This window comes from Mus musculus, chromosome 17 (genome assembly GCF_000001635.26).
Source record: "Mus musculus strain C57BL/6J chromosome 17, GRCm38.p6 C57BL/6J".
Classification (NCBI taxonomy): Eukaryota; Metazoa; Chordata; class Mammalia; order Rodentia; family Muridae; genus Mus; species Mus musculus.
This window is the reverse complement of record NC_000083.6, coordinates 18297863-18369951: the sequence shown is the minus strand read 5'-3', so window position 1 is coordinate 18369951 and position 72089 is coordinate 18297863. Positions and strand designations below refer to the sequence as shown.

Sequence of the window (72089 nt, the reverse complement as noted above, 5' to 3'; positions counted from 1 at the left end):
CTGGATCTGGATGAAAAACCAAGACATCAGGAGTTCAGGCAGGTCAGTTCAGTATGTTTGATGATAAAATTCTCTAAGGCTATATATTCTGTAATATGTAAATCTTAAAACAAAATTTTAGTATTGTAGTGGCTTTTCCTGGTTGTCAACTTGACAATATTTGGAATGAACTACAATCTGGAATTGGAAGGCTCACCAGTGACCCTTATCTTGAGGCTTGGAGATCCTTATCTGGATCTTGGTTTGGAGATCTTGAGCCATAGTGGCTATGGATTCCAGAAGATTGAATCTCCGAGTTTAAGGAACATACCTTTCATCTGGGATTAAAGGTGTGGTGGAACACACCTTTAATCTGGGCTACACCTTCTGCTTGAGACAACATAAGGACATTGGAAGAAGGGAGTCTAGCTCTTGCTCCTTCGCCTGCTTGCTGCGTGAGACTGAGTAACTGCTAGATCCTTGGACTTCCATTCACAGCTTCGACTGAGCAATTGTTGGGAATTGGGCTGCCGACTGTAAGTCATCAATAAATTCCTTTACTATCTAGAGACTGTCCATAAGTTCTGTGACTCTAGAGAACCCTGACTAATACAAGTATCATCAAGATAAACTTTTTGTTTGATTCTCTGGAATCTAGTTCTCAGGGGGACTCACTTTATCAATTCTGATCCATAGAACTCTGGAAGGTGTAAATACCTTATTCACCTTTTCCAAAAAGACAAAGAAAATAAAAACCTTTTCCCCAAATCATCATATCCTTCAACCAGTAACCAGGAAAACCTGTAGCTTGCCCTCTGTCTCAGAGAAACAATAAAATAACAACAATACTCAAAATCACACACATTTAAGCCTATTTAGGCCTTTCTGATTTGTCATGTCAGGATATTAACCCAAATTTCCCATGGAGCCTATGTTATACAAAATATGAGTCTCCTGCAGACTTTATTAAACCATCTTTAAAACAATTGATTCACACTTCTATTTTTCTTTCCTTTTTTTTTTCTTGTCCCTTCCTCTTTCCTTTCCTTTTCTTTCTATACCTGCTTAAAAGAAAAGCTTGTCAGCCGGGCGTGGTGGTGCACGCCTTTAATCCCAGCACTTGGGAGGCAGAGGCAGGTGGATCTCTGAGTTCGAGGCCAGCCTGGTCTACAAAGTGAGTTCCAGAACAGCCAGGGCTATACGGAGAAACCCTGTCTTGAAAAACCAAAAAAAAAAAAAAAAAAAAAAAAAAAAAAAAAAAAAAAAAAAAAGCTTGTCAAACCAGGATTTAAACACAAAATTCCTGTGGAGCCCATGTTAGACAGAATATGTGAGTATCCTATAAGACTTACTAGAGCAATATATCTTTATATCATCTTTAAATATCAAATAGTTACATTTCTCTCTTTATATAAATGAATTACCTGGTACAGGGCCCTTTGTACCTTCATCTCCCAATTCTTTATTCACTGGGAGAAGCTGAGTGTAAAAGGACCCCCGTAGTCTGTGTCCCTGTTTGGAGGTTGGGGGAGGCAGGGTGGGGAACAAAGGATACAGGAAAGCGAATGCAGAATGGCTCTGTCAGGCATAGATGCCTCTTTGCCATTCTCTGTAGGCCCCTCAAACCCAGCCAGCTTAGAAACAATGATGCTACAGCCTAAAACACAGTCCAAGCTCCATTCAGGGGTTAGGACACAGTGAAATTTTATCTCAGGTTAGTTGAATTCAAATCAATACATTGATCATCATTTTGTTGCACTAAAACTCCTTCCAAATATGCCCAGGCAATGAAAATACCACTCAATTCATATTAATACATGCTGTGTGCTTAGATTGGGCAGATCCACCACTATACAGGTAATCACCTGAGTGCTGACTCATTCGTTGTTCACAGCCACTCACAGGAGAGTGGAATTACCATCAAATATAATTAGCCCCAGGGCTATCCTCAACAATATATGATGACTTGTTTGTTTTATTTGTAGATTTGAATCATAACACTGAGAAGTAAATATTATCTGACTAAGGTTCCTGTTCTGCAAATTTTTCTTTCAATTGCTTTTAGTTCAATGTCTTTCAGTTTTCTTGGAAAAGGACAGAAAGCAGTAGAACCTTTGGAAAGATGTAATTGGAAAGCCATAGCTGCTTCATTAGGTATGTGCCTGACTGTGAAAGCCAGGAAAATTGTGCTCCATTCAGAGAATCCACTTAAGCTTGTAAGGAGCAACTGGAGGCTTCATAGTTGTGAGACTTGACCTTGACCAAGCAGCATATCCCTACCCCATGCTGGATTTCCTGCAGCAGAGTTAGCCACTGCCTGTTCATTTGCAAATTCAATAAGGAAGGCGTTTCAATCTAAATACTGCCCAGGTGAAAGGCATGCCTTCACCAAGACTGCCCAATCAGACAGCCTCATGCAGTGTCTATTCAAGGACTCTACTTGAGCCACAGTATAGGAGGCAGTTAAGCTGTATGTCCACACTGACTCAGCCAAATTCCTGATTACTTTGAAATCTACAGGCTCATAATATCTCTGCCCTGCTTGGTCAGTGAAAATAGGACATCCCAGCAAGGAGAATCTAACCTCTCTTCAAACCTCCGGGCAGAAGGTCCGCCTATAGGTGACTGCCGAGGAGGCATAGGGAGAGGGCGCGGAAGCTAATTTGCCTTCCTCCTCCACCTCGGATCTTTTGTTTTGTCCTTTCTGTCCACCTGATAACACTGTGTCTCCTTTCTTTTTCCTTTTTCTTTTTAAGCCCTTTTCATCTTCCGACATACTTTCTTCTTGCTCTGTAAGGATTTTCTGACCTGTCTTGACTGCCTCTACACACAGTTTCTTTTTTTTTCCATTTTTATTAGGTATTTAGCTCTTTTACATTTCCAATGCTATGCCAAAAGTCCCCCATAGCCACCCACCCCCACTCCCCTACCCACCCACTCCCCCTTTTTGGCCCTGGCGTTCCCCTGTACTGGGGCATATAAAGTTTGCATGTCCAATGGGCCTCTCTTTCCAGTGATGGCCAACTAGGCCATCTTTTGATACATATGCAGCTAGAGTCAAGAGCTCCAGGGTACTGGTTAGTTCATATTGTTGTTCCAACTATAGGGTTGCAGATCCCTTTAGCTCCTTGGGTACTTTCTCTAGCTCCTCCTTTGGGAGCCCTGTGATCCATCCATTAGCTGACTGTGAGCATCCACTTCTGTGTTTGCTAGGCCCCGGCATAGTCTCACAAGAGACAGCTACATCTGGGTCCTTTTGATAAAATCTTGCTAGTGTATGCAATGGTGTCAACGTTTGGATGCTGATTATGGGGTGGATCCCTGGATAAGGCAGTCTCTACATGGTCCATCCTTTCATCTCAGCTCCAAACTTTGTCTCTGTAACTCCTTCCATGGGTGTTTTGTTCCCACTTCTAAGGAGGGGCATAGTGTCCACACTTCAGTCTTCATTTTTCTTGAGTTCCATGTGTTTAGAAAATTGTATCTTATATCTTGGGTATCCTAGGTTTTGGGCTAATATCCACTTATCAGTGAGTATATATTGTGTGAGTTCCTTTGTGAATGTGTTACCTCACTCAGGATGATGCCCTCCAGGTCCATCCATTTGGCTAGGAATTTCATAAATTCATTCTTTTTAATAGCTGAGTAGTACTCCATCTACACACAGTTTCAAACAGTAACAGAGTCCATATATCAGAACAAACAAGACCACAACTATCAGACCTACCCACAAAGGGTCAATGGGAGAAAAAAGCATAACTCATGAACCTTAACTTGTCCCAAAGCCGGGAACCTTATCATCTCAATCCTTTCTTTTCTTCTCGTCTCTCTTTCCCTTCTCTCCTTCCTTTCTTTCCTTTCCTTTCTTTCCCTTCCTTTCCTTTCCTTTCCCTTTTCCTTTCCTTCACTATTTCCTTTTCTTTATCACTGTTTCCTTTTATTTTTCCTCCTTTTTCTTTTCCTTTTTCTTAAAAAACATATCCCCCTTTAACCTGGGGATCAATTTGGGAGACTTACTGGTACCATTGTTCCTCAGCTAAAGAGTTCTTAATCCACACAGTTGAATCCTTCTCAGCAGTCTGTTTTGCAGGAACACTTCATTACCACCATTCCCCAGCTGAAGAGTTCTGAATCCACGCTGGATCCTTCTCAGCAGTCTGTTTTATGGGAACACTTTATTAACTGCTCCTTCCCCGTGATGCAGTTCTGAATCCTCCCTGTAGCAGGGGTTCTTTGCTTGTGCCTGAAGATGTTTCTTTTCCTGGGTTCCGGCACCACTTCTTGCACGCTCCCAACTCACCAGCAAGAACGATGCTGCAACAGGATCCTTCCACACACATTTATTGGGAGAGCTTGATTGCAGAGGCGAAGTGACCCCAAGCCCAGAACTGGTGCTGCTTATATAGGCCTAGGAGAGGCGTGTCTCACACCTGGATTGCTTATGCATGGGTTATGCTTACCACCTCATTTGCATGCCTACATCTGATTGGTTAACTTCTCTCTCATCTGATTGGTTAACTTCTCTCTCATCTCATTGGTTAACTTGTCTCTCATCTGATTGGTTAATTCTCAAAACCTCATCTTGGCAAAAAACTTTACTGTCTATGTATGTGTGGTGGCCAGCACCACCCTGCAACGGCACATATGCCTTCCCACAAATAACTCTGGCCAGACTTGGGCTATCCTCTCTCCTCCCTCCTTCCCCTGTACCCCCTATAGTTACCAACACAATCCCACCTCCCCCTGCAACGGTGAGTGTGCTCCCCTACCCACTCACACAATCCTGCCTCTCAGCCTTGTTATTTCCTGCACTGGGTCATAGACACCCCTCAGGCCCAAGAACTGCTCCTCCCACTGATCTTCAACAAGGACATCATCTGCCACCTATGTGGCAGGAACCATGGGTTCCTGCATCTGTTCTCTTTTGTTGGTGGTCCAGTTCTTGGAAGGTCCTGGGGTTCTGGCCAATTGACACTCTTGCTATGCCCATGAGGCTGCAACAACCATCAGCTTCTTTAGTCCATTCTCCAATTCCTCCATTGGGGACCATGTGCTCAGTCCAATCACTGGCTGTGAGCATCCAGTTCTGTATTTGTCAAGCTCTGCCAGAGCCTCTCAACTGCACCTTTTTTCTTATGTATTTCTTTTTGTATTTATTTTACCCTTTAATAGGATTTGATCCAATAATTTTTTAATTACTACCTTCCCTTCCCTCAGTTTTTACTCACAACTCGATGTGCTCACTAGCTCTAACTTCACATTTTAAAACCACTAATCCATTCAGTATAGCCCATGTATGTAAAACTGGGAATTGCTTCAGTGGGAACAACATTATGAACTAACCAGTACCCCTGAGCTCTTGACTCTAGCTGCATATGTATCAAAAGATGGCCTAGTCGGCCATCACTGGAAAGAGAGGCCCATTGGACTTGCAAACTTTATATGCCCCAGTACAGGGGAACGCCAGGGCCAAAAAGTGGGAGTGGGTGGGTAGGGGAGTGGGGGGGAGGGTATGGGGGACTTTTGGGATCGCATTGAAAATGTAAATGAGGAAAATACCTAATAAAAATTAAAAAACAAATGAAAATGAAAAAAATAAAGGGACACCAGGAAAGGAAGCTGAATCCTATGTTCAAGGAGAGAAAGAATTAAGAGAGTGATGATCTCTGGGTAAGATCCCTCCTAACCAAAATTATTGTTTGCATTTGTAGTTGAGAAAGTAATATGTTCTAGTTTTAATCTGAAATGAACTACAATCAAGAAATAGAAGGCAAAACTGTGATTCAGAATTTGATGCTGGAAGACACAAGCTATTGACCCTGATCATGGGGAGCAGGGGCCATGAAAAACTTAAGCCAAGGCAAAATGATACACACCTTTAATCCAGGGAGACAAAGACAAGCAAATCTCTGAGTTTAAAGCCAGCCTGTGACATAGCAAGTTGCAAGTAGAGAAAGGCTTAAAACAAGGTGTGATAGGACATGCATTACCATTTAGCATTCAAGAACAATGCAGATCTTTGAGTTCAAGGTAAATCTATAGAACACATCTCAGGTTACTGAGTTAAAGTGTTGGAAAGCAAAAGCTGATAGTAGAATAAGGAGAGTTATATTCCAGCCCCAGAAAACAGCTGAACTTGGCAACATTAGCCCCGTGGCTCTGGTTTATGAGTCAATAAAAGAAGGCGATTACTGGAACAACAGATGCTTGTTAGCTGGAGCTAAGAAATTAGCAAAAATTAAGAGTACATCAGCATCATTGAGTTGAAATTATCTGGGAAGTGTTTTCTGAGAGTACAAACAAGCAGTGTTCTAGAGCTAATCAAGGTAGTACCTACTTCTACACCTAGACAAAGTGTTAATGTCACATGGTGGTACTAATTTTGAAGTTTGTGTCATATAGATTTCTTTACTTTCTTGGTTAGAGATACATGAAGTTGATGCTATTTGTGTTTATTGTAAACAGTACTATTTCTCTAACTTCATTCTCAGACATTTGATTGCTTATGTATAGGAGATTACTGATTTACTTTAGATAATTTTGTAACCAGCCACATTCTTGAATGGTTACATCACCTGTAAGAATTCTCTTGTAGAATTTGGTGGTTACTGTGGTTGTTCAATTAAAAAAAAAATCCATTAATGTAATCCACTATGTAAACAAACTCAATGAAGAAAAACCACATGATCATTTTAGTAGTAGCTGAAAATCATTTAACAAAATACAATACACCTAGGTTAAAAGTATTGGAGATATCAGAAGTTCAAGGCATAGTAAAAGCAACATACAGCAAACCATTAGCCAACATCAAATTAAATGGACAGATACTTGAAGCAGCCCCACTAAATTAAGGGAAAGGACCAGTATGCCCAGTCGCTCCACATCTTTTAAGTACATTACTCAAAGTTCTAGATATAGCAATAAGACAACAATAGTAGATCAAGTGGACATAGATTTTAAAAGAAATATTTGAGATATCACTATTTGTAAATGATATGGTAATTTACATAAACAACAATAAAAAATCTATCAGACATTTTCTACAACTAATAAACAACTTAAGCAAAGTGGCTGGATAAAATGATAACTCAAACAAATTAGTAGCCTTCCTCTACTTAAGGAATAAACAGGATGAGAAAAATATTAGAAAAATAACAATCTTCACAATAAGGCAGGAAGAGTAAAAATATCTTGGTGTAACTCTTACCAAGTAAGTGAAAGATCTATATGGCAATAACTTCAAGTCTTTCATGAAAGAAATTTAAGAAGACCTCAGAAAATGGGGAGATCTCACATGGTCGTAGATTGGTAGGATTAACATAGTAAATATTGCCATCCTACCAAAAGCAATCAACAGATTCAGTGCAATCCCCATAAAGATACCAACACAGTTCACAAATATTGAAAGAGCAGTTCTCAATTTCATAAGGAAACACAAAAGCCCAGGATAGCAAAAACAATTATTTTTAACTCATTTTTATTAGATAATTTCTTATTTACATTTCAAATATTATCCTTTCCTGGATTCCACTTTGAAAACCCCCTATCACCTCTCCACTCCCCCTGCTTACCAAAACACCCACTCCTATTTCATGACACTGGCATTTCACTATACTAGGGCATAGAACATTCACAGGACCAAGGGACTCTCCTCTCATTGTTGATCGACTAGGCCATCCTCTACTACATATGCAGCTAGAACCATGAGTCCCACCTTGTATTTTCTTTAGTTGGTGGGTTAGTCCCAGGGAGCTCTGGGGTTACTGGTTTGTTCATATTTTTGTGCCTGCTATGAGGTTGCAAGTCCCTTCTGCTCCTTGGGTCCTTTCTCTAGGTTTTTCATTGGGGACCCTGTGCTGTGTCCAATGGATGGCTGTTAGCATCCACTTCTGTATTTGTCAGGCACTGGAAGAGCCTCTCAAGAGACAGCTATATCAGGCTCCTGACAGCAAGCTCTTGCTAGCATATGCAATAGTGTCTGGGTTTGGCGTTTCTATATGGTATGGATCCCTAGATGGGGCAGTCTCTGGATGGTCATTCCCTCAGTCTCTGCTTCACACTTTGTCTCTGTAACTCCTTCTATGGGCATTTTGTTCCCCCTTTAAGAAGAATCAAAGTATATATGAAAAACAAAAAACCAAAAACCCAACAACACCCCCCCAAAAAAAAAAACCAACAACAACAACAACAAAAAGAAAACAGAAAAAAAAAATACCTTCCAGAGGAATTACCATCCATGACCTTAAGCTATAGTACAGAGCAATAGTGATTAAAAATGCCAGGTCAATCAATGGAAGAGAAATTGAATTGAAGACACAGAAATAAGCTTACATACATATGGACATGCTATCTTTGACAAAGAAGCCAAGAATATACAATCACAAAAGGTGAAAGAAAGAAAGAAAGAAAGAAAGAAGAAAGAAAGAAAGAAAGAAAGAAAGAAAGAAAGAAAGAAAGAAAGAAAGAAAGAAAGGAGTAAGGGAGGGAGGGAGGGAGGAGAGAGAGAGAGTGAGAGAGAGAGAGAGAGAGAGAGAGAGAGAGAGAGAGAGAGAGAGATGGAGACAGAGAATATTCAATGAATATTGCTGCTCTATGTTTATCCAGAGAATATGCCTGTAACCCTGAACAGACTGGAGGCCCCAGTGAGTTTAGAGGTCTGGTTTGGTGAGGATTGGGGGTTGGGGGTAGGGGGTGGTGACATCCTCATGGAGACAGGGGTGTGGGGAGGAGGCATGAGATGTGATACAGTCAGAAGGTAGTCACGGAGGTAATAAAATCTGGAATGTAAAAAGATAAATAAGGAAAGAGGGGGGTGGGAGGGAGGAAGGGAGGGAGGGAGGGAGGAAGGAAGGAAGGAAGGAAGGAAGGAAGGAAGGAAGGAAGGAAGGAAGGAAGGAAGGAAGGAAGACAAAAAATGGACAAATTAAATATAGAAAAAATGAAAATTAGATGCTGGGATCCTCCCGCCAGGAGACAGTATAGATAGGGTGCAGAGTAGGACTCTACTCTTGTTTTAAAATCTGATGGTCTCTAGATATTCTAGCTATACTCTAACTATAGTACATCTCTATATTGAGAGGCTGGTGATAACTTCTAAAACGTCCTAAAATATTTCTTGCTCATTCTGAGTGTAAAAGCTGCTGATTTATTAGATTGACATCTGTAGCCTGGAAGCAAGTGATTAAGTAATGTGGCCGTTTATCTATCTCAGCAGGAACTGCTTGGTCTGATAGCTGGACGTCTCAGGAAGAAATGGGAACACTTTAAAAAGTAATTATAGAGTTTATTTCTAATTTGTAAAACATTTCTGATGAAAGCTATTTAAGAAAAGCAGGGAATGCAGAAAGATCCTAAGTGGGGAAAGGGAATTTTATTTCTCACTTCTCTTTGTCTAAGAAGTGTTCTATCAAAAAATGTCCTCAGTTCGGTTCTTCTGACACTTCTCTTTGTCCTCAACACTTATTCATCTTTCAGAATACATGATCACATGTTAAATAGCTCATGACAAGTTCACACATAAAACCAAATGATAAATTGAAATAGAAGCTTACAACAGAGAATGTTTTCATGCATTTCCATTAAGAGTAATTTATCTGGCCAAACATTAATCACATGTTACAAGTCCACAGGTTCATTGAAAGTTAAAAACCATAACTAAGTTATTAGTGAAGTTTTGTATAGATAAACTCAATCAATATTTTATCTTCTGTCCTAGCACCTATAATAAATCATAGTGTCCTTCTTATGACCTTTGTTTAATTGTTTTACAACCTCAGTATGTGCCCTGACTAGAAGAAAGTCTGGATACAAACTAGAAGCAATGACACCTGGGAGACTTCCAGAGTTCTCCTAGCAGCTTTGACTATCAAAAAGGAACATATAGGAGTCGCATTATAAAAAACAAATCCTACTAAACACCAATATAATTTTAAGAATTCTTATATGATCATCATTATGAATTGAGAAGTCACTCATTTGTGTATATACCATCACTCCAAGACAATACATCTTCCTGGATCTGCAGACAACTGCTGAAAGAGGTGGGAAAATACCTAGCTATTGTTATATATGTTTAAGAATAACAGGAAAAGTACAATAACAGCAAAAATCTTTCTAAAAATGATTTAATTTTATTCCTTGCCTATTGGAGCTTCTTCATAAATATTATCTAAAGAGAGGTCATTTTAAAAAGATCACCTGCTAGTTATTGGTTTGTCCTATGATCCTCCTGACAAAACAAAAAGTTGAGGATGAGAGATATAGTCAGAGAGGGTGGGTATGATACTAAGCGGGACTTTGGAAAAATATACTCAATGTGCTGAATTGCATATCAGTGTGAATATATTATTATTAATATCTTCAAGGAAAATTTTTATAGTGTGGAGGAAGATGTGCTCAGCAATTAAGGGTGTCCTATATCTAGAGAATTCAAATTTGTTTCCCAAAAATAATATTAGAAAGTTTACAAACATACAAATCTTGAGGATATGATACAAGTACTGGACTCAAAGGGTACAAACTTGAAAGGCTCATATACTTACATATAAACACAGACACAAACACACACAAAAAGGAAAAGAGAATGTAACCATAATAATGTCAATATGATGGCAAGCAATAATGGTGTTGCAACAGAAAAAGTAAGATAAACATCTGGGAGCCAGGGTATAGGAAAATTGTTTTTTCTATCTACTTGAGTACATTTTTTAATATTAATCATAATGCTATTTTGTTAATGGATGCATATGTTTTGAAAATAACTTCATTTTTATTTGAATGATCAATAAAGTTATTGAATATCACTAACAGAAATAACAATTAACAAATGTTAATTTTAAAGGAAAGCAGAAGATAAACATGTAAATGAAATAATGTAGTCCAGAGGGAAATATGATAATTAGGATGTTTATTTTGAGAAATAAGATCAGTGACATTTTGTCATGTATAGATATTATATATTCAAATAAATGCATAAAAATTTAAAGGCAAGTATGATTTTTGAGAATTCGATACATGCGGGGAATTAAATAGTAATCGCTTCTAGTTGAACAGAAGAACTCAAAATCTATCTACAGTCATAGAACAATGATCACAGGCAACTTCAATAAAACAGACTTGATCACTCTCGTTTGCATACCTAATTTTTAAAGCACATGCTTTATTATAATTGTATTTTCAAAATGAAAACTATTTTTATCATTTCTATTCTTGAGATTATAAAATGATTGCATCATTTTACCCTTTCATTCTCTCTAGGAAAATTCTTATGCACTTCCTTTCTTATTTTAATTTCATAGAGTCATCTTTCCTTAATTGCCCAGGACTACTTGAACTTACAAGTCATGTACACACACACACATGCAAACACACACTCACAGGTACATCCATGCACACTCACACACACACAAACAATGTACCCTTACACACACACATAAACACAAGCATGCCTCTGAGTGTTCACATACACACACACACACATACACACACACACACACACACACACACACACAATTAAGGAATGCTGTGGAATAGTTTACATGATATTTAATATTCTTCCACAGGGAAGAGTATAATTTTGTCCATGAAAGACTTTATGTAAAATCACTCTACATCTGTCTTATTAGATATGGAATGATTATGTTTTAGTTGGATGCATACACCCACTTCTAGAAGATGAGTTGTAAAATAAACCTTAGAGTGCTGACAAAAAGTGCCATTGATCCTTACCACAGTGAGAACTTGCCAAATAAACTTATGCCACAAAAACTGAAATATATGCTACGAGCTGCTTTTGTTTGTATTTTTAAATTCGATTGAATATAACTCTGCAAATTATGTCTTCCTTAGAATACTAACAGAGAAAACGGGAGCTCAAAAACAGGAGCTCACTGCCATTGAAAAGTGCAAATGGGATAAATAAAGGTAAATAATTACAACAGGGTAGACACCAAGTAATACCTTTTTTAGTTAATACAAAATATATTAATAAGGCCATGAAGGAGTTTTGAATGTATTCAAGAGCCAGTCAAGGTTTCTGTACTAAATATCTGCATTGCTGAAATTCAAAGAGAGATTGTGTTCAAGTTTAAAGCTAAGGATCCCTATATTGTTAGGAGTAGAGCCATATTCATTGCTAATATACAAGATGAAAAACATGGTAGAAAGAAATCACAATGACATTATCTATATGAGAAATGTTCTAGAAAATTGTTTTGCTTCTAATTTTTAAAATTGCTTTCACTGGTGCATAGTTCCAGTAATCAATAAAGTCTATTAAAAACAAAATTGCCTAGAATTGAATTCTTGAGACACATCAATTTTATAAAGCCATGAAGAGTAAAAATGAATATATTAGATGAAATTAATTTTGACATACATATTCAAACTCATATTTTACTTGATGTAAAGGAAAATATTTCACTATCATAAACCTCGAGAGAAAATTCTCAGTTTGACTTGGAAAGATTCAAGATAAATCAACCTAATTACTGAACATATTGGCCAATAGTATTACTTATGCATTTCAGGATCCTAGTGTTGGACCTAGGTCCCAGATCTTGATCTTAACATACACACTGAAGGATGAGAACATGTGTTAGAATAGTTTTACATTCACCAGCAAGTGTGATGAGCTACATCACGAATATGTACACACATGAAAATAATGGATGTAAACACAAGATTCCAAAGACAGTACCATGAATGTGACTACAAAACATGCCACTTTTATCATAAAATTATTCCATACTCATAAGTTACACTCTATACAACAAATACTCTTAATACAGTATAATAAAAGTTACTGAAATTGTCATTAATTTAGCTTATTTTTTTCTGATTTTATGCAAGTTCAATGTGTTTCACATCAATCAATCCTCTTATTTATAATTACTAAACCAAACTAGTTGCTCACATGTCATGAAGCACATTCTTTGCAGTGAAGGAATTGCTGCTGCACAAAATTAAGAGAAACACATAGCCATGCACACTGTTACCTGAATTGCTGAGAGGAAAAGGCACTAGAAAAGGTTGATGAGGAGAATTAATTATTATAAAACGGAAGAGGCCCAACCCAACAACCACAGGTTTCCCATCTACTATTGATATGAAAAGATATAATGATTTCCTTTGATTCAGAATATGATTCCCTAAAGAATTAGAAATACCATGAAATATTTTATCCAAATAACAAGTTTTATATAACCATGCTTGATATGTTTTTGTTTGTTTGTTCGGTTGTTTTTTTGAGACAGGGTTTCTCTGTATAGCCCTGGCTACTCTGCAACTCACTCTGTAGACTAAGCTGGCCTTGAACTCAGAGTTCACCTGCTTCTGCCTCCCAAGTGCTGGGATTAAAGGCATGCACCACCACACCTGACACAATATGTTTTAAAAATTAAAAATAAATGTGTCAAAGAAATTAACCACTATGTTTTTATTTATATCTAAGCATTTTTATTCTCTATTGTCTTTGATTTGATACCTTAATTTCTCAAAATATTTTATAAAGCATAGAGCATTGTCTCCTAGAGCATAATTCAACTTCACGTCTTCTTTGTTTTTTATTATTATTTTGAAAAATTCACTTTTAGACAATCTAAAATTTTTCATGTATTATTTTGATCATTTTCCACTTTTTGATTTCCAGTTCATTTCTTCATGTATTCACAGCAATTTACAAGTGTTATTGTTCTATTTCCATACCTTACTGTCTATATCCATACAGCTATAAGAAGGTATTCTTGGCAAAGGAATTTCTGTTTGGGATAAAAACCATCTTACTTTATTAAGAAACATACATGTACATTTCTGTTCAACTCAGCAACACCTGTGTGACACTATTCATTACCTGTATCATTTAACAAAAGAAACAGCTCCAAGATGAAAATATCATAGTCACTATGTCATGGAAGAAACATATATTAAAACAAGAAAAGTATTGCAAAGCAATGGAGCAAACAGGTAAACACAAGAAAACTGTATGAGGATAAAAATTGAATTATCAAACAAACACTTATAATAAAAAATTAGGTAGATGCAATATCTTTGGAGCACAGAAATATCCACAACTTCTAATTGAGACATTCTTTACTCTAGTATGTACTCTAGATAGAGGCATGTAACACACAAGGCCTCTTCACTCAAGCATCACAATAAACTCTCAGAATTTATTTCATTCAATAATATCATCTAACTTCACAGGCACAATCAGGACTTCCAAAATGCTATAAACAAAGTCAGACTTAGAATAAAACGTGCATCTTTGAAATTAAAACACTGAAAACTATTGAGACATTGTGGCATAACAAGAATGGAAAATATGAGGTTATGGTTGTCAATTATTCACTAAAATGAATACAGTCAAAGATACAATTTATTTCCACCATGTGAGGAAAATAATATAAAAGGGAAAACAAGATTGATAAAAATATTTTAGAAACTCAAAGATTGAGTTTCTCAAAATTTACAATAAGTAAATTGTAATGACTTCACCCACTAACTCATAAGAATACTGAACCCAAAAAATAAATAATTGTACTCACTTTCCGTAATTGTCCAAATATTGGTCTGGTATAGTTGAAAGTGACATTTTCTTCCCAGTGTAGAACATATGAAGTAGGAAAAATGCACTAATCACAACATCTCCTTCAGGGTGAAACTCTTCAGTGATTATGTTATAATATCTAATGATGTGAAAGATAAACGCAGAGAAAAGTTTGGGAATTTGCAAGAGCCAGAAAATAAAAATCCAGGAAAACATCCTACAAGTAAACGAATCTGCTTGATACAGACCACACAGTATCCACTTCATGTATGCTTGGTTCATGTTTTTGTAACCATATATGTTTTGAATATGTTGACCACTCAGTCTGTCACACTAATCATTCCAAGGGATTGGGAATGCCATTGGGAATTTTGAAGTGATACTTTCACTTGGAGTTTTCTGCTGTAGTCCTCTATCCAAGTGAAAAACAAGTTCACAAATATGTTTGTTCATATTCTTCACTAGCCAAACGCACTATGACTTCAGCAAAGACTACAAACAGCAAGAGCTCAGGGTTGATCTTCTCTTGGGATAAATTGGAGAACCATATGAAGCAAGAAACTTTTAATATGAAAAAAAAAGTAGGCTGATCCCCACCTACATTAAAGCAGGCCAACTAAGTCAAAAAAGGAAAAGACTAAAATGAAAGAATTGTAGGTATAACCACTCAAAATTAATATAGTACAGAGATTTTGGTGGCAAATAGCAACTTAAATTGTGGGAAACAACTTCCAAGATAGTTTATACAATATGCATTGGTGTAGCTTATCTCAACATTTCCTTCTTTAGGCCAAGAAAGGGGCCTTATTCCTAATATATGTAAACTTTGTACAATAAGAAAATTTATGAAAACTATCAGGGTAGTTATTATTGCTATTATGTCCAGTACATTTGTGTTTAACAGCTATCAACAAAGTAATTCTACCCTCAATCATATCTTGTCAAGTCTAAAATTCTGTAGAGTTTTATTTTGTGTAAGGAGTTCAACAAAAAGTGCATTTAATGTGTATACTTAGAAGACAAGCAAATGAAATTTTTGATGTAAGGCTTGTGACTTTGATTAAATTATCAAACCATTGTTGATTAATGTTTAGCCCTATAAAGTCTATCATTAGTCTAGTTTTCAAACCCATTAAAGACCTGAGATGGACAAATTTCACTTGAGTAAGAAAGATGTGCAGACCAAGTAGCTTCTGTGTTAAGTAGAATGACAAAGATTTACTGGCTAATTGGACAGTCAAATAAAGTTCATGTATAGCAGTGGAGATAACCATCTTTGGTAGGCAAGCCCAGACATTCTGAGTGAGATGACATTGAAGTAGAAAGTTAGGAGGAATATAGGAACATGTCTAGGAGAATTTGGGCAATTGACTGTCTAGTATCTTACCTGAAAAACTTTGGACTCTGTACTGTCATCAGTCAAAGTTAAGAGCATTTTATAGCCTAGTGGCCAGTTTTGACACATTTAGAGCAAACTCAAAGTGAAGATTGATTTTTCCCATCTTCTTCTTTGAGAAGATTCAGAGGGCTTCCTTAACTTGATTTACATCTCTATCACAAAAAGCTTTTTTTTTAATTAAAATATTTCAAATGTCCTTTTCTGAAGATCTCTGAAGTGTATGATAACAACCTATCTATCTAAAGTCTATCTATGTAGAAAAACTTTTCTTGTTTCTTATTAATTGTCCTAGAGGATTTTAAGAAGGGCATTAATAATTCACTTAAAGAAATACAGGAGACCACTGCTAAACTGGTAGATGTCCTTGAAGAGGAAGCAAAAAAACAAAACAAAACAAAACAAAAAAACCTTAAAGAATTACAGGGAAACACTACTAAACAGGTAGAAGTCCTTAAAGAGTAAAAACAAAAGTCCCTTAAAAAATTACAGGAAAACACAACCAAACCGGTGATGGAATTGAACAAAACCATCCAAGATCTAAAAAGGGAAGTGGAAACAACAAAGAAAACCCAAAGGGAGACAACACTGGAGATAGAAATCCTAGGAAACATATCAGGAACCATAGATCAAGCATCAGAAACATAATAAAAGAGATAGAAGAGAGAATCTTAGGTGCAACAGATTGCATAGAAAACATAAACACAAAAAAAAAAAAAAAAAACAAAGGAAAGGCAAAATGCAAACAGATCGTAAGTCAAAACATCCAGGAAATCCAGGAAACAATGAGAAGAACAAACCTAAGGATAACAGGTATAGATGAGATTTTCAACTTAAAGGGCCAGCAAATATCTTCAACAAAATTATAGAAGATAACTTTCCCAAACTAAAGACAGAGATGCCCATAAACATACAAGAAGGCCGAAGTTCTGTAGAACTCCAAAAGGACTTGACCAGAAAAGAAATTCCTCCCGACAAATAATAATCAGAACAAACAAACAAACAAACAAACAAACAAAAACAGTAAATAAAAATAGAATTTCAAAAGCAGTAAGGGGAAAAGGTCAAGTAACATATAAAGCAGACCTATTAGAATTACACCAGACTTCTCATCAGAGACTATGAAAGGCAGAAGATCCATGACAGATGTTATACAGAACCTAAAAGAACACAAACGCCAGCCCAGGCTACTAAAACCAGCAAAATTCCCAATTAACATAGATGGAGAAACCAAAGTATTCAATGACAAAACCAAATTCAGACAATATCTTCCCATGACTCCAGCACTTCAAAGGATAATAAAAGGAAAACTCCACACAAGGAGGGAAACGATGCCCTAGAAACATCAAGAATGTAATCCTTCAACAAACCTAAAAGAAGATAGCCATAAGAACAGAATCCCAACCCTACCAACAAAAATAACAGGAAGCAACAATTACTTTTCTTTAATATATCTTAATATCAATGGACTCAACTCCCCAATAAAAAGACATAGAATAACAGACTGGCTACACAAACAGGACCCAACATTCTGCTGCTTACAGGAAACCCATCTCAGGGAAAAAGACATACACTACCTCAGAGTAAAAAGCTAGAAAAAAATTTTCCAAGCAAATGGCCCAAAGAAACAATCTGGAGTAGACATTTTAATATGGAATAAAAACGACTTCCCACCCACTACTTACCAAAACAGACGAGGAGTGACAGTTCATACTCATCAAAGGTAAAACCTTCCAAGATGAACTCTCAATTCTGAATATCTGTGCTCCAAATGAAAGGACATCCACATTCATTGAGGAAACTATAGTAAAGCTTGAAGAAAACATTACACCACACACAATAATATTGGGAGATTTCAACACCCTAGTTTCATCAATGGACAGATCCTGGAAACAGAAACTAAAACTGTGACACATTGAAACTAACAGAAGTTATGAAACAAATGGATTTAACAGATATCTACAGAACAATTTTTAAAATATGTTTTATTACATATTTCCTCAATTACATTTCCAATGCTATCCCAAAAGTCCCCCATACCCTCCCCACAACTTCCCAACCGACCCATTCCCATTTTTTTAGCCCTGGCGTTCCCCTGTACGAGGACATATACAGTTTGCCTGTCCAATGGGCCTCTCTTTCCAGTGATGGCCGACTAGGCCATCTTTTGATATATATGCAGCAAGAGTCAAGAGCTCCGGGGTACTGGTTAGTTCATAATGTTGTTCCACCTATAGGGTTGAAGATCCCTTTAGCTCCTTGGGTACTTTCTCTAGCTCCTCCATTGGGAGCCCTGTGATCCATCCAATTGCTGACTGTGAGCATCCACTTCTGTTTTTGCTAGGCCCTGGCATAGTCTCACAAGAGACAGCTACATCTGGATCCTTATGATAAAATCGTGCTAGAGTATGCAATGATGTCAGCGTTTGGAAGCTGATTATGGGGTGGATCCCTGGATATGGCAGTCTCTACATGGTCCATCCTTTCGTCTCAGCTCCAAAATTGTCTTTGTAACTCCTTCCATGGGTGTTTTGTTCCCAATTCTAAGGAGGGGCATAGTGTCCACACTTCAGTCTTCATTCTTCTTGAGTTTCATGTGTTTAGCAAATTGTATCTTATATCTTGGGTATCCTAGATTTTGGGCTAATATCCACTTATCAGTGAGTACATATTGTGTGAGTTCCTTTGTGAATGTGTTACCTCACTCAGGATGATGCCCTCCAGGTCCATCCATTTGCCTAGGAATTTCATAAATTCATTCTTTTTAATAGCTGAGTAGTACTCCATTGTGTAAATGTACCACATTTTCTGTATCCATTCATCTGTTGAGGGGCATCTGGGTTCTTTCCAGCTTCTGGCTATTATAAATAAGGCTGCTATGAAAATAGTGGAGCATGTGTTCTTCTTTCCGGTTGGGACATCTTCTGGATATATGCCCAGGAGAGATATTGCGGGATCCTCCGGTAGTACTATGTCCAATTTTCTGAGGAACGGCCAGACTGATTTCCAGAGTGGTTGTACAAGCCTGCAATCCCACCAACAATGGAGGAGTGTTCCTCTTTCTCCACATCCTCGCCAGCATCTGCTGTCACCTGAATTTTTTATCTTAGCCATTCTGATTGGTGTGAGGTGGAATCTCAGGGTTGTTTTGATTTGCATTTCCCTGATGATTAAGGATGTTGAACATTTTTTTTTCTGGTGGTTCTCTGCCATTTGGTATTCCTCAGGTGAGAATTCTTTGTTCAGTTCTGAGCCCCATTTTTTAATGGGGTTATTTAATTTTCTGAAGTCCACCTTCTTGAGTTCTTTATATATGTTGGATATTAGTCCCCTATCTGATTTAGGATAGGTAAAGATTCTTTCCCAATCTGTTGGTGGTCTTTTTGTCTTATTGACGGTGTCTTTTGCGTTGCAGAAGCTGTGGAGTTTCATTAGGTCCCATTTGTCAATTCTCGATCTTACAGCACAAGCCATTGCTGTTCTATTCAGGAATTTTTCCCACGTGCCCATATCTTCAAGGCTTTTCCCCACTTTCTCCTCTATAAGTTTCAGTGTCTCTGGTTTTATGTGAAGTTCCTTGATCCACTTAGATTTGACCTTAGCACAAGGAGATAGGTATGGATCGATTCACATTCTTCTACATGATAACACCCAGTTGTGCCAGCACCATTTGTTGAAAATGCTGTCTTTCTTCCACTGTATGGTTTTAGCTCCCTTGTCAAAGATCAAGTGACCATAGGTGTGTGGGTTCATTACTGGGTCTTCAATTCTATTCCATTGGTCTACTTCTCTGTCAGTATACCAGTACCATGCAGTTTTTATCACAATTCCTCTGTAGTAAAGCTTTAGGTCAGGCATGGTGATTCCACCAGAGGTTCTTTTATCCTTGAGAAGAGTTTTTGCTATTCTAGGATTTTTATTATTCCAGATGAATTTGCAGATTGCTCTTCCTAATTCGTTGAAGAATTGAGTTGGAATTTTGATGGGGATTGCATTGAATCTGTAGATGGCTTTTGGCAAGATAGCCATTTTTACAATGTTGATCCTGCCAATCCATGAGCATGGGAGATCTTTCCATCTTCTGAGATCTTCTTTAATTTCTTTCTTCAGAGACTTGAAGTTTTTATCATACAGATCTTTCACTTCCTTAGTTAGAGTCACGCCAAGTTATTTATTTGTGACTATTGAGAAGGGTGTTGTTTCCCTAATTTCTTTCTCAGCCTGTTTATTCTTTGTGTAGAGAAAGGCCATTGACTTGTTTGAATTAATTTTCTATCCAGCTACTTCACCAAAGCTGTTTATCAGGTTTAGGAGTTCTCTGGTGGAATTTTTAGGGCCACTTATATATACTATCATATCATCTGCAAAAAGTGATATTTTGACTTCCTCTTTTCCAATTTGTATCACCTTGATCTCCTTTTGTTGTCGAATTGTTCTGGCTAATACTTCAAGTACTATGTTGAAGAGATAGGGAGAAAGTGGGCAGCCTTGTCTAGTCCCTGATTTTAATGGGATTGCTTCCAGCTTCTCTCTATTTACTTTGATGTTGGCTACTGGTTTGCTGTAGATTGCTTTTATCATGTTTAGGTATGAGCCTTGAATTCCTGATCTTTCCAAGACTTTTACCATGAATGGGTGTTGGATCATGTCAACTGCTTTTTCTGCATATAACGAGATGATCATGTGGTTTTTGTCTTTGAGTTTGTTTATATAATGGATTACATTGATGGATTTTCGTATATTAAACCATCCCTGCATCCCTGGAATAAAACCTACTTGGTCAGGATGAATGACTGCTTTAATGTGTTCTTGGATTCGGTTAGTGAGGATTTTATTGAGGATTTTTGCATCGATATTCATAAGAGAAATTGGTCTGAAGTTCTCTATCTTTGTTGGATATTTCTGTGGTTTAAGTATCAGAGTAATTGTGGCTTCATAAAATGAGTTGGGTAGAGTACCTTCTACTTCTATTTTGTGAAATAGTTTGTGCAGAACTGGAATTAGATATTCTTTGAAGGTCTGAGAGAACTCTGCACTAAACCTGTCTGGCACTGGGCTTTTTTTTTTTTTTTTTTTTTTTTTTTTGCTGGGAGACTATTAATAACTGCTTCTATTTCTCTAGGGGATATGGGACTGTTTAGATCGTTAACTTGATCCTGATTTAACTTTGGTACCTGGTATCTGTCCAGAAATTTGTCCATTTCGTCCAGGTTTTCCAGTTTTGTTGAGTATAGCCTTTTGTAGAAGGGTTTGATGGTGTTTTGGATTTCTTCAGGATCTGTTGTTATGTCTCCCTTTTCATTTCTGATTTTGTTAATTAGAATTTTGTCCCTGTGCCCTCTAGTGAGTCTAGCTAAGGGTTTATCTATCTTGATGATTTTCTCAAAGAACCAACTCCTCGTTTGGTTAATTCTTTGAATAGTTCTTCTTGTTTCCACTTGGTTGATTTCACCCCTGAGTTTGATTATTTCCTGCCATCTACTCCTCTTGGGTCAATTTTCTTCCTTTTTTTCTAGAGCTTTTAGATATGTTGTCAAGCTGCTAGTGTGTGCTTTCTCCAGTTTATTCTTGGAGGCACTCAGAGCTATGAGTTTCCCTCTTAGAAATGCTTTCATTGTGTCCCATAGGTTTGGGTATGTTGTGGCTTCATTTTCATTAAACTCTAAAAAGTCTTTAATTTCTTTCTTTATTCCTTCCTTGACCAAGGTATCATTGAGAAGAGTGTTATTCAGTTTCCACGTGAAAGATGGCTTTCCATTATTTATGTTGTTATTGAAGATCAGCCTTAGTCCATGGTGGTCTGATAGGATGCATGGGACAATTTCAATATTTTTGTATCTGTTGAGGCCTGTTTTATGACCAATTATATGGTCAATTTTGGAGAAGGTCCCGTGAGCTGCTGAGAACAAGGTATATGCTTTTGTTTTAGGATAAAATGTTTTGTAGATATCTGTTAAGTCCATTTGTTTCATAACTTCTGTTAGTTTCACTGTGACCCTGTTTATTTTTTATTTCCACGATCTGTCTATTGATGAAAGTGGTGTGTTGAAGTCTCCCACTATTATTGTGTGAGGTGCAATGTGTGCTTTAAGCTTTACTAAGGTGTCTTTAATGAATGTGGTTGCCCTTGCATTTGGGGCATAGATATTCAGAATTGAGAGTTCCTCTTGGAGGATTTTACCTTTGATGAGTATGAAGTGTCCCTCCTTGTCTTTTTTGATAACTTTGGGTTGGAAATCAGTTTTATTCGATATTAGAATGGCTATTCCTGATTGTTTCTTCAGACCATTGGGTTGGAAAATTGTTTTCCAGCCTTTCACTCTGAGGTAGTGTCTGTCTTTTTCCCTGAGATTGGTTTCCTGTAAACAGCAGAATGTTGGCTCCTGTTAGTGTAGCCATTCTGATAGTCTATGTCTTTTTATTGGGGAATTGAGTCCATTGATATTAAGAGATATTAAGGAAAAGTAATTGTTGCTTCCTTTTATTTTTGCTGTTAGAGTTGGCATTCTTTTCTTGTGGCAATCTTCTTTTTGGTTTGTTGAGGGATTACTTTCTTGCTTTTTTCTAGGGTGTGATTTCTGTCCTTGAATTGTTTTTTTTTTGTTGTTTTTTTTTTTTTTTTGTTTTCTGTTGTTATCCGTTGAAGGGCTTGATTCTTGGAAAGATAATGTGTGAATTTGTTTTTGTCGTGGAATACTTTGGTTTCTCCATCTATGGTAATTGAGAGTTTGGCCGGGTATAGTAGCCTGGCCTGGCATTTGTGATCTCTTAGTGTCCGTATAACATCTGTCCAGGCTTTTCTGGCTTTCATAGTCTCTGGTGAAAAGTCTGGTGTAATTCTGATAGGCCTGCCTTTTTATGTTACTTGACCTTTCTCCCTTCCTGCTTTTAGTATTCTATCTTTATTTAATGCATTTGTTGTTCTGATTATTATGTGTCTGGAGGAATTTCTTTTCTGGTCCAGTCTATTTGGAGTTCTGTAGGCTTCTTGTATGATCATGGGCATCTCTTTCTTTATGTTTGGGAAGTTTTCTTCTAATATTTTGTTGAAGATATTTGCTGGCCCTTTAAGTGGAAAATCTTCATTCTCATCAACTCCTATTATCCGTAGGTTTGGTCTTCTCATTGTCCTGGATTTCCTGGATGTTTTGAGTTAAGATCCTTTTGCATTTTGTATTTTCTTTGATTGTTGTGCTGATGTTCTCTACGGAATCTTCTGCACCTGTGATTCTGTCTTCCATTTCTTATATTCTGTTGCTGATGCTTGCATCTATGGTTCCAGATCTCTTTCCTAGGGTTTCTATCTCCAGTGTTGCCTCGTTTTGGGTTTTCTTTATTGTGTCTACTTCTTTTTTTAGTTCTAGTATGGTTTTGTTCATTTCCATCACCTGTTTGGATGTGTTTTCCTGTTTTTCTTTAAGGACTTCTAACTGTTTGGTTGTGTTTTCCTGTTTTTCTTTAAGGACCTGTAACTCTTTAGCAGTGCTCTCCTGTATTTCTTTAAGTGAGTTATGAAAGTCCTTCTTGATGTCCTCTACCATCATCATGAGAAATGTTTTTAAATCTGGGTCTAGATTTTCGGTTGTGTTGGGGTGCCCAGGACTAGGTGGGGTGGGAGTGCTGGGTTCTGATGATGGTGAGTGGTCTTGATTTCAGTTAGTAGGATTCTTACCTTTGCCTTTAGCCATCTGGTAATTTCTGAAGCTAGCTGTTATAGTTGTCTCTGGTTAGAGCTTGTTCTTCAGGTGACTCTGTTAACCTCTATAAGCAGACCTGGGAGGCTAGCTCTCTCCTTAGTTTCAGTGGTCAGAGTATTCTCTGCAGGCAAGCTCTCTTCTTGCAGGGAAGGTGTCCAGATATCTGGTGTTTGAACGTGCCTCCTGGCAGAAGTTGTGTTCCACTCACCAGAGGTCTTAGGATCCCGTGGGGAATCCTGTGCGGGCCCTTGCGGGTGTCGGGCGACTCCGCTGGTAAGGCACTCCGGTGCTCGAGTGGACCGCAAAGGACTTGTCCAGGTCAGGCCCAGATCATCTGCTTCCCTAGTTAATGCAGTCTCAGGTTCTGCGCGATTGAATTGGGTTAGACGCTGTGTTCCACTCACCAGAGGTCTTAGGATCCCATGGGGAATCCTGTGTGGGCCCTTGCGGGTGTCTGGAGACTCCGCTGGCAAGGCACCCTGGTGCTCGAGTGGACCGGAAGGGGCTCTACAGAACATTTTATCCTAAAACAAAAGGATATACCTTCTTCTCAGCACCTCATGGTACCTTCTCCAAAGTTGACCACATAATAGGTCACAAAACAGGCCTCAACAGATACAAAAATATTGAAACTATCCCATGCATCCTATCAGATCTCCACATACTAAGGCTGATCTTCAATAACAGCATAAATAATAGAAAGCCAACATTCACCAGGAAGCTGAACAACACTCTACTCAATGATAACTTTCTCAAGGAAGAAATAAAAGAAATTAAAGACTAAAGAAATTAAGGACTCTTTAGAGTTTAATGAAAATGAAGCCACAACAGACCTAAACTTATGGGACACAATGAAAGCAGTCCTAAGAGAAAATCTCATAGGTCTGAGTGCCACCATAAAGAAACTAGAGAGAGCATACACTAGAAGTCTGACAGCACACCTAGAAGCTCTAGAACAAAAGGGCACAGGGAAAAAATTCCTAAACAGAACAGCAATGGCTTGAGCTGTAAGATCCACAAATGGGACTTCATAAAATTGCAAATCTTCTGTAAGACAAAAGACACTGTCCATAAGACAAAAAGGCCACCAACAGATTGGAAAAGGATCTTTTCCTATCCAAAATCTGATAGAGGACTAATATACAAAATACAAAGAACTCAAGAAGGTGGACTCTAGAAAATCAAATAACCGTGTTAAAAAAATGGGGTACAGAGCTAAACAAATAATTCTCACCTGAGGAATACTGAATGGCTGAGAAGCACCTGAAAAAACGTTCAACATCCTTAATCATAAGGGAAATGCAAAGCAAAACTACCCTGTGATTTACACTTCACACCAGTCAAAAGGGCTAAGATAAAAAATTCAGGTGATAGCAGATGCTGGCTAGGATGTGGAGAAAGAGGAACAATCCTCCATTGCTGGTACGATGGCAGGCTGGTACAACCAGTCTGGAAATCAGTCTGGGAGGGGGGTTCCTCAGAAAATTGGGCATAGTATTACCAGAAGATACAACAATACCTCTCCTGGGCATATGGGCATATACCCAGAAGATGTTCCAACTTGTAATAAGGACACATGCTCCACTATGTTCATAGCTGTCTTATTTATAATAGCCAGAAGCTTGAAATAACCCAGATGTCTCTCAACAGATGAATGGATGCAGAAAATGTGGTACATTTACACAATGGAGTATTACACAACAATTAAAAACAATGAATTTATGAAATTCTTATGCAAATGGATGGATCTGGAGGATATCATCCTGAGTGAAGTAAACCAATCACAAAAGAACACACGTAATATGCAATCACTGATAAGTGGATATATGTCCCAGAAATTTAGAATTACCAAGATACAATTTGCAAAACACATGAAACTCAAGAAGAAGGAAGACCAAAGTGTGGATGCTTCTTTCCTTCTTAGAATGGGGAACAAAATATCCATGGAAAGAGTTACAAAGTTCAGAGCAGAGCCTGAAGGAGAGTTCCCTACTTATGAATACACCCTATTAACAACCACCAAACCCAGACACTAGGCAGATGACAACAAGAGCCTGGTGACAGGAGACTGATATAGCTGTCTCCTGTGCGACTCTGCCAGTGCCTGTCAAATACAGACATAGATTCTCATAGTCAGGAGCACAATGTCCCCAAGGAAGGACTCAGAGAAATACCCAGGGAGCTGAAGGGGACTGAAGCCCCATAGAAGGAACATCAATATGAACTAACCAGTACCCTTAGAGCTCCTTGAAACTATACCACCTGTCAAAGAAAACACATGGTGGAACCTGTGGCTCTAGCTATATTTGTAGCAGAGGATGGTCTAGTTGGTCATTAACGGGAGGAGAAGCCCTTGGTCTTGTGAAGACTCTATGCCCCAATATACTGTAATGTCAAGACCAGGAATGGAAGTGGGTGGGTTGGAGAGGAGGAGGAGGTGGGAGGTGATAGGAGACTTTTGGTGGGGAAACTAGGAAAGCTGATAACATTTGAAATGCAAATATAGAGAATATCTTATAAAAGTAAAATAAATAAATAAAACCATCAGAGGGAGCTTAACACTGCAGTATGAACATATGGGCCAAAAGCTCGACTGGATCCGAGGAGGCGGGCATCTGCTTCCTGGTAAATGGATTAAGGAAGTTCAATCTGTTTTGACCCTCGGGCAATTCCTGTCGTGGAAAGCTGATTTCCTTGATCATTGTCAGTCTATTGCAGTAACTAAACAAAGGTCCCCTTGCATGCCCTGTGACCTTTGAGAAACTTAGTGGTCAAGGTAAATACGCAGCAGAGGTGTGTCAACGACACCTCCCTGTTGGCCTCCTGGCTCAAACTGTCAATGCAGTGCTTGGCCAGCAATTCCAGCAAAAGGTTGAGTTATCACACCCCTAACTAAAGTTATTCAAGGGGCCCAAGAATACTATAGTGAATTTGTGAGTCGTCTATTTGAGGCTGAAGATCGAACTCTAGGGCATAAGGATGTGGACAATAAGTTTATTAAACAATTGGCTTTGAGAATGCTAATTGGGCCTGTAAGGCTGTCTTGTGAGGTAATATTAGGGACAGAGACATTAATGAAATGATTCATCTCTGCCTTGATGTGGATACCTTTACTCATAAGCTGTCTCAAACAGTCTACCTTGTGATGGGCGCAGCACTTCAGCCTGTCATGGCTATTGGTGTGGCTCTTCAGCAGACTGGCCCACAGAAAAGCTGTTTTAAATGTGGCCAGCCTGGGCATTTTGACTGCCAGTGTCCCTTGTCATCTCCTCTTGCTAATGTCCCCCAGCCTTCAGGGGGTCTGCCACCGCCCACTTTGCACAGCCCAACACCCCCTGCCCACGGTGCCAGAAGGACAAACATTGGGCTAGTGCCCGTGAATCTAAAACAGACATCTCTGGAAATCCTCTGCCTCCCCTTCAGGGAAACAGATGGTGGGGCCAATCCCAGGGCCCCCAACCCATCTCATTTCTTCTAGCCACGGGGAATAGCCAGAAGACAAACCAGCCCCTAGACTCTATGGAGCCACACCAGGTAGCTTGTGCCCGCGCTGACTCAACACTAGCACCTGAGGATGGCTTCCAAATCCTTTCCACTGGGGTCTTGGGGCCTCCTCCACCTAATACTTATTTTTTAATTCTGGGCCGAGCCTCCACCACCTTAAAGGGACTTACAGTTCACCCCTCTCTAGTAGATAATGATTATACCAGAGAAATTAAGATTTTAGTTAGTGCCCCTCTAGGCCCGGTATCGATATTCAAAGGGCAACACCTAGCGCAAGCCCTGCCTCTGCCTCTAGATACCTCCCATAGGTGCACAGGATGGCTCCTCGCAGCCAGGTTCATTAGGTCTTTACTGGGTCCAGGCAATTATCAGGGACCACTCTACACTCTGACTTAAGATAAACAGCAAGAGCTTTGAGGGCCTCTTAGACTCAGGCGCTGAATCCACTGTAATCTCACAGAGTGCCTGGCCCACTGCCTGGCCTTTGCAAGCCTCTTTAACCCACTTGCAGGGAATTGGACAATCAAAAAAATACTCTCCAGAGCTCACAGCCTCTGACTTGGGAAGATAATGAGGGAAATTCTGGCTCCATTCAGCCCTTCGTTGTTCCTGGCCTACCTGTTAACCTTTGGGGAAGAGATATACTTTCTCAAATGAAAGTCTTTATGTGCAGTCTCAATGCAGTTATTGCTCAACAAATGCTTTCCCAAGGCTATCTCCCTGGACAGGGACTAGGTAAAAACAGCTTAGGGAGGCCTACACCAATAGAGGCCACCCCCAAGGTGGATCATGCAGTCTTGGGCTATAATACCTGTACTGGCTAGTTTTGTGTCAACTTGACACAGCTGGAGTTATCACAGAAAAAGGACCTTCAGTTGAGGAAATGCCTCCATGAGATACAACTGTCAGGCATTTTCTCAATTAGTGATCAAGGGAGAAAGGCCCCTTGTGGGTGGGACCATCTCTGGGCTGGTAGTCTTGGTTCTATAAGAGAGCAGGCTGAGCAAGCCAGGGGAGGCAAGCCAGTAAAGAACATCCCTCCATGGCCTCTGCATCAGCTCCTGCTTCCTGACCTGCTTGAGTTCCAGTCCTGACTTCCTTGGTGATGAACAGCAGTATGGAAGTGTAAGCCGAATAAACCCTTTCCTCCCCAACTTGCTTCTTGGTCATGATGTTTGTGCAGGAATAGAAACCCTGACTAAGACAATACCCATCTTTCATAAGGACCATTGCTCCCCCTGCACGCTAGACAGACAAGATTATGTGGAAAGATGACTCCCCTGTCTGGATTGACCAATGGTCCCTCCCCACCGAAAAGCTGACAGCAGCCATACAGTTAGTGCAGGAACAGTTGGCGGCTGGGCATATATAGCCTTCCACATTACCTTGGAATACCCCAGTATTGGTCATATGAAAGCAAAGTGGCAAATGGCAATTGTTACAAGATCTTAGAGCGGTCAATAAGACCATGGTCCCCATGGGGGCTTTTCAGCCTGGGCTTCCCTCTCCAATGGCTATTCCCAGGGAACATGCCAAAGTAGTCATTGACTTAAAAGATTGCTTCTTTTCCATTCCTCTTCACCCTGAAGATTGCAAACGCTTTGCGTTTAGCCTCCCCATAGTCAATTGTGTTGGGCCTTCCCCGCCCCCCTCCCCTTTCAGTGGAGGGTTCTCCCTCAAGACATGGCCAATAGTCCCACCCTTTGCCAAAAGTATGTGGCTCAGACAATTGACCCTTTCAGGATGTCTTACCCTGACTTATATATTATACATTATACAGATCACATTCTTCTTGCGGGGCCCTATGAGGGCCGACTTTATTGTGCTGGCCAAAAACTTATTAATGCCCTCCAGAGTCAGGGACTCCAGATCTCCCCTGAGAAAGTTCAGATTCACCCCCTCCTCATTTATTCTTGGGCTTTAAATTGTTCCCTAGTAAGGTTCTCTCCCAGAAGGTTTAGTTAACACAAGATTTCTTAGACTCTCAATGATTTTCAACGTCTGTTAGGCAATATTAACTGGCTCCACCCTTATTTGAAACTTACAACAGGGGAGTTAAAACCTTTGTTCGACATTTTGCAAGGGGACTCGCATCCGGCCTCCACACATACGCTGACCCATGAGGCACAAATATCATTGGCCAAGGTAGAACAGGCCATCAATGAACAAAACATTGGATATTTCTCCCCAGAACCCCCCCTCCAGTTCCTTGTTTTCCCTAATCCCTTTTCTCCCACTGGCGTTTTCTGTGGCAACTTAAACCTCTGTTTTGGGTCCATCTGCAGGCCTCTCCCTCTAGGATGTTACCCACATATCCTCAGCTGGTTGCCCATATTCTGCGTCTTGGCAGAGAAGCTGCCCTTAGGATTTTGGCAAAGATCCTGATATTATTGTTCTCCCCTAAGATGCCTCCCAGGTTCAGTGGCTAATTCGAAATAATGATGACTGGGCAGTTAATTGCACCTCCTTCCAAGGTGTGATTCATAACCATTATCCTGCTGATAAACTAGTTCAATTCCTATATAGGACACCTGTGGTTTTCCCAAAGAGAACAAAGCCAGGCCCGATTGCTGGGGCTGTGGGGCCTTTACTGATGGGTCCTCCTCAGGTGTGGCTGCCTTCAGCATTGATGGAGAAGTCTCATGTTTTATGACAGACTTTTCCTCGGTGCAGCTTGTTGAACTGGCAGCTATTGTTAGGGTGTTTGAACTCTTGCCTGAAACCCCTTTTAATTTGTATACAGATAGAGCTTATGTGGCCACCTCTGTTCCTCTTCTAGAAACTGTTCCATATATTCGCCCCTCTACCAATGCTTCCCCGTTGTTTGCTAAACTTCAAAAACTTATCCTTGCCCGCAATTTTCTTTTTTTTGTTGGCCATATTCGTGCTCATTCTGGCCTCCCTGGGCCGCTGTCTGAAGGCAATGATATAGTTGATCAGGCTACCCAGGTAGTGGCTTCTGCCTTATCTACCACTCCTCTCGCCGCCGCTCAACAGGCCCATGATTTACATCTTTTTTCCTTTGTTCTTCTTTATTAGGTATTTTCCTCATTTATATTTCCCATGCTATCCCAAAAGTCCCCCATACCCTCCCTCCACTCCCCTACCCACCCATTCCCACTTTTTGGCCCTGGCATTCCCCTATACTCCGGCATATAAAGTTTGCAAGTCCAATGGGCCTCTCTTTCCAGTGATGGCCAACTAGGCCATCTTTTGATACATATGCAGCTAGAGTCAAGAGCTCCAGGGTACTGGTTAGTTCATAATGTTGTTACACCTATAAGGTTGCAGTTCCCTTTAGCTCCTTGGGTATTTTCTCTAGCTCCTCCATTGGGGGCCCTGTGATCCATCCATTAACTGACTGTGATCATCCACTTATGTTTTTGCTAGGCCCCGGCCTAGTCTCACAAGAGACAGCTATATCAGGGTCCTATGAGCAAAGTCTTGCTAATGTATGCAATGGTGTCAGCGTTTGGAGGCTGATTATGGGATGGATCTCCAGATATGGCAGTCACTAGACTCAGCTCCGAACTTTGCCTCTGTAACTCCTTCCATGAGTGTTTGGTTCCCAATTCTAAGTAGGGGCAAAGAGTCTACACTTGGGTCTTCCTTATTGAGTTTCATGGATTTACACCATCTTAATGCCCATACCTTGAGACTTAAATTTTCCATCACCCATGAACAGGCATGACAAATTGTTCAGTAGTATAAGGGCTGCCTGACCCTTTTACCTGAGCCACATGTGGGAGTCAACCCCTCGCTGACTAATTCCTGTTGAGTTGTGGCAGATGGAAGTTACCTACTATGCTCCCTTCGTAAAGTTAAAATATATCCATGTCTCTTTTGATACTTTGAGTGGTTTTATTTGTGCATCTTTACAGAAGGGGGAGGCCACTAAACATGTCAGTCATGTTCTCTCCTGCTTGGAGGTTACACCACACCCCAAGATCCTCAAGACATATAATGGCTCAGGATATGCTAGTTCCAGCTTTAAACAGTTTTGTGCTCAAATGGGCATCAAACATATTACTGGCATTCCCTATAGCCCCCAAGGCCAAGGCATTGTAGAAAGGACTCATCAAACCCTTAAAAATATGCTTTTTAAATTACAGTCTGGGGGAGGAATTGTAGATCCCCAATCTGGCAACTTTAAGACTCTCTTGAGTCATTCACTTGTATTAAATATTCTTACATATGACACTGTAGTCAAGTTTGCTGCAGATTGCCTTTGGCATCCTTCAACTGCCAACAATTATGCACAAGACATGTGGAGGGATCCCTTGTCCAACAAATGACAAGGTCCAGATCCGGTCCTTTTATGGGGCAAAGGACATTTCAGGAGCTCAAAATATTAGATGACTCCCAGAGTGCCTAATAAAACCATGTAACTCATCCCGGGAAGAAAAGCCCTGAGAAAGCCTCTCCTTTTCTATCTTTCACATGGCTACTTGGATTATTACATTCACCTTGGCTTCCCTGGCTGTGGTCAGAGCTGGATTCAACCAGCCCACAGATAGACAGACTTTTCGGAATGGCATTTATGGCAAGCCCTGCCAGTCATGTAGGGGCAATCATAATAGGTCCTTGATATTCTCTGGTGGATCCTCATTTACGGTGGACTGTGGCAACTAGATTGCTACTCTACAGTGGAGTGCTTCACATATGGGTGGCACACAAGGATGGTGGGGCTGCAGTGATAAACCAGAGCCCATCCCTGTGGGACCCAATGGCACATGCCCTGCCAAATGTAATTTTGTTTCCCAAATGCATTCTGGTTGTTACAAGCAGGTCACAACCTGGTTTCAAAAATGGCCTCAAGTATTTTACTGCTATTCCCTATAAACGGTCGGGGTGGTGGGGGGCAGGGGGAGGGGGTGGAATTGAACCTCCGATGTCTGGGTCACTGGCTCTAAGTCCAATAAATATGCTGGTGCCTCCTGCCTAGCCCTGGTGGGTGAACAAGCCTGCTGGCCCTGTGGTGCTCCTATTCATGTCTCGGATGGGACTTTGCGGCCCTGCCCTGCTCATCGCCGATATTGATATTCTCCCTGGTGATGAACACATTCCCCTTCCTAGCTTTGATACTTTTGTCCCTCAACATAAAAGGGCACTCCAATTCATTCCCCCTACTGGTGGGGTGGGGCTCAGAATAACTAGCGCTCTTGTGTCCGGAACTGTAGGGTTAGGGATAGCCATAGACTCATACAAGAAGCTTCTCACCTGAGGAATATGGAATGGCTGAGAAACACCTGAAAAAAATGTTCAGCAGCCTTAATCATCAGGGAAATGCAAATCAAAACAACCCTGAGATTCCATCTCACATCAGTCAGATTGGCTAAGATCAAAAATTCAGTTGACAGCAGATGCTGTCAGAGGATGTTGAGAAAGAGGAACACTCCTCCACTGTTGGTGGGATTGCAAGCTTGTACAACCACTCTGAAAATCAGTCTGGTGGTTCCTCAGAAAACTGAACATACTGGAGGATCCTGCAATACCTCTCCTGGGCATATATCTAGAAGATGTTCCAACTAGTAAGAAAGAAACATGCTCCACTATGTTCATAGCAGCCTTATTTATAATAGCCAGAAGCTGGAAAGAACCCAGATGCCCCTCAGCAGAGGAATGGATACAAAAACTGTGGTACATTTACACAATGGAGTACTACAAAGCTATTAAAAAGAATAAATTTATTATATTCCTAGGCAAATGGTTGGACCTGGAGGGCATTATCCTGAGTGAGGTAACCCAATCACAAAGGAACTCAAATGATATGTACTCACTGATAAGTGGATATTAGCCCAGACACTTAGAATACCCAAGATATAAGTTACAATTTGCAAAACACATGAAACTCAAGAAGAACGAAGACCAAAGTGTGGACACTTTGCCCCTTCTTAGAATTGGGAACAAAACACCCATGGAAGGAGTTACAGAGGCAAAGTTTGTAGTTCAGACAAAAGGATGGATCATCTAGTGACTGCCTTATCCAGGGATCCATCCCATAATCAGCCTGCAAACGCTGACACCATTGCATACACTAGCAAGACTTTGCTGATAGGACCCTGATATAGCTGTCTCTTGTGAGACTAGGCCGGGGCCTAGCAAACACATAAGTGGATGCTCACAGTCACATTGGATGGATCACAGGGCCCCCAATGGAGGAGCTAGAGAAAATACCCAAGGAGCTAAAGGGAACTGCAACCCTATAGGTGGAACAACATTATGAACTAACCAGTACCCCGGAGATCTTGACTCTAGCTGCATATGTATCAAAAGATGGCCTAGTTGGCCATCACTGGAAAGAGAGGCCCATTGGACTTGCAAACTTTATATGCCGCAGTACAGGGGAACGCCAGAGCCAAAAAGTGGGAGTGGGTGGGTAGGGGAGGGGGGTATGGGCGACTTTTGGGATAGCATTGGAAATGTAAATGAGGAAAATACCTAATAAAAAAAAGAAGCTTTCCTTATAGTTGATCTCTGATGTTAATATGATATATGAGTCTATAAAAGATATTCAGGATCAGGTGGACTCCCTTGCCGAAGTTGTTTTCCAAAACAGAAGAGGGCTTGATCTTTTGACTACAGATAAGGGAGGTATTTGCCTGGCCCTGCAAGAAAAATGCTGTTTTTATACAAATAAATCAGGCATAGTTAGTGTGATAGTTTGTATATCCTTGGACCAGGGAGTGGCACCATCTGAAGGTGTGGCCTTGTTGGAATAGGTGTGACCTGGTTGGAATGGGTGTGTCACTGTGGGTATGGGTATAAGATCCTCACCCTAGTTGCCTGGAAGTCAGTCTTCCACTAGCAGCTTTTGGATGAAGACATAGAACTCTCAGCAACTCCTGCACCATGCCTGCCTGGATACTGCCATGCTCTCACCTTGATGATAATGGACTGAACCTCTGAACCTGTAAGCCAGCCCCAATTAAATGTTGTTTTTTTATAAGACTTGCCTTGGTCATGGTGTCTGTTCACAGCAGTAAAACCCTAACTAAGACAGTTAGAGATAGAATTAGAAAACATCAAGAGGAGTTAGAGAAGAGATGTAAAGAGCTTTTTGATAACCCCATGTGGAGTCTTTGGAATCTGGCTTTGCCTTTTCTCCTCCCCTTCTTGGGATCTGTGTTGGGACTACTCCTCCTTGTCTCCTTTGGTCCTCAGGCCTTCAATCGAATAACCAGCTTTATTAAGTCACAGACTGATTCTGCCTTAAACAAAACAGTTGCAGTCTACTAACATCTACTACCATCTGAAACTCAGCTGAAGACCTCTCTTTCGACAATGCAGAGAGGGCAGCCGTTGGCCTTCAGTTCTCCACCCTCGCTGCAGAAACAGAGCCTTCTTGGTTCCATAAGCTATGGAAACGACAATGATAGAAGGGATGACCTCCGGATATTATAGTGGCTGAGAGCCATAAGCTGTGGAGTTACCAATGACGGGATTTTGTGGTGCCACGAGCCAGATGCATACTGCCAGATGCAAGGTGACCCAATGACGGGATTATTGTGAGTCCACTGCCTGGGTGCCCATCATGACTACCAGTGGCCTGATTAAGTCATTGTAATAAGATGTGATGCCAGAAGTGGGTGCCACCCACATGGCCTAAGGCAGGGCCCTTCCCACCTAGGACCTGAAAAGGCCTAGTTATTGTGGTGCTGGATGTGGGTACACGCACAATAAAGGCCCAAGACAGATGCTTCACCGACCCTCTTCTCATGGCCACCCCTCAACTTTAATAAAGAAAAAAGGGGGAGATGTGAGAGACCAAACTGTGGGAAACTAGACCAGCATCAACTCTCACCCTGAAGATCCGGCTGACCCTTTGTTGGGAATTATGTCACCTCCTCCTTTATTGTCTCCACCTGGCGCCTGGGACTGCCAGCTTCACCTCCTCCTCCATGTCTCCATTTGGTGCCTGGGACTGTTTTTGGCACTCCAAGATAGCTACAAGATGTTTGATGGCTGCCTGGGACTGTTTAGTTAGGGCTGACATGCCAAGATAAACTGCAGAATGTTTGAAGGCCCCCGGGACTGTTTTAGGGCCAACATTCCAAGATAAGCTGCAAGATGTTTGAAACCTGCAATCAGCATCTGCCCCAGATGTCCATCCCTTTCTCTTTATTTTATTATACCTCCTTGACCCGTCCCTATTTTTCTCATTGTGTGCTTATAACCAGGCTCTTAGCCTCCATTAAACTGACCTTGACAACTCTTTGCTTGGTCTCACTTCCCTTTCTCCGACGGTTTCTCTTGCAGGCCTTGGTCCTCCTCAACCCATGGAATAACTAAGTCCTGCCGGATGGGACAGGATAGGGCATGTGTTGTAGAGAAAATTAATCCAAAGAAAGCTGCACTTAAGAATAGATATTGACCAAGCTAGAGGTAATAAGAATTATAGTACTGGGAGGTGTGGAGCTGTCTAACTTGAACAAATATATCTTGTAGGATAGTTGGTTATTTGCCTTGATATATGCTATATATTTTGTACTTCAGTCTTTTTGCCTAACAAAACGCTGGTTTGAATAATGGAGACATTTTGAGATCTGTAAATATTAAGAGTACAGCAACTATTAGTCACGAAGCTTTGACAATTTTGTATATTTTGCTTATAGCCAACTTTATCTGTTCTCTCATTCTCTATGATGTGAGGAGCTGACAATATGTTCTTTAGCCTGACCCTTCCTTTACTATTTCTCTTCCTTGATAGACTGAAATCTATCTAAATCAATTAAACAAAATAATACTGCCACCATAAGTGCTTCAAATCATTTCCTTTCTCATGACCAAGAGAGGATAAATAACAAAATTATAATATGGTTATTTAAGTACTGGACAACTCATATAACTGTTAACTGATATATTGATGAGATTTTTCTTTTTAAAAAATAAATACTGACCATAGTGTGTGTGTTTCAATATTTATTGTTGTTTACTAAGTTTGAGTCTGGGTTTCCACAGTATTTTGGCAGCAAAATTAGTTCATGTGTCCCCAGAATCTGTGATTTATACATAAATATTTGGATAAAAGAAAAGTCAGAGGAAGAGACTGATGATAGATTGATGATAGACAGACAAACATAGACACATGAGACAGAGATAAGTTGAGAGAGAGGAAGAGAAATGACTGGATATAGGTTAGTATACTCTGTTTTCCTGTTGATTTCCTTTTCCATTAGATGCTGCAATCCTTCCTCCTGTTCTTCCGTAGCTCCATATATGGTTTGGCTGTAGATGTCTGAATCTGTCTGTGTCAGCTGTTGTCTTGAGCCTCTCGGAGGACAGCTATGCTAGACTGTAAGAATAATAGAATCTAATTAATTGTGTAAGGGGTTGGTAATTTTCCATGTGATTGGTCTTAAGTAGGGCTGGTTGTTGTTGGGTCATTCCCTCAAGATCTGTTCCATTCACTGTCCCTGCATTTCTTGTGGACAGGATAAACCTTGGGTTGAAAGTTAGGTGAGTGTGTTTGTGTCCCTATCGTGCTTCTTGTCTGTCTACAAGAAGTGGAAACTCCAGGATCCATAGCCGTAATGCTGTGAATCACATTTAAGGACAACCCCATTGATTCTTAGGTGCCTCTTATATTCCAAAACTCTGTCTCTTCCTGGAGAGTCCACCAACCTTTACATCTCCATCACTTGTAGATTCCCATTCATTCTGTCAACTTCTTTTTAAAATAACAACCAACAACAAAACTAACAACAACTGATAACCAATACAATCTTGAAACATAAAAGAACTTTTTAAGTAATGAACATCCCTGATGTCAAGGAGCACTACAGAGTAATAATGATAAAATGTACATAATACTAGCACAGAAGCAGACACATTGATACATGAATTTGTATCTGCGGCCCAGAAATAAATCTGTATACCTGTGCACATTGGATTTTGATAAATAAACCAAAAGCATACACAGAAAAAGGACAGTATCATCAACAAATGATACTGGTCTAACTGCATGTATACATGAACAAGAATGAAAATAGATCCACATTTATTACCCTTTACAAGTGTAAGTTCCTGTGGATCAATGACCTCAACAAAAAACAGATACACTAAATCTCATAGAAGAGAAAGGAGGGGAAATCTTTCATTCATTAGTACAGGAGACAATTTCCTGAATGGAACATCAATGGCTCAGGCTCTAAAATAAAATGTGATAAGTGTGATATCATAAAATTGCAAAGCTACTGTAAGAGAAAAACACTGTCAATAAGACAAAACATAGGACTAGAGATTGTGAAAGGACCTTCACCAATCCTATATCTGCCAGTGGGCTAATAACCCCAAATTATAAAAAACTTAAAAAGTTAAACACTGTTAACCCAAATAACCCCAATTAAAAATGGTCACACAGAGTGCTAAACAGAATTCTCCACAGAGGAATTTCAAGGGCCAAGAAGCACTTAAAAGAAATGTTTAAAGTACTTAGTCATCAAGCAAAGGAAAATCAAAATAAAATCTCTCTCTCTCTCTCTCTCTCTCTCTCTCTCTTTCTCTCTCTCTCTCTCTCTCTCTCTCTCTCTCTCTCTGGTTTCTTGGGTGTTTTGGGTTTTTTGGGTTTTTTGGGTTTTTTTGGTTTTTTTGGTTTTTTGGGTTTTTGGTTTTTTTTGGGTTTTGGGGTTTGGGGTTTTTTTTTGGTTTTTTGGTTTTTTTTTTTTTGGTTTTTTGGTTTTTTAGTTTTTTGTTTTTTTGTTTTTTTGGTTTTTGGTTTTTTTTTTTTTTTTTTTTTTTTTTTTTGGTTTTCTGAGACACAGGGTTTCTCTGTGTAGCCCTGGCTGTCCTGAAACTCACTCTGTAGACTAGGCTGGCCTCCAAATCAAAAATCACCCTGCCTCTGCCTCCCAAGTGCTGGGATTAAAGGCTTGTCCCACCACTGCCCGGCTCAAAATAAAATCTTAAAACAAGGAAAGAGAAGCCACTAGATTCATGTCCAAAGACCAAAGTCTTTAAGTGCTCAGTTTCCTTTTTGTTTTTTTTATTTTTATTAGATATTTTCTTTATTTACATTTCAAATATTATTCCCTTTCCTAGTTTCCCCCCAAAACCCCCTTATCCCTTCCCCCCTCCCCCTACTCAACAACCCACCCACGCCTGCTTCCTGGCCCTGACATTTTTCTATACTGGAGCATAGAACTTTCTCAGTTTCTTAATGGTCTTCTATAGTAACCAAGCCAAAATGAAAGTGCATATAGTACTCTAAGCACGCACATAAGAAAAGAAGTAATATAGACTCAAATGTCAAGCCCTTATGTGGTTTAATGAACAATAATCTTTGCCACTGCCTATTTTCCTTCAATTTTTTAACAGAATGATTTTCCTTCGTTAAAGTAGATTAAATACAGTAACATGTATGTTTATTGCTTTCTGAGCATTACTTAGTTGGTTATAGTTCTTCATGCATTTTCTCATAAGTTGTCCACATTGAAATCAGCATGTATATATTGCTGCTCTGGTTCAGGTCATATTTAGAGAGTCATGTTGACAATATTTTATATAATTCTAGAGGTAGATGCTTCCTATACAGAAATACAAACTCTTAACGACCCAGTTTCTTGGCTCTAAAAATTTTCTTCCTGCTCTTTACCAATTAATTGTGAGCCTTTGTTTCTTAGTGTGTTACAAATATACCATTCTTTACTGATCTTCATAATTCTGCATTTTGACTGGCTATGATTTTCTTTAATGGTCTGTATCTGTTGTATAGAGATATTTCTTTGATGAGTACAGGAAACAAGATTTATGTGTGAATATGAACTTCACTCTTTAGAAGGTTTGGAGACTGTACTGGCTGGTTTTATGTGTCACTGAGAAAGGAGCTTTAGCTGGGGAAGTGCCTCCATGAGATCCAGCTGTGGGACATTTTCTTAATTAGTGATCAAGGGGGGAGGGCCCATTGTGGGTGGTACCATCTCTGGGATTCTATACGAAAGCAAGCTGAGCAAGCCAGTGAAAGCAAGCCAGTAAAGAACATCCCTCCATGGCCTCTGCATCAGCTCCTGCTTCCTGACCTGATTGAGTTCCAGTCCTGACTTCCTTTAGTGATGAACAGCAATGTGGAAATGTAAGCTGAATAAATCCTTTCCTCCCCAACTTGATTCTTGGTCATGATGTTTTGTCCAGGAATATAAACCCTGACTAAGACAGAGACTATGTTGTAATTGGGGCAAGACCGAGTAGCTGACAGTAGTTAGGAGAGAATAAGTTAATAAGGATGAAAAAAGAAGTGATTTAGCCATAGTATTATGGAAAATCTTACAACATTGACAGCCTGGCAATCAGAGTTCCTTTTTAATTGAATTATATAAAACTATGTAGGTACAGATTGATTTCTTTTTTTTTTTTGCTTTGTTTTATCATTCTTTATAATTTATCTTGTTTTAATTTTTAATTATCCACTTTAGATACTGCTCACTGACCCCTCACATTCACCCCCTCCCACAATTCTTCTCACATACAACATCATATTCGCCTCTGCATAAGTATGGGCACACTGGTTATCCTCCCATTCTAGTACTTCAAGTGTCTATGAATCAGGACCAGGCAGGCCACCTAGAAGAACATATCCCACATATAGGCAAAAGCTTTTTGTTCCAGTTGTTTGAGACACACATGGACACAAAGCTGACCATCTGCTACACATGTGCAATGAAGCCTAGGTTAAATGTAAGGTTTAAATGTAGGTTAAATGTAGGTTAAATTGTTTTGTTTTGTTTTGTTTTGTTTTGTTTTCGTTTTGGTTTTGGTTTTGGTTGGTGGTTCGTTCTCTGAGAGCCCATAGGTACAGAGTAGTTGATTCCATTGGTCTTCCGGTAGAGTTCCTATCCCATTGGGGCCAGCAGTAATTTGGGGCCAGCAATAATTTATCCTATTCCTCAATCAGTATCCCCATTCTCCTTCTACTGTATGGTAGTAGGTGACTGTATCTTTGCGAGTCATTTTCTGTGGGTAAACCTTCAGAGCCACCACAGAGGGATGGGGAGTGGAAAGAGGAGTTCAGTATCAGGTGTGGGAAAGGACAGATGAGATTGCTAGGTGGCAACGAAAATGAACGTAAATATGCAACTAATGGGGTTGAGGAATTAGGGGGGCATCATCAGGAAGCAACAGAGACTTGAGATAAGGGAAATACCAAAGAATCAATGGGGGTAACCTTATATGTAACTCATCTATTATGGATATGGAACATAATGAGGCCAACTCCTTTTCTCAGGCAGGGACCCATGTATTTTCAGCCCAAACTCTATCCTTTCTACAAGAAATGTAGGCATGGGGGATGGAGCAGAGGTTAACAGAATGATCAATCAATAACCAGGCAAGATTCAGACACATCTAATGGGTAAGCACCTAGCCCTGACATAACTAATGAAACTCTGTTATACTTACAAATAAGAACTTACTGTGCTCTGAGAGGCTCTACTCAGCAACTGACATATTTTCCCCCAAAACATGGATTGTATCATTTTTGTACTAATACATGTGTTCTGACTTTATCTTGGTCATGAGTATATAAGTATAGTCATCATATATAAACCGTAATTGAACACAGTTATCATGTACAATGATTTCTGGATCTTAAGTTGAGTCATCATTGATAAGTCAGGATAGAACAAAATTATCTTTTACAATTGTTTCTCATCAACAGACGTATATCTCAACATTTATGAATATAGAGTCATACTTTACCAATGCATGACAGCCCATTTGTGCACATAGTGAAGAAAGGTTGACCAGGGATGAGCACAACTTGGATTGCATTCCATGGTCAGGCAGAATACCCTGACATTATTACTGATACAACTTTGTGCTTGAAGGGAGCCCACACTTCTTGGTCTGAACCCCAAACACATACATAGCAGAGGGCTTCCTTGCCGGGCCTCAAAGCGAGAGGAGGACCCTAACTTTGTAGTCACTTTATGCCCCAGGAAAGGAGGATGCATAAAGTAGAGGGGGAACAGGGTGAAAAAGTCTGGGACAGAAGAACAACAGGGCTACATCTTTTGGGATATAAATTAATAAATAATTTAAAAATAATTTAGAGCCATATTTTCCCAAGGCATGATAGCCCACTGTTAGTCTGGCAGCTTTTGATGTTTCAAAGGGAGTAGATAAAATCTTCAAGCTAGGATGGAAGCTTGCATGTCCCAACTGATGGATTATCAACTTTCAGTGGCCAAAGGACCTATCCACCCCCCCCCCCCTCAAAAAAAAAAAAAACCTTCAGGCCAATGCTGCTGTAATTATATTTTTCAATTTCTGGCATAATACAATGTTTATTTTTCGTATCTTGCTGAAATTTCTTTATTTGTCTGATATTGAACTTATGCTGTTCCTTGGCCATGGGACACCATAGAGGCCTTTTGCAAGCTAACTTCTCCAAGAAGGAGAAATCCTGATAGTTTGGTGGTTTTGATTGTTTTTTTCTTTTTTTTTAATCATGCTTCCAGACCATTCTTTTTCCATCAGTAAAAGTGCTTTGTAAAGGAGAAAAAATACCAGACATTTATACTTTGTTGCTATATGTTTTGCTGGAGAGGCATAAATATGTGATACCCCAAATCTCATATGACATGTAATTGCCTGGGTGCATTGTAATAAGAGGCTTATCTAATCTTGGTCTACCTTCTCTAGCCCTCTCAATCTTGTTGACTATTTCAAAGTTTACTTTCTTTTAATTATTTATTTCTTTTGTAAGTCTAAAAGCAGATCTTCAAAGCATATCTTGAAAACATTTCATTATAGGGAGATTGATGTTATATCTATGCATTTCTTAAAATCTACAATGCAAGGGATTCTTCAAGTAGGCCCAGATAAGGATATCATTCTAGAAGCAGAAAAGGCAGTATATATAGTAAATTCCTGGGGAAGTTTAGGAAAGTGCACATGGAAGATGGCATAAATGATTCTTAATAAATTTCCCATCAATCTAATGTTTCTAAGTTTTACAGATAGTAAAAGCCTTCTGCAAACCTGCAACATATGAAAATCCAGAACAAAACTGAAAAACAGTTGATCATGATCTTAACATGAAGGTCTGCTTTACTGGATTTTTGTCAAACAACTCTACTGGCTATTTAACTTTCAGTGTTCCCAATAGATATGGGAGTGTTTGTAACATTGGATACACTTTAAATAGATTTCAAATTAAGATTCCTCTAGTCATCAAATACATAGGAAAATTATCAAGATATCTTTAAAAGAGAGTATAGCCAAGAAATCAGTGATAAGAGGAAAGATAGACCATGACTAAGAGAAAAGTAATACGCTATTGTTCTAACAATTTTTATATTTGTTTTTTTTTCATATAACAATGGGATTGAAAAAAGATTATTTTAAGTACAATGTCTATTATTTTTACAAAATAATAATGAATTTTGGAGGAATGAGCCTATAAATGATTTTTTATTTTGATTGAGGATGGTATACCAGTTTATACAAAAATTAGGTGAGAGCAAGTTAAATGAATAAAAATAAGAATTTGTATTAAAGCATTATACAAAAATTCTATATGAACAAGTTGTGACACCAGAAATTCTCAGATGAGTTGATGCACCAGAAAGCTAAATACTAAATATAATATGTGTAAATTTCTAACTTTAAATGTATGCAATGGTAATCAGCTAACTTTTAAACAGCTGGACATGTCACAAACTTAGTCAATCTATGAATATTGACTCTACATTTATTGATCTGATTGACTCATATTTAACTTTGGGTTATAACATACATTTTTAAATGAGCCTTCACACTGAGTTAGTATTAAAAACACAAAGTCATGAATCAGATACTATTACACTATAAAAGATTAAATTTAAAATATGACACCTCCTGGTTTTCAATATATACATATAAATACAAACATAACATTATAAATTAATTAGATGCCTTGAGAGCTTAACATATACAATGCTGTTCATTTTCAAACATGGTATACTGATAATTAAACATGTTAAAAATTTACACACTACTTATATGACAATTAAGTTTTAAGTGTGACTAATTAATGGACATTAAAAATTATATTCCAATGGAATTTCCAAACTAAATATTTTCCTATTTCAGGTGGAAGAAAGACTATTCATGAAGTTAAAAAAATAAATGAAATGGAAAAGTTTATATCAATAAAGGATACAAACCACTGATATGAACCAGGAGTGGAGTCATCAGGTCTTAGACTCAGAGAAGCTGAATCACCAGAGCAAATGTAGTGATCAAACATGGAACATAAGTGGATTTCATAGTATACACTTTAATATAGTTGAGTAAAGGAACAAAACCTGATAAAATTACATTCATACTATCATTGTATAACATATTTTAGAATGATATATGAATGACACCTTACATGATGTTGTTAAAATAAAAGTTAATATATTTTTTCAACTATATTTTAGGAGAATTCTTCCTTCTTGTATGTTGTTTTCTCCTGATATGATTAAATGAATTCTTGTCTGGTCTCAACAAGATAATGTAACACTTTGGACCAAATATGAAGGCAAGGAGTGCTGAGCTGGAAGCCAAGATAGAGAATACTTCCATAGCCACCAGGACCTTTCCGTTAGTGCTGTGGTAGACAGGAAGAAAGGTGACCCAGACACAGAAGAACACTAGCATACTGAATGACAGAAATTTGGATTCGTTGAATGTATCAGGCAAATTTCTAGACAAGAAGGCCATGGTATAACTCCCGAGGGCCAAGAAACAGAGGTATCCCAGGACCGAATGGAAGGCAACAGCTGAGCCCTTGTTGCACAAAAGGATGATGTGTCCATGTTCAGTATGAGCATCTTGGTCAATGAATGGTGGATAAGTTGCCATCCATATTCCACAAAGAAGAAGTTGGATCAGGGTGCAGATAGGAATGATGTAGTTTGGACCCCTTGATATCATTAGCCATCTTACCATTCTCCCTGGAAAACTGACCTTAAAGGCAAGAACCACAGTAATAGCTTTGGCCAACACAGTGGCAAGAGCCATAGTGAAAGCAACTGCAAAGGTGGTCTGCTGAAGGATGCAGGCTGATGTATTTGGCTGACCAATGAAGTTCAAAGAACATAGAAAACAGAAGGTGAGTGTGATGAGCAAAATGAAACTCAGACCTTGATTATTGGCCTTGACAATAGGAGTGTCTCTGTGTCTTAAGAAGATGCCAATAACAAAGACAGTGATTGTAGATAAGCACAAAGCTATGCTGGCAAGAGCCATCCCCAGGGGTTCATCATAGGCCAGAAAGCTCACAGATTTTTGGAGGCAGTTGTTCCTCTCTGTATTTGCATAATGACTCTCTGGACACTTCACACACTGGTCTACATCTGGTCAGAAATAGAGGTGATCAAGAGATTAGGAGTTCAGGCTAAGGTGATTCCTTTTATTTTGAAACATTTCTAACTACAGGAACTGTCATAGAAGTCACCATATTTTTTTTCTGCAGGGACAAAATAATTAGTACACTGGTATGCATAATTTTAGATTTATAAACTGCACCTTGTTCCTTACATATTTTATTCTGTATTTATTTTCATTTTCACATATAATAGGATTTGATCCTATCCTTCTTTAATTGCTATTATTACACTCCTTTCCTTCCCTAAGTTTTTACTCACAACTCAATGTGATCTCTATCTATACCTTTACATTTTAATAACCACTCAGTCCATTCAGTAAAGCCTGTGTATGTACAACTGGGTATGGCTTCAGTGAGAAAATGTGTAGACTTTCAAGCGCTAGCTTTGTTAAGAAAAGTATTGTATCTGCAGGTACTCATCAACTTCAAGCTAAAAATTCTAATCGTGATTTAAAATGTACTAGGTAAATGTCTCTGTTCTCTTTTCATATAATATTTCTCTGCCTTTAATGACAATGGTGTACCTCTTTTGAAAGTAAATAGAATACTAAATTACACTGCAAAAATCTACTATAGCCCTGATAATACTCATAATTCACATATCATTTGTAGCTTAAAACTGTGAAATCTAGATTAGAGGAAGTATTTTTGGCAAAACTTTTCAGAAAATAGTTTCTTATATATGAATCCTAAATTAACTGTTGTCCTTAAAATTCCTTGTATTTTGAAATTCTGTTCTTTCTGTTTATGGAATAGATTCTATTTCATTAGATAGTGGCAAAAATCACTCAATAGTAGGTTTTTGTAACATTAGAAGCAAGCATATATTTTCACATAGAACATTCTTAGAAAATATGGCAGATTTTTGAAAAAATATGATACTCTGCTCTGGAACTTTTTAAGTTTTTTTTTTTTTCAAATACTATGATTAACATAAAGTAGTTGCTCCAGTACTTATAAATTACATATTCTGTGTATGGTATTTTGAATATGCTTTGCTCTGAGAGTGAAGCTATTTGGATGTGTGGCCTTTTTGAAGGAAGTATGTCACTGTGGGGGTGGGCTTTAAGACTCTCATCCTAGATGCCTGGAAGTCACTCTTTTCCTGGAAGCTTTCACCAGAAAATGTAGGACTCTCATGTTGTCCTGTGCCATGCCTGTCTAGATGTTCTCATTTTTTCAGGTTGAGGATAATTTACTGAAACTCAAAATCTGTAAACCAGTCCCAAATAAATGTCTTTATAAAAGTTGACTTTATCAAAGTGTTTGTTCACAGGAGTAAAACCCTAAATAAGACAAAAGTTAGTAGTTGAGTGGGGCATTGGTATGATAGGATTGACCATGTGTTTTGTTGAAATATTGTGGATTTTAAGATTTTGGACTTGGAAAGCACTAGAATGCTTTAAATGATGCTTAATTGGTCATCTTTGTAGGGATATGAAGGCATTTCTTACTGAGGGTTATTTGAACTGGGAAAGTCTGGTTCCAGAGGTTTCAGACAACAAGAATTTTTATATGGGTCTGCTCTTGTGATATGTTAGCAAAGTATGTGATTGCCTTTTGACCTTTTCTAAAGAACTTTACTAAGATAAAGAGAAATATATTAACTGAATTGACAAAGGAAGTACCAAAGAGGTTAACAGAGACTTTGATATCTGGTTAAGTCTCATTAAGAACCTTTTTATACAAGCATAGAAAGCTCAGAAAAGAAAAAAATTTAAAGCACCTGATTCAAGTAAAAATAAAGGAATATCAGGAAGTGAAATGAAGCTGAATCCTACGTACAAGGAGAGAAAAAATTAAGAGAGTCATGATGTCTGGGCAAGATCCCACCCAACCAAACTTATTTTTTGTATATGTCATTGAAAAAGGAATACTTTGGAGTTTTAGTCTGGAATCAACTACAATCCAGAAATACAGGGCATACTTGTGATTCATATCTTGAGGCTGGAAGACACAGGGCTTTGACCCAGATCATGAGGAAAGGGTTCATGAAAAACCTAGGCCAAGGCATGGTGATACTCTCCTTTAATCTCAGGTGAACAGACAAGCAGATTTCTGAGTTTAAGGCCATCGCGTGACAGTGCAAGTTGCAAATTGAGAAAATCTTATATCCAGGTATAATAGTAAATACATTACATTTACTCATTCAGGAGACAGAACAATGCAGATCTTGGAGTTCAAGAACAATCTACAGAACAAGATCCAGGACATCCAAGTTTACTCAGTCAAAGTGTTGTGAAACTAAAGCTGGCAATAGAATAAGGCTAGTCATATTCCTGCTCCAGTAACCATGTGAACTTGGTAGCACTGGACATGTGCTCTGGCTTATAAGTCAATGAGAGAAGGAGACTGCTGAAACATAGATGCTGGTTAGCTGGAACTAAAATATTAGAAATAATTAAGAATGGACCAGCATCACTGAGGTGAAATCATGTGGAAAGTGTTTTCTGAGAGTACAAAGAAACTGTGTTCCAGAGATAGCCAGGGTTGGACCTAGAGCTCCAGGTGTACTTGGTGTTAGAGTCACCCATGTGGTACTGGTTTTAAAAGTATGAATGGATCATGGAGAGCAGCTGAGGCTTGGCACTATGAGAAGCCATGGAATACCATTGTTGGGTGAAAAGCCTCAGTTCCAGTTAAAGGCCCAGGAGAGGAGGGACCATGCAAAGAAGATGAGGCTTAGTACAATGAAGAGAGCCTATGAGAGGCTACTGGTAAAGCCTAGCTACAGTGCAAGACCCCAGTGTTCTGGAGATGCCAGTAGCATGAAATGATCACCAAGAACACCAGCAACAGTAGAATGGAACCAAACAGAGCCTAGAGTACTACAGAAGACAGAGCTGGATAGGTAATGCCAGCCCTTTGGAGGCACCTAGAAGATTATGTGTGGATCCCAGACATTGGAACAAGAAACTAGAACATTGAAGTTGCCTTGGAAACTCCAAAATGTTCAAGATTCTAGAGGCATGTGTTATCTGCTGAGGAAACCTGATAATAAGGATTGAAACCAGCTGAGTAGAAAGAAGTTACAGTCAACAAAGATGAATTTAGGAATAGCGATCGAATACCTCTTTGATATCAGACATAGAGATCCGAATTTGTAATTTGCCCAGCTAGTTTGTGTCTTGCTTTGGGGATTAAAATTAAGAGTTTGAATGAATCTCAGAAAAGACATTGAACTTACATTTTTAACATTGTTGAAAATATTATAGATTATGTAGATGTTGTAGGTTGGACAAAATGTACTTTTTATAATGCTATGCTTAGGCATTGCCACCATAGAGTCAAGTGTTTAAACAAGCCTATTGGGCCCAGAGAGTTGAAAGTACTAATTTGAATATGTTTGGCCAAGGGAGTTGTACCACTTGAAGGTGTGGCATTGTGAAGAAAATGTGTCAGTATGGACATAGGCTTTAAACCCTTGTCCTACCTGCCTAGAAGACAGTCTTTCCTTGAAGCCTTCACAAGATGTAGAATTTTCAGCTCCTGCTGCATCAAGTCTGATTGGATGATACCATGCTCTCATATTTATGATAATGGACTAGACCTCTGAACTGGTAAGCCAGCCCCAATTAAATGTTGTCCATATAGGAGTGGCCTTTGTAATGGTGTTTGTTCACAGCAGTAAATCATTAACTAAGACATTGGGTTACACAATATTTCTTTATTTTTTGTAATATTGATAACTGGTGTCAATTTTATTTCATCAATAGTACTGAACTGATATTTTGACCTATAAAACATTGCATTGCCTTACTGTTCAACATTCTGTAAAAAATATCTTCAAATTGAAAACAGTGTTTAGTATTTCTTTCAGCTTCATACTGTACTTTGTAATTAATTAACAGAGACTGGCCAGATTTGTTCTTAGTATGAACCACTGTTATTATGCATACTCAGGAAGGACACTTTCAAAATTTCACTTTATATATTCCTCTGTCTGTGTGTGTGTGTGTGTGTGTGTGTGTGTGTGTGTGTGTGTGTGTGTGTGTAATTATTTCTTGTGGGTAAAATTGTGACAGTAATATTTGTTATTATATAAAATTGATATTACTGGGCAGTCCTGGTACATGCCTTTAATCCCATCACTTGGTAGGCAGAGGCAGGCAGATTTCTGAGTCTAAGGCCAGGCTGGACTACAGAGTGAGTTCCAGGACAGCCAGGGCTACACAGAGAAACCCTGTTTTGAAAAAATAAAAAATAAAAAGTAAATAAAAATAAAGTTGATATTAAAAGAAGATAGTATGTACACTTCATAAGAACCAGCAGCCTCTCATATAAAGTTGACAATTGTTTCAAAATTTGTGAAGAATGTGTTGGAATTTTGATGGTGATTGTATTGAATTTGGACATTGCTTTTGGTTAGATGACCATTTTCACTTTGTTAATTCTAATGATCCACAAGCAAGGGAGATCTTTCCATCTTCTGATATCTTCCTCAATTTCTCTCTTCAGGGAACTGAAGATTGTGTCATACAGACCTTTCACTTACTTGGTTAGAGCTACATGAAGTTGATATTATTTGTGTTTATTGTGGATGGTATTGTTCACCTAACTTCCTTCTCAGTCATTCTATTCATTATGTATAGGTGGTGTAGAATCCAGAATCAGTTCAAGACCACCTACCCCCTTCAACACTGAAGGGACTTTCAGAAACATAGCTGTCAAAATGACTAAGTCTGCAGCTGCCAAAACAAAATGAAACTGTTCTCACAAAAATATCCATAACAAAATAGCAGTTCCCAGAGAAATTTCCCTACCCCACTCCACACTGAATTCCGAGAAAGACGACAAACCACTATGACATTGCTGAAATTTCCCCTGATGTTAATGGTCATGACTTAATAGTTGTGACTGACCATATTAAGTTCAAGTGCTGACTTAATAGTTGTGACTGACAATATAAGTTCAAGTGCTGACCAATAAGTTCAAAACATACTGTTGCTTTGCTGAAAAATCACAGGGGCAGGCAAAGTGAGTCACTAGGCCAAAGGGTTACTTAGACACTATGCAAACCAACCAATGCCTTAAAGGGTTACTTGCTACACCAATGAGAATAAGTCAGCTGCCCTGTTCCCTAAATCTGCCCCTTATAAGGTATAGAAAGTGTGTTCTTTCTTTGCTCTGGTTCTCTCCTCTGACCTGCATGCTTAGAGGAGGGTCCCCAACATGTTGGATCAAAAAAATCCTATTGCAATTTGCAGTGATGGCAGTCTCTGTGGTCTTTGGGAATGAGAGTCTTTTGACGAACTCTAACAGAGGTTACTGAATTCTTTTAGTTAATTCTGTATCCACCCACATTCTTGAATGATTATTATATCAGCTGTAAGAATTCCTTTGTGGAATTTTAGAGATGCAGAGTTGGTTCAATATACAAAACCCATTAATATAATCCACAATCCAAACAAACTGAACAATTAATGGAATAGAATTGAATTCCTAGAAAGAAGCCCACATACATATGGCCACTTAATCTTTGACAAAGAAACCAAAACTTTAAATAGAAAAAAAAAAAAAAAAAGCAAATTCAATGAATGGTAGTGGCCTAATTAACGCTCTGTATTTAGAAATAAGAAAATAGGTCCATATTTATAACTGTGCAGAAAACTCAAGTCCAAGATGATCAAGGCACTAAACGTAAACCAGCAAAATCACAACAGAGGAATCCCTAATAGCTAAATAACATTTAAGAACTAAAGTCCTTAGTCAACAGTGAAGTGAAAATCAAAATAATCCTGAGATTCCACCTTCCACCAATTAGAATATCTAAGATTAAAAATTCAAGTGAAAGCACATGCTGTAAGAACATGGATAAAGTGAAACACTCCTCTATTCCTTTTAGGATTGCAAACTGGTACAAATGCTCTTGAAATCACTCTGGCAGTTCCTCAGAAAAGTGAAAATAGACCACCTTGAACACCCAGCTATATTTCTCTTGATTATACCCGAAAGATGCCCCACCATATCACAGGGACATGTGCTCAACTATGTCCATAGTGGCCTTATTTGTAAGAGCCATAAGTTGGAAGCCACACAGATGTTCCAAAATGAAAGAATATAGACAGAAAATGTAGTACATTTACACAACATAATGTTACTCAGCTCTTAAGAAAAAGGGCATCATGAGTTTTGAGGGAAAATTGATGAAAATACAAAATGTCATCCTGAGTGAGATAAACCAGACTCAAAAGGAAGTGCATCATATGTACTAACTAATAAGTTGATATTACCCAAAAAGTACAGAATACCTAGGATACAACGCACCATGTTTAAGAACTTTAAGAAGCAGAAAGGCCAAGGGAGGATGCTTCAATACCACTTAATAGGGGAAGAAAACAATCATGGGAGGCAGAGGAAAAGAGGGATTTGGGCACAAGATGAGAGAAAAGAGGGGAACATGATCAGGTGTGGGGGTTGGGGGCATAGAGGCCCAGAGGGCCTAGATAATGAATGGAAATATGAAGCCTCAGAAGGTAGGAGGTGCTGAGATGCTCAAGAAAGTATCAGAGACCTGAGAGGTAAGAGACTCTCAGGACTCATTGGAAGTGAACTTAGATGAAATGACCAAGAATGAGGAAAGGGAACTTGAAAATCTACCTTAAGTAGATATACAGGGCCTCAAGAGAAGAGATGGTGTTAACTGCCCACCGTCAAAATTTCTGCTCCAGAAGTGTTCCTGTCAAGAAGAATTTCAGGGACAAAAATGCAGAAGAGACTGAGGAAAAGTGGCCCAATGACCAGGCCAACTGTTGATCCAGCTCATGGGAGACATCAAGGGCTGACATTATTAATGATACTATGATCTACTTACAGACAGGACCCTAGCATGAATGTCCTGAGAGAGGCTAAAGCAATAGCTGACTGAGACAGATGCAGATACTTAAACCCACCCACTGGAATTTAGTTGAGAATCCCTATGATTAAATTAGGGGAAAGAAGGAAGAAGCAGAAGATAAGGATGACCCCTTAGGAAAATCAGCAGTCTCAACTAACCCAGACCCATGGGAGCTTCAAGTCACTGAGCAACCCACCTTAGAGCATACTGGAGCTCATCTGAGGCCCCTTGATACATATATAGCAGAGGACAACTTGGTTTGACTTATGTGGGAGATGTACATAGTTCTTGTTCATAAGATACTTGAGGCCCCATGGAAGGGGAATGCCTGGTTGGAGGGGAGAATCAGCTCAGTGAAATGGGTGAAGGAAGTTGGTAAGGAACTGTGAGTGGGCTACTACAGAGTGGAAACCATGACTGGATTGTAAGTAAATAAATTCATTAATTTTGGTGGGTGCTTATAGATTTAGAGTATATGTCCATTTCCATAATAGCAGGAAGTATAGAAGCAGCCAGGGAGATATTACACTGGAGCACAGTTGAATTCTTAAATCCTGATTTGAAGGCAACAGCAGAAAAAGAATAGTGACCAGATGTTACATGGACTTTTAAAACCTAAAGCCCATCCCTAGCAGTATACCTCCCCCTAAAAGACTACAGCCCCTAATATTTTCTAATGGGCCCAGTAAGAGAATTAAAAGTTCTGTAAAACTCTAATACAAGAGAAGTCAGAAAGTTAGCAAGGTATTCAGTGTTTAGAAGACTACAAAATAACACTGTTTTTAGAACACATATGCCGGGGCCTAGCAAACACAGAAGTGGATGCTCACAGTCAGCTAATGGATGGATCACAGGGCTCCCAATGGAGGAGCTAGAGAAAGTAGCCAATGAGCTAAAGGGATCTGCAACCCTATAGGTGGAACAACATTATGAACTAACCAGTACCCCGGAGCTCTTGACTCTAGCTGCATATGTATCAAAAGATGGCCTAGTCGGCCATCACTGGAAAGAGAGGCCCATTGGACTTGCAAACTTTATATGCCCCAGTACAGGGGAATGCCAGGGCCAAAAAGGGGGAGTGGGTGGGTAGGGGTGTGGGGGTGGGTGGGTATGGGGGACTTTTGGTATAGCATTGGAAATGTAAATGAGCTAAATACCTAATAAAAAAATGGAAAAAAAAGAAATTGTTCCCATAAATTCATAATATATGAGAAAATGTGTTAGATGCATGCCAGCTTAACCCAGACTGAATTTCAGCATAGATATTGGAGGTAGACATGCAAGACACCCTCCATCCCAAGAAAATCAGGTATTAGCAATTCATAGCTATTGGGAGAAGAATGAGTTTTCTTTTTCAGTTTGTGCAGCACTTGGTTGGTTAACAACCTTTAAGTGACATGCACACAAGCAAGTATAGATGAGTATCATGAACTGTATTGGATAGTGTAATTACAAAATTTGGTAGTTAGGGAAGGGGAAATAAATCTGCAAAGAGTGTGAGTGGTACATATGATGAGAACACATTATATGAAATTATCAAACAAATAAAAATGAAAAATGAGCTGTTCATAAACCCTATGAAGATGCAACAGATCTGAGCCTTACACGGTTCTTAATAAACATTGAAATACATTTTGAAAAACTATCTTTGGTACTTTATTAATGCATGTTAGATGTCACTGGGAAATAAAAAATATTGAGAAGTACAGGGGAAATATTTTATTTTCCGACAGCATTTTTGACACTGGATTGAAGATATAAATCAAGTATGATTTTTTAATAATTGTGGTGAGCTGTTTCAAGAGGATGGTGCTGAATTGTGACATTAACTATCTAAGAAAAAATATTTAGACCTGATTTCTATTTATATATTTTTCATTTGCTAGTGTATTTTATAATTCAGTTGAGAAATAGGTAGTTTTCTATAAAATCTGAATTTACCTGTCTCATTTGAAATCTCATTCTCTGCACAAGGAGTGCAATTGTAGCAGCAGATGGCCTTGCCCTCCTGGCTTACTTTCCTGAATCCAGACTGACAACTCTCACTACACACAGATTGAGGGATCTGAAAAAAATGAAAAGAATTTTATCTAATATTCGGGGTTTTATCAAAACTCATAAAAACAGAGTTTTTGAATTGTGGAGAGCCTTTTGGGGTGCCACTTGGCAGGAATCTGACATTGGCCAAGGACAAGGAAATGGTCTTCTGGCAGAAATTTGACATTGGCCATGACAAAGACGCAAGCTCAGGCAGGAATCTGGCATCAGGGCATGACAAGGAAGTAAGTTTCAGGAAGACTCTCACTTTAGGCTGTAATAGAGAAGTTGGGTAAGGTAGGAATTTTAGTCTTAGGGTAGAACAAAAGAAGTAGTCTTCAGGCAAGTGTTAGGGCTTGGACAAGGAAGTGGCCTCAAGTATTTTGGTCATTATGACAAAGCCTTTCAAACAACTGTCAAGGGAGTAATCACAGGACTTTGCTTGCTGCTACCTAGTTTCTTATTGTACTGCTCTCCCTGAATACTTGCATGTAAATAAGATGGTATAAAAAGATGATAGGGAACCGTCTCAGAATTTACTAGGTTCATGTACAGTATTGTCCAGCTGTCTTTTTTTTTTTTTTCTTTTTAATCCTTACTCCCACACTGGAGAACCTGTAACTGACTGAGCAGGCTTGGTCATTGAATTTTATGCACTGTAGTGTTATGGATTGTTATTAAAACTTAGACTTATTTAAAAGATTATTTGTAGTAATCAGGGATGGGGAAATGGGAGTAGCCACCAGAAAGCCCAAAATGCCAAGAAATCAAGAGACTCCCAGAATGCAATGGGGATGTTAGTTGAAATACCCAACAAAAGGGAGAGAGAACCTATAGAGACCATATCCATAGGTTAGGCATGGTCCCTAGTTGAGGAGTGGGGCCACCCACTCATCTCAAATATATGAAACCAGATGCCATGAACGCAAGAGACTCCCAGGATCCAACAGGAACACCACCAGCTGAAACACCCCAAAAAGGGGAGAGAGAACCTGTAGAGATCATACCCATAGGTTATGCACAATCCTTGGTTGAGGGATGGGGCCGGCCACCCACCCATCTCAAAAATACAAACCCAGAATTGCTCCTATCTAAAAAAAAAAAAAAAGAAAGAAAGAAAGAAAAAGAAAAAGAAAAGAAAAAAAATACAAGAACAACAAATGGAGCAGAGGTAAGGTCATACAGAGACTGCCCAACTTGGGAATTCATCCCATATGCAGCCTCCTAAGCCAGACACTTTTACTGATGTCAAGAAGTGCTTGCTGATAGAAGCCTGATATAGCTGTTGCCTCAAATGCTCTGCCAGAGCCTTGTCAACACAGATGTGACTGCTTGTAGCCACTGATCTGACTGAACACAGAGATCCCAGTAGAGGAGTTAGGGGAAGAACTGAAACAGAAGGGATTTTTAATCATATAGGAAGAACAATGTCAACCAACCAGATGCCCCAGAGATCACAGGAACTAAAAAACAACCAAGAATACACATTGAGAGATCATTGGCTCCAGCTGCATAGGTATCAGAGGATGGGCTCATCTGGCATCAGCAAAAGGGAGGCCCTTATTCCTCTGAAGACTTAGAATACTAGGGCAGAGAGGCAGGAGTTGGGGGCAGACCAACCATAATAGAAGCATGGAGAAGTGGGATGTAATAGGGGTTTGCAGACTGGAAACCGGAAAGGGGATAACACTTGGCATGGAAATAAATAAAATAAACAATTTTTTTTTAAAAAAATAAATTTACAATAAGAAAAACTATATAAAAGATTATGCATTTTCATATGAGAATTGTCATAGTGTTAAAAATTTGGAATCTTAATGTGTTAATAACAAGTTTGTGAAACATTGGTGATTAGGAACATGATATAGAAGGCTATGGGGTCCATGTACTCTAACATGATCTTTATACTTTCTGACACCTAAGTCGAGCATCTTAACTTGCACCATTGCTTTGAATCTTGACTATCAATTTGAAAGGATTTTTTTTTATATATTATAGATTAGAGTTTATTTAGGGCAATGGGAGGGGAGTCAAGAGGGTAGTAGTGGCAGAAAAAGGCAGAGAGAGGGAGAGAGTGGAGAAGTAGAGGCCGGCCACGAACATGTAGAGAGGGGGAATAGGGAAGGGAGGGGAAAGGCAATAACCCAAGAGGGCAAGAGAGAAACAAGAACTTGAAAGGATTAATAATTATAATTATCATGGAAGCAAATAAATGTATATTTGTAGGAAGAAATATATTGACAAACTTATCTAAGCTGAAAAGGATCAGTTAAAATTTAAATGTCACTATTTATTGTGCAAATGTTACAATCATAGAAGAGAGCTGCAGTATTCATTCTTGCTGCATTCAGAGGATATTACTCCATCATCACCCTCTTACATTTGAAAATTATGCATTTTCAAGTATAATGCCCTGCACTCTCAAATTTTCTGCAAGGTTTTGAAGGTATTATTAAACACTAAATGCCATATGACATATAGAGAATGAAAGGGCAATTAAGGGATGCTAATGGAATTATTATATGGTATTTTGAAAGTAAAATATTCCATATAGGCTAAAACATTTGCGTGTTTTATTTACTTTTTGGTGACATAACATGGGAAGTCATTGAAACTTTCAGCAATTCAGACTGCTGATGAATTTATAGCAAAATTGTTGGCAACTAAAACATTATATTTCCTCAATTCCAGGTTTCTAAATTTATTTATTGTTAATATGTGTGGATATAAACATTTTCTTTCCATTCCCTATTCCTTTCACTGATATGGCTACTTGTCATACTTCTATACTTGGTAGACTATGATAATTCTAGAACCATAAAGAAAATATAATCTTTCTTCTGAAAGTCATTTTTGGTCATAGTTTTTGACCATACAATAAAAAATAAATTTCAATATTGTTTCATGTTCTTAATCCCAAATGAGAATTTTTTTTCTCCAGCAAATTAACACATGTGTCATTTTGAGGTGAAAATTTCCTCTTACAATGTATCCCATTCCTAATTGAAGACAAATGGAGGACACCTAATCTTCATATGAGTTAGCAGGGGAGGGGGGACTTATTGAACACTATATACTTCCATTTGTCTGAATCAAGGAAAATGAAAAGCCAGTATAATAGAGTTACTTTATGGTATTTTATAATGATACTGGAATTAAAATGGAACTTGACTCAAGCATCAATATCTCGGGAAAACATAACTGTGTTATCAGTATAAGAGCAAATCACTTAGAAAAAAAATAACTCACCTCTGAAAATATTGCTGGCCATTGTATCATCTGCTCAGATAAGGACAACTGTTGGCCTTGGGGAGCATTTGCAGAAAAGGATCCTACTTTCACTTTTAGTCCAAGCCCCTTTGGTAAATTCCAAAGGTTGAGAATGTCATATTCCACATCTATTGTCTGTCTCCAATATAAACTCCTGTTTTTTCTCATCTCAATATCCTTCAGGAAAGTGTTAAGCTGAAAGAGAAACATAATTTTGTATTACATTGTGCTCAAGGGGCAGAACAGAATGTAGATTTTGCAATGTGCCTTACAATTCTTTTTTTATATATATTTCGTTTTTATTAGATACTTTACTCATTTAGATTTCAAATGCTATCCCGAAAGTCCCCTATACACTCCCCTTGCCCTGCTCCCTAACCCACCCACTCCTGCTTCCTGGCCCTGGCATTCCCCTATACTGGGACATATGATCTTTGCAAGGCCAAGGGCCTCTCCTCCCATTGATGGCTGACTAAGCCATCCTCTGCTACATATGCAACTAGAGACACAGTTCTGGGGGGTACTGGTTAGTTCATATTGTTGATCCTCCTATAGGGGTGCCAACCCCTTTAGCTCCTTGGGTATTTTTTCTAGCTTCTTTAGGAGCCCTGTGTTCTATCCAATAGATGACTGTGAGCATCCACTTCTGTATTTGCCAGGCACTGGCATAGCCTCACAGGAGACAGCTATATCAGGGTTCTGTCAGCAAAATCTTGTTGGTATGTGCCATAGTGTCTGAGTTTGGTGGTTGTATATGGGATGGATCCCTGGGTGGGGCAGTCTCTGGATTGTCCTTTCTTCTACCTCAGCTCCAAACTTTGTCTCTGTAACTCCTTCCATGGGTATTTTGTTCCCCATTCTAAGAAGGAATGTATCCATACTTTGGTCTTCCTTCTTCTTGAGTTTCATGTGCTTTGCAAATTGTATCTTGGGTAGTCTAAGTTTCTGGGTTAATATCCACTTATCAGTGATTGCATCTCATGTGTGTTTATTTGTTATTGGGTTACCTCACTTAGGATGATACCCTCCAGATCCATCCATTTGCCTAAGAATTTCATAAATTCTATTCTTAATTTCTGCTGTGAACATCAACATTAATGAAGATTCCATTAATGATGAGTAAGTTAAAACATAAAAATTCAGAGTACCATGGTGTTCTGAGTATTTTTTTATCTTCAAGTCAAAACTTTGAACCCAGTTCAAGTAAGCAATCAATGACTACTAATCTACATAAAGATCATCTTTTTGAAACCTAGGCAGACAATTTACTTTCAGAATGTGTTCAGAGATCCAGAGTCTAAAATAAGGGTGCTGATGTCTAGAAATTAATTAAAAGGCACACACACACACACACACACACACACACACACACAAGCCATCATTGTTTCACTTAAATGTTCCTGTTTTAATTTCTCTTGTAACTATTACCACAAGAAGATTGTACAGCTGGATACAGATAACGTGAACATTGTTCCACTCAGGAGCACACAGGCTGCACAAGCAGCAAAGCACCTAGGACAGTGTCCTATGGGAATACATCTGCACCCAGAGGTGAGGCTAATCCTCAGCCACCTGTATGCCTTCACTGAAGGAGGGGAGCTTTGCTCCAGGTAGTGCTCTGACCCTGTGACCCAGGGGAAATCACCATTTTCTTTCTGGTGAATCTGTAAGGCAGGTAAACTCAAGTGCTCACAGGCTGCACAAGCCACAAGTGGCAGAGCAGCCAGGACAGGGTCCTATAGGCTTACATCTGCACCCAAGAGGTGGGGCTGTTCCACAGTACTCTGGGCACTGGTCTGGCCATAAGAGAGCTGGTCTTCCAGGAGTGCTGAAACAGACTTACTGATTTACAGGAGGAACAATCTCAATCCAGAGACAGCAAGAACATCCAACATCAGAGATTACCAGATGGTGAGATGCAATGCAATAATCTTACCAACAGAAACCAAGACTACTTGACATCATCAGAACCTAGTACTTCCACCACAGAAAGTACTGTATAACCCAATACACCAGACAAGCCAGATTCAGATTTAAAATCATATCTCATCATATCTCATGATGCTGGTACAGGATTTTTAGAAGGACATTAATATTTCCCTACCAAAAAAAAAACCAAAACAAAACAAACAAACAAACAAAAAAAAAAACAGGAGAAGACAGCTGAACAGGTAGAAGTTCTTAAAGAGGAAACATAAAAATCCCTTAAAGAATTACAGGAGAACACGGGTAAACAGGTAGAATAACTTAAGGAGGAAACAAACAAACAAACAAATGCCTTAAAGAATTACAACAAAGCACAATCAAACTTATGAAGGAAATGAACAAAACCATCCAGGAAGTAAAAATGAAAATAGAAACAATAAAGAAATCACAAAGGGAGACAACTCTGGAGATAGAAAACATAGCAAATAATCAGGAGCCATAAATGCAAGCTTCACCAACAGAATACAAGAGATAAAAGAGAGAAACTCAGGTGCAGAAGATACCATAAAATACCATTGACACAACAGTCAAATAAAATGCAAAATGTAAAAAGATCCTTAGCCAAAACATCCAGGAAATTCAGGACACAATGAGAAGACCAAACATAAAGATAATAGGTATAGATGAGAAGGAAGATTTCCAACTTAAAGAGCCAGTAAATATCTTCATCAAAATTATAGAAGAAAACTTTCCTAACCAGGAGAAAGAGGTACCCATGAACATACAAGAAGCCTACAGAACTCCAAATAGTTTGGACCAGAAAAGAAATTCCTCCCATTACATAATAATCAAAACACCAAATGTACCAAATAAAGAAAGAATATTTAAAATATTGAAGGGAAAAAGGTCAAGTGACATATAAAGGCAGACCTATTAGATTTACACTGGATTTCCCACAAAAGACTATGAAAGCCAGAAGATACTCTATAAATATACAGAACCCAAGAAAACACAAATGCCAGCCTAGATTACTATACCCAGCAAAACTCGATTACCATTGATGGAGAAACCAAAGTATTCCATGACAAAAACAAATTTACACAATATCTTTCTGAATATAGAGCTTGAGAAGTTAATAAAGGGAAAACTCCAACACAAGGAGGTTTCCAAACTATGCTCTAGAAAAAGCAAGAAAGAAAGATTTCAACAAACCTAAAGTAGATAGCCACATGAACAGAATCCCAACCCTAACCAAAAAAAAAAAAAAAAAAAAAAAAAAAAAGGAAGCAACAATTACATTTCCTTAATATCTCTTAATATCAATGGATTCAATTTCCCATAAAAAGACATAGACTAACAGACTGGCTACATAAACAGGAACCAAAATTTTGTTGCATACAGGAAACCCATCTTGGTGAAAAATATAGACACAACCTCAGAGTAAAAGGCAGGAAAATAATTTTCCAAGCAAATGGTCCCAAGAAGAATGTGAGAGTAGCCATTCTAATATCGAATAAAGTCGACTTTCAAACTAAAGTTATCAAAAAAGACATGGAGGGATACTTTATACTCATCAAAGGTAAAATCTATGAAGATAAACTTTAAATTCTGAACATCTATACTCCAAATGGAAGGGCATCCACATTCATTAAAGAAACTTTACTAAAGCCCAAAGCTCACATGGCACTACACACAGTAATAGTAGGAGACTTCAACACCTCATTCTCATCAATGGACAGATAATGGAAACAGGAACTAAACAGAGACACAGTGAAACTAACAGAAGTTATGTTGCAAATGGATTTTTACAGACATCTATAGAACATTTTATCCTTAAACAAAACAATTTGCCTTCTTCTCAGCACCTCATGGTACCTTTTCCAAAAGTGACCATATAATGTGTAATAAAACAGTCCTCAACAGATACAAAAATATTGAAATTACCCCATACATCCTATCAGATCAACATGGATTAAGACTGATCTTCAATAACAACATAAATAATACAAAGCCAACTTTCACATGAAAGCTGAACAACACTCTACTCAATGTTACCTTGGTCATTAAAGAATTAAAAAAAATTTAAAGACTTTTTATAGTTTAATGAAAATGAAGCCACAACATACCCAAACTTATAGAACACAACAAAAGCTGTCCTAAGAAGATTACACATAGCTCTGAATGCCTCCAAAAAGAAACTGGAGAGAGGATATACCAACAGCTAGACTGCACACAAAAAAGCTCTAGAACAAAAGGAAACAAATTACCCCAAGAGGAGTAGAAGGCAAGAAATAATCAAAATCAGTACTGAAATCAACCAAATGGGAAAAAAAGAACCAATCAAACCAGGAGCTGGTTATTTGAGAGAGAAAAAAGATAAATCCTTAACCAGAATAACTAGAGGGCACAGGAACAGTATCCTAATTAACAATATCAGAAATGAAATTGGAGACATAACAACAGATTCTGAGGAAATCCAAAACATCATCAGATCCTACTACAAAAGCTTATACTAAACAAAACAGGAAAATCTGGATGAAGCTAACAATTTACTTGACAGGTACCAGGTACTAAACTTAAATCAGGAACAGATTAACAATCTGGCAATTCCCATATCCCCTAAAGAAATAGAACCTTTAATTAATATTCTCCAAAACATAAAAAAGCCCAGGACCAGGTAGATTTATTGTAGAGTTACATCAGACCTTCAAAGAAGAACTAATAATTCCAATACTCCTCAAATTTTTTTCGAAAAGATAAACAAACAAACAAAGAAACAAACAAAAAACTTTAGGTACCCTACCCAGTTCATTCTATGAAGCCACAATTACTCTCATACCTAAACCACAGGAAGACCCAACAAAGGAGAACTTCAGACCAATTTCCTTTATGAATATTGATGCAAAAATACTCAATAAAATTCTCCCAAATCAAATCCAATAACACATTAGAAGGATCATACATCATGATCAAGTAGGCTTCATCCTAGGAGTGCAGGGATAGTTCAATATAGAGTAATCCATAACAAAATCCACTATGTAAACAATCTCAACAAAAAAAACAACTCATGATCATCTCATTATATGCTGAAAAAGCATTTGACAAAATCCAACACCCCTTCATGATAAAAGGCTTTGAAAGATGAGGAATTCAAGGCGCATACCTAAACATAATAAAAGCAATATACAGTAAAGCAATAGCCAACATCAAAGTAAATGTAAAAAAAATTGAAGCAATCCCACTATAATCAGGAACTAGACAAGATGCCCACTCTCTCCAAACCTGTTCAATGTACTACTCAAAGTCCTAGCAAGAGTAATTAAAGAAGAAAAAGTCAGAGGGATACAAATTGGAAAGGAAGAAGTCAAAATGTCAGTATTTGAAGATGATATGATTCTATGCATAAGTGACTCCCAAAAGTCCCCCAAAGAATTCTTAAACCTGAGGAAAACAAACTTCAGTGAAGTAGCTGGATAAGAAATTAACTCAAACAAGTCAGTGTCCTTTCTCTACACAAAGGATAAAAGTCTGAGAAAGAAATTAGGGAAAAAACACCCTCTACAATAGTCACAAAAAATGTAAAATAACTTGGTGTGACTCTAAATAAGCAAGTGAAAGATCTGTATGATAAGAACTTAAAGTCTCTGAAGAAAGAATTCAAAGAATATCTCAGAAGATGGAAAGATCTCCCATGCTCCTGGATTGCCAGGATTAATTTAGTAAAAACGTTCATCTTGCCAAAAGCAATCTACAGATTCAATGCAATCCCCATCGAACTTCCAACTCACTTTGTCACAAAGGTAGAAAGGCCAATTTGCAAATTCATCTGAAATGACAAAAATCCTAGGATTGCAAAAACTATTCTCAACAATAAAAGGATCTATGGTGGAATCACCATCCCTGATCTCAGGTATACTACAGAGCAATTGTGATTAAAAACTGCATGGTATTGGTATCGGGACAGGTAGGCAGATCAATGGAATAGAATTGAAGACCCAGAACTGAACCCAAACACCTATGGTCACTTGATCTTTGACAAAGGAGCTAAAACCATCCACAAAGATGTGGAGAAGTGTAAAAGTGTAAAGGAGACAGTGTTTTCAACAAATGGTACTGGCTCAAATGGCAGTTATTATGTAGAAGAATGCAAATTGATCCACTCTAATCTTCTTGTAGTAAACTCAAGGCTAAGTGGATCAAGGACCTCCACATAAAAGCAGAGGCACTGAAATTTATAGTGGAGAAAGTGCCTCCAACATATAGGCACAGGGGATAAATTCACGAACAGAACCCCAATAACTTGTACTATAAGATCAAGAAAGAACAAATGGGACCTCAAAAAAGTATAATGCTTCTGTAAAGCAAAGGACACTGTAAATAAGACAAAAAAGCCACCATCAGATTGGAAAAAGATCTTTACCAATCCTAAATCTGATAGGGGACTAATATTCAATATATACAAACAACTAACAAAGCTGAAGTCCAGAATATCAAATAACCCTATTAAAAATGTGGTACAGAGCTAAACAAAGAATTCACAACTGAGGAATCCCGCATGGCTGAGAAGCACCTAAAAAATGTTCAACATCTTTAGTCATCAGAGAAATGCAAATCAAAACAACCCTGATGTTCCACCTCACACCAGTCAGAATGGCTAAGATCAAAAACTCAGGTGGCTGCAGATGCTGGCAAAGATGTGGAGAAAGAGGAACACTCCTCCATTGCTTTTGGGATTGCAAGCTGGTACATCCACTCTAGAAATCAGTTCAGTAGTTCCTTAGAAAACTAGGCAGAGTACTACCCGAGGATCCAGCAATACCACACCTGGGCATATATCAAGAAGATGCCCTAACAGGTAATAAGGACACATGTTCCTTATTACCTGTTAGACTCATAACAGAACTTATTTATAATAGCTAGAAGCTGGAAAGAACACAGAAGTCCCTCAACAGAGGAAAGAATATAGAAAATAAGGTACATTTACCCAATGGAGTGCTACACAGCTTTAAAAACAATGAATATATGAAATTCTTAAGCAAATGGATGGATCTGGAGATATCATCCTGAGTTAGGTTACATAATTACAAACAAACTCACATGATATGTACTCACTGATAGGTATTAGCCCAGAACTTCGAAATCCCAAGATACAATTCGCAAAACACATGAAACTCAAGAAGAAGGAAGACCAAAGTATGGATACTTCATTCCTTCTTAGAAGGGAGAACAAATACCCATAAAATGGTGTACATAGACAATGGAGTGGAGCAGAGACTGAAGGAATGACAATCGAGAGACTGCCCCACCTGGTGATCTGTACCCTAAACAACCCCTAAAACCAGACACTATTGTGGATGCCAAGAAGAGTTTGTTGACAGGAGCATGGTATTGCTGTGTCCTGTGAGGCTCTGTCAGTGCCTGACAAATACAGAAGTGGATGCCCACAGCTATCCACTGTATGGAGCAGAGGATCCCCAAAGAAGGAGCTAGAGAAAGTACCCAAGGAAATGAACAGGTTTCCAGCCCCATAGGAAGAATCACAATGTGAACTAACCAGTCTCACCAGAGTTCCTTGGCTCTAGCAGTATATGTAGAGGATGGCCATTCGGTCATCAATTTGAGTAGAGGCCCTTGGTCCTGTGAATGTTATATGTACTAGTATGCCAGGCCAAGGAATTGGGAATGGGTGTGTTGATGAGTGGGGGAAGGGAGAGAGGGGATATGTGGTTTTAGAAGGGAAAAATAAGAAAGGGGATAACATGTGGAATAAAATATAGAAAATATATAATAAAAAATAGTTAACATAAATATGATTGTGACTAAGCATTTTTGCTCCTGGTATCTTGCACACCAATTTACAACATCATGTGCTTGAAACTATCTTGACATATAGATAAAATTAGAAACAAAAAAGAATTTGCGATTGTGGCCAAAATAAACTGAATTTTAAAATACCTGTTAGTGTTATAACAAATTTCATATGCCAGAGTGCTGTCAATAAAATACAGAAGAAAGGTTTGTACCTGCCATGGAAAGAACACCATCCCTTCACCATTTTCAAATGGTTGTACTTGAAGTTGCTGAAGTCTCATCTCATGGAGGCTGTGAGCCAGAGCATATACACCATTATAAATACTTGTGCTCTCTTCAGTCATAGCCACATCAAATATGTGACTAGGTAATACATCCAAAGAAGCATTAGTTTGACAATTGTCTAAAACATGACAATTAATATCAGAAAATGAGCATTTGAAGAAGTAATACCACAACTTAGGAAGATAAATGTCTTCTGGGTAGTTTTTAGGATTAACTGTTTGAATAAATTTAGTAAAATCAGAATTCTCCCTGTAATGGTGCTTAAAAATTAAGCTTCCATGGAATGAGTCTAACATGAAATAATCAGAAATTTCAAGAACATGGTGTTCAGTGTTCATGACCCAGACAATCCATGTCAATAACCTTTGCCCAATATTTCTCATTAGACCTTCTAGAGAATCAATGTCACCATAAATAATTATTACATTTGTCTCATCCATATTTTTCCAGAATTTGGCAAAGTATGAAGTCCATGTGGCTGGGATCATTTTTACAAAAGCCATGCAGATTCTTTTCCTCTCCATCTCCTCCCTAAAATCTGATAGAATTTTATTTCCCTTGTGGTCATCTGGGAGGATGAGACCAACCCACAACCATCTAAAATGAACAATCAAGGAAACAATGGCAAGTGTAAGAGATGTGTCCTGCGGAGCCATCTGGTAGAGAGAAGAATACTGACTATGGTCACTCAAGAGAGGATCATAAGGTCCAAAAGTAATCTGAAGCAAATTGGAAAGAAGAGGAAGACTATTAACATCTAAATCAATTTTATTGCTGAAGTAATAGATGATAAGAGGAGAATATTTTAAAGGAATATTCCATTCACTATATTTTATAGAACTTTCTGTTAAACCTGTTATTTTTAAAGACTTACCTGTTTTCATTTACTACAACAACCTTTCTCTTACAAGCAGGAGAAATCTGTATTGAAATCCATGTGTCTGAGTATTGCTTTAATGTCTGGATAAATGATCTGTCACAGTTTCAGTTTAAAGACATCTATAATGTGAACAAAGAAAACTGACTCTCAGTTCCAACAATCAAAATTTTCTCACCTGTGGAAATTTAAAGAGATGAAGTAATGTCCCAATTTGGGCAGATGCCATCCATGATGATCCTGTGAGTGCAGCAGTGAATTTTTTTTTCCCACAAGTGTAATTAGGAAAAACCATTTTGTGCACATGAGAGGTGAGCCAAATACCAGCATTCATAAGAGTGTCCTTCTCAGTGAATCTGACATTGTAGAAGTCAAACCCAAGAGATATGTTGGGTAAAAGATTGGGGTTCCCATTGATCTCCTCAATGGCAAATTGCAGAGCCAGAATATACTGGTAGTTCTTAAAGTTATATCTGTCAGTGGGATAAAAACACACAAGAGAATGATCATATATACCACACACATCCACATACTTAGTATAGTAAATTTTATAGTTCAACTTTGATTATAAAAAAACATGTAATATAAGTTCTTCACAATGGACAGACGAAATAGATTAGGTAAATGTATTTGAATTAGGCAAGATCTTTTACTATCACTACTCATTAATTATAGATCTACAAAGCATATATTAATTATATATTAGAGGTTGATTCTTTATACATTCTGTTTATAAATCAAGAATCATTTTTCCGCAAATAGCAGATCTGTTGGAATTGAGATCTCTGGACTTCTGGGGTCTTCAGTTATGAAAACCTACTATTTCATTTTCAACCCAACCACTATTTAAAAACCATAACTTAATTAAATAATATTCCAAAGTTAATTTCATTGCATATGTGCTCATTGTAGCTATTTCTCTGATATAATTTTTTGGGTCTTGCAGCATGGAATTATTATTGTCATAGAACAACCATAGAAAAGCCTGCTTCTGTGTCTGAATAGATGAGATTAAATGAATGTAGCTCCATGCCCTTTATATTTGTATCAATATGTGTATTTATGGTGTTTGTATGTATGAGTGTAAGCACGTGTGTTTCTTAACATGTACAAAGGTATGGAATTCAGAAAGTAATAATTAATTTTAAGACAATGCCAAGTTAATTCCTAGCTATTTAGGTTATTTAAAAATAGTTTATTTATTTATTTGTTCATTTATTTATGCACTTCATTATTTTAGAGCTCAATTGATTCCTTGGTTTACTTAATAACACAGAGTCTATGACTTGACTGTAAGTTGTTGTGTGTATCATACTGGTCTTGAACTCGGTAATACCCACCATTCTCTTTTTCTAGACTACTAGGAATAAAGTCTTGTACCAGCATATCTGCCTGCTGGATTTCTTTATTTTCTTATCACATATTCCTAGATCTCTACAGAGTAAACTTGTAGAGATCATCTTGTTTCTCTCTCCTACCTTCCAAAGGATCACTGTATTACAGGCATGTACTCCTATTCTTTGGGGAGGTATTAACTCAGTTTCTCATACTTGGAGAGCTCTACTCCCTGAAACATCTCTTCATCTGTTTAATAATAACTTTTGTGGAAACATATATTTTACTCTGAAAGGCTTCAAATATACACTGACATGAGTATCACACATAGTTTTTCTGTCAAAGTGAGTTGATCACAGAAAAATCTTCATTAAGGTTTCATTGTGTGTACTTTTCGTCTCCTCCAATGCTTAAATGTTATCTAAAAAGCAGTGGAAAGAAACTAAGAATGAAAGGTTATCAATAACCTCAGGGAAACTTGAATTCTCAAGACAAAAGGAAAGTTATATGTTTGATCTCACATGCAATGACCTGTGAATGTTCAAGTGAATCAAAACAACAACGAAAATGGAGGTCAGCACAAAGTCCAACTCCTAACTAAGCAGAAATTCTTCTTAGAGTTTTATTGCTCTGAGGAGACAAAATGAGCAGGGCTACTCTCAAAAAGGTAAGCATTTAACTGGGGCGAGCTTACAATATCAGAGTATATGTCTATTATCATCATGGTCCATCCTAATAGTGCCAAGTAATATTAATTAAAATGCTATTTTGTGAATGCATGCATGTATTTTGAAATTAACTTCACTTTTTATTTGAACTATTAGTAAAGTTTTTTTGATAACACAAACTGAAATGTTAAAATTAATAAATATTAATTTTAAAGGAAGTCAGAAAGATAAAATTAATAATATAATAATATAGTAATACAAATAATATAGTCCAAAGGAAAAACATTAATAAGTAGAATGTTTAATTTGAGAAATAAGAATGCCAGGCAGGCATTGGTGGTGCAATCCTTTAATCCAAGCACTTGGGAGGCAGAGGCAGGCAGATCTCTGAGTTCAAATCCAGCCTGGTCTACAGAGTGAGTTTCAGGATAGCCAGGGCTACACAGAGAAGCCCTGTCTCAAACAAACCAAAAAAAAAAAATCCATGACATTTCCTCATATGTAGATATTATATATTCAAATAAATACATATAAAAACTTAAAGACACATGTGATTTTTGAGAATTCCATACATGTGGGGAATGAAGTAATAATCATTACTAATCGAGCACAGGAACTCAAAATCTATAGTCACAGAACAATGATCAGAGGCAACATCAATAAAACAGATTTGATCACTCTCTTTTGCAAACCCAATTTTGTAAAGCGCATGCTTTATAATAAATATATTTTTTAAAAGAAAAGTATTTTCATTCTTGAGATTATAAAATGATTGCATTATTTCCCTCTTCCATTCTCTCTACGCAAATACTTATGCACTTCCTTTTTCATTTCAATTTCATAGACTCAACTTTCATTAATTAAGCAGGAGAACTTAACCTTACAAGACACACACACACACACACACACACACACACACACACACACACACACACTTGAAGAAAACTAAGAAATGTTGTGAAAGAGTTTACCCGAGGTGTAATGTTCTTCCACGGGAAAGATTATATTTTTCCCTAATAAAGATGTTATATAAAATCAGTCTACACCTGTCTTATTACATATATAATGGGAATGCTTTAGTTGGATGCACACATCTACCTCTATAAGGTGGATGGTATAATAAGCTTTACAGTGCTGACAAAAAGGTTCATTAGTCCTTACCACAGTGAGAATTTGACAAACAACCTTACGCCACAAAACCTACAGTATATGCTACGAACTGCTTTTGTTTGTACTTTTAAATTTGATTGAATATAACTCTACAGATTATATCTTCCTAAGGATATACACATAGAAAAAGAGAGGTCAAAAACAAGGTCTCACTGACAAACAAAAGTGCAAATGCCATAAATAAAGGCCAGTGGTTGCAACCATGTAGACATTAAGGAAGACATTTTTTAGTAAATACAAATAATAATAATAAGGCCATGATGGAATTTTGTTTGTAAGATCCAGTCAATGATGTTGGACTGAAAATCTGCATTGCAGAAATTCAAAGAGAGACTGAGATCAATTATAAAGCTAATAAGGAATAGCAGTGGAGCCATATTCATTGCTAATAGAAATAAAGGAAAACATGGGGCAAATAATCCAGAATGACATTATCTACATGAGAAATGTTCTAGAAAATTGGGTTGTCTTTTAATATGTAAAATCGCTCACAATGGTGCATAGATCAAGTAAATAATAAACTCTATTAAAATAAAATTGCCTAGAATTCATTTCTCTTGATACATCAATTTTATGAAGGCATGAATAATAAAAATGTATATATTTGATGAAATTAATTTTGACATACACATTTAAACACATATTTTACTTGATGTGCAGGAAAGTACTTCACTCTCATAAACCTTGAGAGAAAATTCCCAGTTTGACATGGAAAGATTCAAGATAAGTCAACCAAAGGATTGAACTTATTGGCTAATGATATAACTTATGCATTTAAGGATTCTAGTTCTGGACCTGGAGACCTAATCTTGATCTTAGCACACATATTTCAGGATGAAAACATTGTATTTGAAAAGTTTTACCTTCACCAGCAAAATTGCAATACATCAAAATTATGTACATATATGCAAATAATGGATGTGATAACAAGTTTGTAAAGACTGTACCATGGATATAACAATAAACAAGTGACATTTCTCTTAAAAGTATTTCATACTCTTAAGGACCACTCTATAAAACAAATGTTCTTAATACATTATAATAAAAGTGATTGAATTTTGGCATTAATTTAGCTTAAGGTGTTCTGACTTTTTGCAAGTTCAATGTTTTAACATCAACCCTCTTGCTTAGCATGACTAACCCAGACTAATTGCTCACATATCAGAAAGTACAATCTGCAATAAAGGGCTTGCCACTGCAAAAATAAAGAGAAACACACACCAATACATATAGGTACTTGAATTGCTGAGAGAAAAAGGCACCAGAAAAGTGCATTTATGTGGAGCATTTATTACAATGAAATAGAAGAGACCCCATCCAACAAACGAAGTTGTCCCATCTACTATTCATATGAGAAAATATTATGATTTCCTTGGAGATAAAATATGATTTCCAGCCCGGTGTGGTGGTGCACTCCTTTAATCCCAGCACTCGAGAGGCAGAGGCAGGCAGATTTCTGAGTTCGAGGACAGCCTGGTCTACAAAGTGAGTTCCAGGACAGCCAGGGCTATGCAGAGAAACCATGTCTCGAAAAACCAAAACCAAAACCAAAAAAAAAAAAAAAGAACAAAATATGATTTCCTATAAAATTAAAAAGAACATGACATATTTTATCCAAATAACAAATTTTATACACTCATGCTGGATATATTTTAAAAATTCAAAATAAGTCTTTCAAAGAAATAAACCCTTAAGTTTAAAATTATATCTAAACAGATTTCTCCTCCACTGTCTTTGATTTAATGCCTTAATACCTCAAAATATTTTTATCAAGAACAGAGTATTATCTGATAAAGCATAATCCACCTTCATACTTTCTTTGTTTTTTTTTTAACTATGATTTTGACAAATTCACTTTTAGAGATACTAAAAATTTCATCTAATTCTTTTCGTGATTTTCAGCTTGTTGAGTTCCAACACATATCTTCATGTATTCACAGGGATTTCTAAGTGTTATTGTTCTATTTCAATGCCTTACTGCTTATATCCACACAGATATAAGATTTTCTTGGCAAAGGAAGGTCTGGTTGAGATAAAAAACATCTTATTTACTTTATTAAGAAACAAACATGAATATTTTTGTCCAATGCAGCAACACCTGTCTGACACTATTCATTAACCTGGATTATGTAACTCAAGCTAAGAAACAACACCAAGATGAAACTCACATAGTCATTATGTCATGGAAGACACATATATAAAACAAGAATAAATTCTAGAAATCGATGGAGTAAACAGGTGACAACAGGAAAGCTGTATGAGAAAAAATACAAAACAAGCACTTATAAAAAAATTTCTACGGAGCACAGAAATATTCACTATTTCTAACTGTGAAGTTCTTAACTCTGGAGTCAGTTGTATGTAATACACATGGCCTCATCACTCAAGCATCACAGCAAACTCTCAGAACTTATTGCACTCAGTAACTTCATCTAATACCACAGACATAATCAGGACTTAACAAAATTCTATGAATGAGTTCAGGCTTAGAATAAATCATCCTTCTCTGAAATCGTAACACTGAAAATGATTCAGACATTGTAGCATAATAAAAATGACAAATAAGAGGTTATGGTTATTAATCATTCCCTAAATTGAATACAGTCACCCGAAAATAATCCAAAAGAAAAACAAGTTGATGAAAATATTTTAGAAACTCTAAGAGTGAATTTGTCAAAAAAAAAAAAAAACACCAAGGAGTAGATTTTAATGACAATATCCATTAAGATATAAGAATTCTGAACTTGAAAAATAATAGTACTCACTGTACGTAGCCATCCAAATATGTGTATGGTATAGTTGAATGTGGCATTTTCTTTTCAGTGTAGAAAGTATGAAGAGGGAAAAAGGCACCAATCATAAAATCTCCTTCATGGTGAAACTCTTCAGTGATTATGTAATAACATCTACTGATTTTAAAAGTAAAAGCAGAGACAAGTTTGGGAATTTGCAATAGCCAGAAAATAAAAATCCAGGAGAACATCCTATTAGTACAAGGATCTGCTTGATGCAGAACACAGTGTCCACTACATATATGCTTGATTCATGTTTTAATGACAATGTATATTTTAAATTGGTTGATCACTCATTCTCTCAGACTAATCATTCCAGCGGATTGGGAATGCAATTGGGAATTTTGAAGCTATCCTTTCCCTTAGATTCTTGTGCTGAGGCCCTATATTCAAGTGAAAAACAAGTTCAGAATTAGGTTTGTTTGTATTCTTCACTAGCCATAGGCACTATGACTTCAGCAAAGACTACAAACAGAAAGAGTTCAGTGTTGCTCTTCTCTTGGGAAAAATTGGCTAACCATATGAAGCAAGAAACTTTTAATATGAAAAACAATTTAGGCTGATCCCCACAGGTTCCATCATAAGAGGCAAACTAAGTGAAAAAGGAAA

The 72089-nt window shown here is 38.1% G+C and overlaps 1 protein-coding gene across 1 annotated transcript; it reads right to left on the bottom strand.

Annotated features, from left to right (window-relative positions):
- Window positions 1–43510: 43510 nt before the first annotated feature.
- Window positions 43511–71671, bottom strand: Vmn2r93 (vomeronasal 2, receptor 93). Its single transcript, NM_001104542.1, has 6 exons — window positions 71454–71671; window positions 65694–65988; window positions 64566–65357; window positions 56596–56811; window positions 53251–53374; window positions 43511–44439 (listed from the first exon to the last, which is right to left on the bottom strand). Exons 1-6 carry the CDS (start codon window positions 71669–71671, stop codon window positions 43511–43513), a joined length of 2574 nt encoding a protein of 857 aa, NP_001098012.1.
- Between the last annotated feature and the right edge of the window lie 418 nt (window positions 71672–72089).

Bases quoted from the DNA above. Each gene is read 5' to 3' on its own strand.
- Vmn2r93 (NM_001104542.1), bottom strand. From the start codon at position 71,671: ATGTTCTCCTGGATTTTTATTTTCTGGCTATTGCAAATTCCCAAACTT. The intron at 56,812-64,565 runs GTACAAACCTTT...TTTCTCTTTCAG, and splicing joins TGGTGTTCTTTCCATGGCAG to CTTAACACTTTCCTGAAGGA. The intron at 44,440-53,250 runs GTAAATTCAGAT...ATTTCTGACCAG, and splicing joins TGAGATTTCAAATGAGACAG to ATGTAGACCAGTGTGTGAAG.